Source organism: Prunus avium, chromosome 3 (genome assembly GCF_965620075.1).
Source record: "Prunus avium chromosome 3, drPruAviu1.hap1.1, whole genome shotgun sequence".
In the NCBI taxonomy this organism is placed as follows: domain Eukaryota; kingdom Viridiplantae; phylum Streptophyta; class Magnoliopsida; order Rosales; family Rosaceae; genus Prunus; species Prunus avium.
In genome coordinates, this window is record NC_142286.1 from 7,320,712 (window position 1) to 7,392,800 (window position 72,089).

The window sequence follows — 72,089 nt, forward strand, 5'->3', positions numbered from 1 at the left end:
TGATCGATCCATCCTGGAGACTATACTCGAGAAGGAGACCTCCAAACAAATATGGGATTCTTTGAAGAAGAAATATGAAGGGTCAGATAGGGTGAAGCGTGCAGTGCTTCAAACTCTAACAAGGGATTTTGAAAATCTACAAATGAAATCAGGAGAGTCCATCACTGATTTCTTTGCTAGAACCCTGGGAATAGCAAGCAAGATGAGATCCAATGGTGGCACCATGGAAGAAGTCAAAGTTGTGGAGAAGATTATGAGATCATTGACTCCAAAATTTGACTACATTGTCTGTTCAATTGAGGAGGCAAAAAATGTTGCTGAGTTACGAGTTGATGAACTACAAAGCTCTTTGTTAGTGCATGAACAAAGACTTAACCGCACCACTGCCAGTGAAGAACAAACATCTCTAAAAGCTTCCACTTTTTCTGAGCCCTCAAGTTCTAGAGGAGGAAGAGGTCATGGAAGAGGTGGACGTGGTAGAGGAAGAGGTGGTCGTGGTCATCGAGGTGGTGGACAGTCTGGACATAGAGATGATAGCAAGTCATCTCATGGTTTCAAAAGAGATGATGACTCTGAAGAAAAAGGAGCATATCACTTTGATAAGTCAAAAGTGGAGTGCTATAGATGTGGAAATTTTGGGCACTACAAGAATGAGTGCTATACGAAGTTACCAAAAGAAAAAGGAGAAAAGTCACACTTTGTGGAGAAAAAGAAAGAGGAAGAGACACTTTTGATGGCTTTTCATGCACTGACAGAAACTGATCAGGAGACATGGTATGTGGACACAGGCTGCAGCAATCACATGAGTGGATGTAAGTCTTCCTTTATCAATTTGGATGAAAGCTTTTACACGGTAGTAAGTTTTGGTGACAAATCAACAGTGAAAGTGATGGGTAAGGGAGATATTCAAATCAGAACCAAAAATGACTTTATTGAAACTATTTCAAATGTTTTTTATATTCCTGATTTGAAGACAAATTTGCTGAGTGCTGGTCAACTACAAGATAAAGGTTACAGGATTACTATCTATAAAGGAGAGTGTGAAGTATACGATCCAAAAAGGGGTTCCATTGCTGTTGTAAAAATGTCTTCCAACAGATTGTTTCCTTTGAAAATCAAGACTGTGCAGGCTTGTTTGTTTGCCAAAGAAGATGACCCGTGGAGATGGCACTACAGATATGGCCATTTGAATTTTAATGGCTTGAGAACACTTCACCAGAAAGGGATGGTCACTGGCTTACCTGAGATAACTCCTCCATCAAAGGTGTGTGAAGAATGCATCACTGGGAAGCACAAAAGAGACTCTTTTCCTAGTGGCAAGGCAGCAAGGGCTCAATCAATCCTGGAGATGGTTCACTCTGATTTATGTGGACCAATAAATCCCATCTCAAATGGTAACAAGAAATATTTCATCTCCTTTACTGATGATTTTAGTAGAAAGACTTGGATCTATTTATTGCAGGAAAAATCAGAAGCATTTGAAGCATTCAAAAGCTTCAAAGCTCTAGTTGAAAATGAATCAGAAAAGAAGATTAAAACACTAAGAACTGACCGTGGGGGAGAGTATTGTTCGAAGGAGTTTGAGGCATTTTGCAAAGAGAAAGGCATCAAGAGACAGTTGACTACTGCCTATACACCACAACAAAATGGTGTAAGTGAGAGGAAAAATCGCACCATTCTCAACATGGTTCGAAGTCTGCTAGTCAAAGGAAGAATTCCCAAGAATTTTTGGCCTGAAGCTGTGCTATGGTCAGTTCACATCTTAAACAGAAGTCCCACATTTTCTGTTAAGAATATGACTCCTCAAGAAGCTTGGAGTGGATTGAAGCCTGCTGTTGATCACTTTAGGGTGTTTGGGTGCATAGCATATGCACACATCCCTGATGAGAAAAGAAAGAAGTTGGATGACAAAAGTGAAAAATGTGTTTTTCTTGGTGTAAGTGAAGTCTCAAAAGCATATAAACTGTACAATCCAGTTACAAAGAAGATAGTGATAAGCAGGGATGTGATATTTGATGAAGATACTATGTGGAATTGGTCTGAGAACAGATCGGTTCAACAACAAATTCCAGTCAATGATGATTCATACAATGAAGAGGTAGCAGCAGCTCCTGACACTCAAGCCCAGCAGCCACCTCAACCTGAAGATCAGTCATCTCAACAGTTTGAAGAAGAGAGATACAATCTGAGAGATGAAAACTCAAGGAAGAGGCCAGCATGGATGATGGACTATGATGTAAGTTATTCAAGTTCTGATGATGAAAATGCTCACTTTGCATTACTTGTGGACAGTGATCCAATTACATATACTGAGGCTGTTAAAGAGGAGAAATGGAGGGAAGCAATGGACAATGAAATCAAGTCCATTGAGAAGAATCAAACTTGGGAGTTAACTGATCTTCCAAAGGGAAAGAAAACCATTGGTGTTAAATGGGTATTTAGAACAAAGTTGAACGAAAAAGGTGAAGTTGACAAGCACAAAGCTCGTTTGGTAGCTAAGGGCTACAAGCAGAAACATGGCATTGATTACAAAGAGGTGTTTGCCCCAGTTGCGAGGCATGACACGATCAGGTTAGTGATTTCTCTTGTAGCCCAAAATTCCTGGTCAATTTTTCAGTTAGACGTGAAGTCCGCATTCTTGCATGGCAACCTGCAAGAGGAGGTATATATTGATCAACCACCTGGTTATGAGAGAAAAGGAGAAGAAGAGAAGGTGTTCAAACTGAAGAAAGCACTCTATGGACTGAAACAAGCACCTCGAGCTTGGTACAGTCGCATAGATGCTCACTTTGCTAAGCTTGGATTTCACAAATGTCCTTTTGAGCACACGCTTTATGTTAAGACTGAGGAAGGAGGTAAAATACTCATGGTATGCTTGTATGTTGATGACTTGATATTCACTGGAAATGATGCTAATATGTTTGATGAATTCAAGAAGTCTATGATGATGGAGTTTGAAATGACTGATCTGGGATTAATGCACTATTTTCTTGGATTGGAAGTCATTCAAACTACGGCTGGTAATTTCATCTACCAGAAAAAATATGCGCAGGATATTCTTAAAAGGTTTCAGATGGATGACTGCAAGCCATTTGGAACTCCAGCTGAACACGGCTTAAAGCTATGCAAAGACAAAGGTGGAAAGGAGGTTGACAGCACTTTCTATAAACAGATAATTGGGAGTCTAATGTACTTAACATACACGAGGCCTGACATCATGTATGCAGTGAGTCTTGTGAGCCGATATATGGAAAAGCCAACTGAAATGCATCTCAATGCAGCAAAGAGAATTCTCAGGTATGTAAAGGGGACAATTGACTATGGTGTGTTTTATAAAAGGGAAGATGGTTCTGTTTTTGTTGGGTACATAGACAGTGACTATGCAGGTGATATAGATGATCGTAAGAGCACTTCCGGTCACGCATTTCTGCTCAACTCTGGTGCAATATCGTGGTCCTCAAAGAAGCAACAGATTGTGACACTTTCCTCAACAGAAGCTGAGTATGTAGCAGCAGCTGCAAGCTCCTGTCAAGCTATGTGGCTCAGGAAAATATTTGAAGTGCTTGGTAATGTTCAAAAGGGACCAATGACCATCTACTGCGACAACATGTCAACTATCAAGCTATCAAGAAATCCAGTCATGCACGGGAGGAGTAAACACATTGATGTCCGTTTTCATTTTCTGCGTGATCTGTGTAGTGATGGGAAGATTGTACTTGAATATTGCAAGAGTGGGGAGCAGGTTGCAGACATCTTAACTAAGCCTTTGAAGCAGCCTGCATTTGAGAAGCTGAGAAGCATGTTGGGAGTTTGTTCACTTCGAAGCATTGAACAGGAAGATGATTATGTGATGGTGGAGAAATCCTGAATTGTTTTTCTTAAACTGTTTTTCGTAAAAATCAGTTTAAGGGAGGGTGTTAAAAGTTGTTAAGTTTAATTAGTTTTAATTAAATAAAGCTGACATGGCCATGAAGAGACCAAGTCAAGCTGGAGTCCTAGAATATAGAAGTTGTGGTTTAGTGTGTTTACCACGTTCAAATTTGCTTCCGTTGCTTAAGGTAGTTGAACTCCACAAAATCTGCTGTTGTTGTGTTAGTGGTTATTGTGGAGATTGTTATTTTTTGTAAGCTTTGTTTTTCATATATATAAGAGAGGAAAACTGCAGTATCTGCAACACTGCGAAATACTCTGTTCAAGCATCCTTTACGTTTAAGTTAATTTCAGTTTTTAACAAGAATGTCAATGACTGAGATAGACAATATGGTAAGGGAGTTAGGCTATGTTGGCACTACTACAATTATGGGAAACCACGACCCGTATTAGACGACTGTAAAACTAAAAAGCGTCTTGTTTTTAAAAACCATGAAAAACCACGACAGTTCTAAATGGAACCGTCGTGCTTTAAAAGGTGGAGATAAAAATTACGACCATTCATTTATATAACCGTCGTGCTTTAAAACGCGCTGGACCAAAATTTCATTTAAGTTTTAAATTTTCACGGACAGCTCTCTCTCTCAAACACTCACTCTCGCGACGTTTTCAGAAATCGCTCTCTCTCTCTCTCTCTCTCTCTCTCTCACTCTCAATTCCCTTTCTCATCTCTGAAAAGCCATCTTGGTTACGAGCTCGCCGTCTAGGTCACAAATCTCGCCATCCAGGTCACAGATCTCACCGTCCAGGTCACTGAGGTCGCCATTTTGGTTTCAATATCGCGATAACTCTCTAGCTAGCTTCACTCTGGCTCTCTCAACGACTCTCTGTCTCGATGGCTCTCTGTCTCTCCATCTTCCTCTCTCCGTCTCTCTCTTGATGGCTCCCTCTCCATCTTCCTCTCGACGGCTCTCTCTCGTCGTCTATCTCTCGATGGCTCTCTCTTGCTGGCGCTATCTTTCTTGTTGTCTCTCTCTAGCTCACTCTATCTCTTCGCTGGCTCGCTCCATCTCTCTCGCTGGCTGGCTCGCTCCATCTCTCTCGCTGGCTGGCTCCATGAGAGCCTCCCTTCCTCCATTCCACAGGTAACAACTCTCCTTCTCTTAGGATTATTTTCTATAAGTTTTGAAGAATCAATTTCTATATCTCTAATATGATTTAGGGTTAAAATATTTGGGTGTTTAATTGTAAATTATCTGGGAAAATTGTTATATTTTTTGTAAATATTTTCGATTTGTATAGAAATTAAGGCAACTTTTCTGATTTTTTTTTTCTTTCTGTTTTAGGGATTTATATATGTGTGAATATGTGTTTGTTCCTCCATTGTTTATGAGATTCTGAATCAGAGAAATCCATTTGATTGAAGCTTGGAAACAAAGCGTCTATGGAGAACATATTTTGCTTGTGATTGTGTCGATTTGAGTTTCTGTTTGGATGCTGTGAAAACTGAGACAAAGGGATTTAAAAAAGGGGAGCATAACTTATCTCGATTGGCAGTTTCAATATGGTAAGTTAACTTTTGTTGGTGCTGTTTATATGGTCTAAGTCATGCTTAGCTTGAGTTGTATGCAGAAGTGTGGGTAGTGCTTGCATCTTATGTTATTCATGTCGAGATTTGAGTCATAATAGTAACATATGCATAGAGAAATGGAAGTAGCACTACTCCAACTAATTTTAGTTTAGTTTTTTTATTCCCAAATGAAGCTAGACAGGGCTACATATCCCCTTATTTCATCACCAACCAGAAAAATCAGAAATGTGTAAGTTTTAGTTTGACTCAGTGATAAGTATATCTTGAAACTGTTAGAGGGCTGCTTGTTAAAGTTAGCAGCACCTCAAGTCCCTTTTTGCTTGATGCTGATTATCTTCAAACACCTGTATGTGCTGATAGGAATTGGAAAATCCTCTAATCATAATCCATGAGAAGAAAATCTCAAGTATTAATGTTGTGGTTAAAGTATTGGAGTTGGCTTTGCAGGTTAGCATTTCTCTGGTTAGGTTCACTAGTTTTTTTTTTTCTTTTTTCAATTGGTTGACAAACTTTTGCTCCTCCTTTTCAGAAGCAAAGGCCTTTGCTGATTGTCGCCGCATATGTGGAGAGTGACCTTATTCTAAATAAGCTTCGTGCTAGAATCAAGGTTTGCTTTCAGTTGTTTTTATGCTCCTGTTTGAGGTTTTTTTTTTCTTTCCTATGTAATTGTTTGGTTCTTTGTGTAGGGAAGTCAGCTTTTGCTAATCTAATGTGATTTGCTACAGGTCTGTGCAATCAAAGCCCCTGGTTTAGGGAAGTCAGCATGCTGCCTTTTTCTTTAGTCTTATTGGTGAGCTTATGCTTTCTGACTTTTTGATTCTTGCACTGATTATTGCAATTTTTTTATCTACTGCTTTGTGTGGTATTTGTAGCCATATTTTGTTTGTTTAATATATTAAGCCATTTAATTCGCATGCCTATATTTATCCCTTTACTATTTTGAGTCAAATTCCAAAGTGGAATTGAAAGGGTAAAAATTTATTGAAGCTGGACTTTTATATTTGATGTATTTTCATCTAGCAGTGGACTTGTGATAATTTAGCTGCAGGTGACTTATTATTTTTATTATGTTTTTCCTGTCAGCTTGGTGAAATCATTTAAACGTACATCTGATTACTGGCCAAACGATATCTTTGTCAATCTCTATTTATCCTCATGTAAGTAAATTTTAATCCTATTAACAGAGTAGAGTTAAAAAAAAAAAATCCAATTGTGCTCTTGTACCGTTTTCACATAAACTTTCATATGACTTCTCTTGTTATAGGAGACTTGTATTTCATTTTTGGTTATTAATTTAAGATTGCTGACTTTGTACATTGCTGTTTAGTGGTAACAACATTGGTTTCTCTACTCATGGCCTGACTAAACTTAAAATCTTGTCTTATATTCATTTTAAGCAGTGATGAGTATTAATTTAAAGGATCTACCAGTGGGGAATACTTAAAGGATCGGGATACTAAGATAAATTTGACTCTTCTTGCTAGTTTGGCTCAGCAGGGAAGAATGTTTCTTAACCTTCCACTCTCTGAGCCAGAAATTCATGGAGAGGTATGAATCTCTTTGGTTTGTTTCATTATTTCACATTTCACTATTTTGGTTTGATCTGCGTCAATATCTTGCTACCTTCTATTCCATAGTATCTCATAGATGTTGATTTTACACCTTATATGTGTGCTTTATCTATGTTGGACAGAGCTTCTAATTTATTTTCTTGCTAATGATATCAGTTTCTTTATTTCAATAGTGGAATACTGGTTTTGATTGTAATTAATGCATTTTCGTGATACTTTTAGTCACTTTGCCAAATGGAGCATGAAAATGCCAAATTCCTTAATGCTAAAAGAGAGCTCAGTGATGAAAATGTCTCTTCATATGAGAAACAGCGGAAATCTTATGAACAATTGCACCACAATGTCTCATTGTAAGTTGCTTTACATTTTTGCTGCCATTTCTTTTCATTTTTTAATTAATGACTTCGTGGTGCAGGTCAGATGAATCACATAGTTTGGTAAACAGTTGGTAAAAGAGTTGAAGTTGCAACCAGATGGATGATATGCCTGCTTTTGAAGGTTCCACCAGAAGAGCAGAAGCTTGCAGTCATTCAACTGTGGTGAATCTTATTTTTATGTTTTTGGATCAATTGACCTATCTAGGTTGGGTTGTAGAGTCATCTAGGTTTGTTTTTGAGGGAGATGTATGTCTAGACTTGGATTTGAATTTGTTCAAATTTGGATAGCTTGTGAATTTGGTGGAAGAATGTTGATATTTTTTAAATGCAATGAATTATTTTATTGTGATTGATATTTTTAATGTTGAGCTCCGTTATTTCCAATTAAAGATAATAAAACGATGGTTTTATTGAAAAAATCGTCATCTGTATATATTATCAATGTCCTCTTTTAACACCATAACGTCTTTTTTATATACAATCAACGACGCTTTTTAACAAATACGGACGTCTTTGGATATAATAAAACATAGTTCTTTAAAAAAAACTGTCGCCTTTACATCAAATAGACGATAGTTTTTTCACAAAAACCGTCGTCTTTACATCAAATAGACGACAGTTCTTTTAAAAAAACCGTCGCCTTTACATCAAATAGACAACGCTTTTGAGTAAAAGCGTCGTCTATTTGATGTAAAGGCGACGGTTTTGAGTAAAAGCGTCGTCTATTTACATATAATAGACGACGGTTTTTTTTAAAAGCGTCGTCTTTACAAATAATAGATGACGGGGATTTACCGTCGTGGTTTTATGCATCAAAAGATGTCAGTCGATTTCACAACGGTTGAAAAACCAAATACACGACGGTGAATTACCGTCGTCTATTTCAATTTTTGTAGTAGTGTGGGTGATTAGTTACTGGTATAGTATCCCTACCTATAGTAATGGTGGCCTAACAAAGCTTAATGATGATCAAGATGTCATAGACATGCTTGTATTTGTACCAGAGACTAGGCTAATAGACATCTTCCTACATCATGGGGTTGATAGTAATGAGGGTTGGTTTTATAGTCAATTAGGATCAAATCTATTTGTTGATTTAGAAGCTGAAATTGTGTCTAGGAGTTGTGATTGAGGAGCTTGATGACAATTATGGGGCTATTGTTCCTGTTGGTGGGAAATGCAAGCAATGGAGACAACAGAAAAAAACAAGTGTTGTGATAGAAGAGCTCAATGAAGAAACAAATGGGGAACAAAGTGGTAGGGGTACGCAAAATGCAAGGGCATCTTCTGCAAGACAGAGTGTTTCTGAAAAAGGCAAAGAAAAAACAGTAGAGAGGGAATTTTCTGCGATGCAAACAGACAAAGAAAAAGCTGTTGAGAGGGAATCTTCTGTAGTGCAAACATACAAAGAAAAAGCTGTTGAGAGGGAATCTTCTATAGTGCAAACAAACAAAGAAAAAGCTGTTGAGAGGGAATCCTCCGTAGTGCAAACATACAAAGAAAAAGCTGTTGAGAGGGAATCTTCTGCAGTGCAAATAGACAAAGAAAAAGCTGTTGAGAGGGAATTTCTATAGTGCAAACAAACAAAGAAAAAGCTGTTGAGAGGGAATCTTCTGCCCCTGTAGACAAAGGGAAAAGTAAAATCAGTTCTATTTTTGGGAAAAGGAGGGCAAGAGCTTTTGGTAAAATGAGATGCAAAAATGTAAACAAGACACGTGATAAAGAAGACCAAAGGTCCAATACAGTAACTGAGGGACTAGTTGGGATTGAGGTTGTTGAAGCAACTATAGAAAAGAGCAAGTTATCAAGATGTCACTACTACAAAAAGGGCAAAAGACGACCAGAAAAAGACGACGGTAGAACAAAAAACCGTCGTCGTTTTTAAAAAGACGACGGTAGTAAAAAACCGTCGTGGATAAGTGACTTAAACAACTAAAAAATGGAGATACTGTTGAGAATTTTTTTATAACGACGCACACAAATAAAAAAGCGTCGTCTTATTAAAAAACTTTTCTTCAGAGTTAAAATCTGACCAAAAAATAACGACAGTAGGTAGGACAAGCGTCGTCTTTTAAAAATCAAGTGTCCTTTTTTTGGTAAAGACATGGTTGTTTTGAAAGAACTGTCGTCTATTATAAGTAAAGACGACTGTTTTTTTATAAAAAGGGTCGTCTATTATATGTAAAGACGACGGTTTTTTTTATAAAAAGGGTCATCTATTATGAAGTAAAGATGACGGTTTCTTTTAAAAAAGGGTCGTCTATTATGAAGTAAAGATGACGGTTTTTTAAAAAAATGGTCGTCTATTATGAAGTAAAGATGACGGTTTTTTTTAAAAAAAGGGTCGTCTATTATGAAGTAAAGATGACAGTTTTTTTAACAAAGGGTCGTCTATTATATGAAAAGATGACAGTTTGTTTTTAAAAAGGGTCGTCTATTGTGAAGTAAAGATGACGGTTTTTTAAAAACAAGATTTAACGGTTATTTCAACTCTGATTTTGATGATTTTTTACAGCTACACTCCTTGACCCTATATGAATACAATGACTGCATTCGATCGTCAATTTAAAATATTTACACTAGTGGATACCACAAAATCTTATGTTATATTAAATGAAAGTATAAATAAACTCTAAATTTTTAGTGAATATATTGTTTTGATGGCATACGCATTCTACGAAACTAGTTTCAACGATCCAACCGTCAAATTTGTTTGTTTACACTTCGAGATCATATACGCCAAAAATCGGGAAAAAAAAATAAATCAGAGATCAAGTAACGGGACAAAACATTTCGACGGTTATAAACGAAAAATCAAGATTTAACGGTTATTTCAACTCTGATTTTGATGATTTTTTACAGCTACACTCCTTGACCCTATATGAATACAATGACTGCATTCGATCTACAATTTAAAATATTTACACTAGTGGATACCACAAAATCTTATGTTATATTTAATGAAAGTATAAATAAACTCTTAATTGTTAGTGAATATATTGTTTTGATGGCATACGCATTCTACGAAACTAGTTTCAACGATCCAACCGTCAAATTTTCTTTGTTTACACTTCGAGATCATATACGCCAAAAATCGGAAAAAATAAATGAATCAGAGATCAAGTAACGGGACAAAACATTTCGACGGTTATAAACGAAAAATCAAGATTTAACGGTTATTTCAACTCTGATTTTGATGATTTTTTACAGCTACACTCCTTGACCCTATATGAATACAATGACTGCATTCGATCGTCAATTTAAAGTATTTACACTAGTGGATACCACAAAATCTTATGTTATATTTAATGAAAGTATAAATAAACTCTTAATTGTTAGTGAATATATTGTTTTGATGGCATACGCATTCTACGAAACTAGTTTCAACGATCCAACCATCAAACTTGTTTGTTTACACATCGAGATCATATATGCCAAAAATCGGAAAAAAAAATAAATCAGAGATCAAGTAACGGGACAAAATATTTCAACGGTTATAAACGAAAAATCAAGATTTAACGGTTATTTCAACTCTGATTTTGATGACTTTTTACAGCTACACTCCTTGACCCTATATGAATACAATGACTGCATTCGATCGTCAATTTAAAATATTTACACTAGTGGATACCACAAAATCTTATCTTATATTTAATAAAAGTATAAATAAACTCTTGATTGTTAGTGAATATATTGTTTTGATGGCATACGCATTCTACGAAACTAGTTTCAACGATCCAACCGTCAAATTTGTTTGTTTACACTTCGAGATCATATACGCCAAAAATCGGAAAAAATAAACATTCAGAGATTAAGTAATAGGACAAAACTTTTCGACGGTTATAAACGAAAAATCACGATTTAACGGTTATTTCAACTCTGATTTTGATGATTTTTTACAGCTACACTCCTTGACCCTATATGAATACAATGAACCAATTCGATCGTCAATTTAAAATATTTACACTAGTGGATACCACAAAATCTTATGTTATATTTAATAAAAGTATAAATAAACTCTTAATTGTTAGTGAATATATTGTTTTGATGGCATACGCATTCTACAAAACTAATTTCAACGATCCAACCGTCAAACTTGTTTGTTTACACATCGAGATCATATACGCCAAAAATTGGAAAAATGAATAAATCAGAGATCAAGTAACGGGACAAAACATTTCGACGGTTATAAACGAAAAATCAAGATTTAACGGTTATTTTAACTCCGATTTTGATGATTTTTTACAGCTACACTCCTTGACCTTATATGAATACAATGACTCAATTTGATCTTCAATTTAAAATATTTACACTAGTGGATACCACAAAATCTTATGTTGTATTTAATGAAAGTATAAATAAAAAAGGGTCGTCTATTGTGAAGTAAAGATGACGGTTTTTTTAAAAAAAGGGTCGTCTATTATGAAGTAAAGATGACGCTTTTAAAAAAAAAAGGTTGTCTATTGTGAAGTAAAGATGATGGTTTTTTAAAAAAAGGGTCGTCTATTATGAAGTAAAGACGACCCTTTTTATATGAAGATGGTCGTCTATTATGAAGTAAAGACGACCCTTTTTATATAAAAAGGGTCGTCTATTATATGTAAAGACGACTCTTTTTATATGAAAATGGTCGTCTATTATGAAGTAAAGACGACCCTTTTTATATAATAAGGGTAGTCTATTATGAAGTAAAGACGAACCTTTTTATATGAAAATGGTCGTCTATTATGAAGTAAAGACGACCCTTTTTATATAAAAAGGGTCGTCTATTATATGTTAAGATGAAGGTTTTTTTTTAAAAGCGTCGTCTTTTAAAACACGCTAAAAAATGGCCGCTTAAGTGAATTCGCGCTCGACAAATTTTCAGATTTTCCCCCGTCTCTGAAAACCTTATCTCTCCCTCCTTGAAACCCTCCTGCACTCTCTAAAACACCCTCATGAAACTCTCTACAAAATCATCAAAAAATCGATATCAATGAAGGAGTTGAGAGATTGAGGTCTTCGCAGATCCATAAGATGTAGAGGGAGGTTCTGTATCTGAGAATCAAAGCTGGTTGAAAGGTTTGATTTGAAAGATCTCGACCTTCACTTTCTTCAAAGAAGATCTCGCTCTCAGGCACTCAACTCGCTCATCAAACTCAGCGACTCGATCTAGAAAGACTTATGGAAATCGGTCTATATATATATATATGTTTGTTCATGTATTGTGCTAATTTCGTGGGATTTAAGTGAGTTTCTCATTTGGGTTTTTTATAAATATGCACAGCCGTCCCACAATGCCTTCGTAATCAAGAAGAAGCTGACGAAGAAGATGAGGCAAAACATACCCATCCCTCACTAGATCCGTTTGTTTTTGGACCGACAACATCATCAGGTCCAAAATATTTTTTGTTTTTGTTGTTTACTTTAATTATTTTGGAATTTCATTGTTAATTTTCTGAATCTCTGATTTTTCATTTGTTATGGTGCCACCACAAGAACAGGTTATGGTGCCACCACAAGAACAGGTACTTTGCCAATTATGCCAATTGTGTTCTGCTGTCATTCTAGAGCTGCATAGATCTTTTTGCTAAGGTTACTGCTAAACAAGTTTATGTTTAAGAGTATTGGGGTCTCTTTCGTGCAGGTCTTTCCTTTTCCGACACCAACAACTTGGAAAATGTGCAAGAAGGCAGAGCTAAGTCAACCCAAGAACAAATTGATGAAGTTAAAATCAAATTAGTAGAATTTGTGAGCTCCGTTATTTCTAATTATAGGTAGGAAGTATGTATGTAATAGAATAAAGATTGGTTGACTATGTAATAACTATTGACTCTTCAAAAAACTAAAGATAATAAAACGATGGTTTTATTGGAAAAACCGTCATCTGTACATGACCTCTTTTAACACCATAACGTCTTTTTATATACAATCAACGACGGTTTTACTAAAAAATCGTTGTCTTAGAGTTAATAGACGACAATATTTCAAGAAATCGTCGTCTTCACATTTAATAGATGATGGCTTTTTAACAAAACCGACGTCTTTGGATATAATAAAACATAGTTCTTTACTTAATAATAGACGACCCTTTTTTATAAAAAAACCGTCGTCTTTACATATAATAGACGACCCTTTTTATATGAAAATGGTCGTCTTTACTTCATAATAGACGACCATTTTCATATAAAAAGGGTCGTCTTTACTTCATAATAGACGACCCTTTTTATAAAAAAACTGTCGTCTTTACATAAAATAGACGACGGTTTTTTTTATAAAAAGGGTCGTCTTTACATATAATAGACGACGGTTTTTATATAAAAAGGGTCGTCTTTACTTCATAATAGACGACGGTTTTGAGTAAAAGCGTCGTCTATTTACATATAATAGACGACGGTTTTGAGTAAAAGCGTTGTCTTTACAAATAATAGATGACGGGGATTTACCGTCGTGGTTTTATGCATCAAAAGATGTCGCTTGATTTCACGACGGTTGAAAAACCGAATACACGACGGTGGATTACCGTCGTCTATTTCGATTTTTGTAGTAGTGTCATCCAATGAAGCAAGAAAAGCAAGGAAAAGGATCACAGTCTGTGATGATGAGGAGTCAACAGATAGTATTGACTATGATTTTGCAGACCCTAACTTCAATTGTGATGATAATGATGATGATGATGATGTCGACTTTGATGAATGGGTGGACAAACAAACTGAGTGGGTTGGAGATGGGGCAAAAGGAAAATAGCCAGAGTCAACAAATGCTGGGGTTGAATCTTGGGATTAGGGTGCAGATGTTGAACTAGATTCAGAGGAGTATGATTCTGATAATGTGCAGCCTATATATGACTCTGATGATGACACTCCAATGACGGATAGATGGCCAGAGTTCAATCCGGCAACTGACATGAGAGATCCACAGTTTGAGGTTGGGTTGAAATTCAGTGATTGTAAAGTTTTTAGATCGGCTGTCAGAGAACATTTTATAAAGATGAATAGGGATGTTGTATTTGTGAGAAGTGAGGCTTTCAAGCTAAAGGCAGTTTGTGCATATCCAAATTGTCCATGGGAGAAATATGCTTCCAAAATGCAGCATGAGAAGACCCTGCAGGTTAAGAAATATGAGGGTGAACACACTTGTGGTATTGTTTGGGAGAACCCCACTGTCAAGTCTAGTTGGCTCAATGCCAAATATATGGAAACATTGAAGAGCAATCCAAGTTGGCCAGTTAGCTCATTCATGGAGACTGTGGAGAAGGATTATAACACTGGAGTTTCTAGGCAACAAGTTTATAGAGCAAAAGAGAGGGCATTGAGGCAAATTGAGGGAATATACACAGAACAATACTCCAGAATTTGGGATTATTGTGAAGAGTTAAGGAAGACCAATTCAGGAACAACAACCAAAGTTCAATGTGATTTCAATGAACAATTGGGTCATTGTTGCGTAGATTTAGCTCCACCAAAATGGATTAAGCTGCATCCTCAACTTGTGATACTCGCAAGTGCACGAACCGTTGGTAGTATAGCATATGTAAGTGCGAGGTCGATTCCACAGGGATTGGTGATTGAATGATCCAATTTAGTTTCCCTACACAAAATAGAAACAAAAACAAAGAACATAAAACAAGGAAGAAAGAAATAAGTAACTCAAGCAAATAAGTTCCCAAGTTCAATTTAGATTAATGGATTGATTCTAGCTAAAGTATGATTAAGCCATGGTGTGTGGTCATAACCTTGTGTTCCTAATTCCCTAATTTGATCATTTGTTGTCTAACCTAAAATTAAGCATTAGGAACCCATTAAGCATAGAAGAACATTTTAAACAACCAAGTATGTATCTAATCCCTGTTGTCGAATGTCCATACATACTCTTCCTATTCATAGTTCAATTCGAATTAAAGCATGGTGTATACTCTTAATTCAAACCAAGATAGCTAACATGCAAGCCTAAATGGTGATCAATCATTCAAACTAGCATATTAACTTATAAGCATAATGAATAAGAACAAAAACCATAATTGAAACTTGGAAACTAATTCAACTTGAAAACTTAAGAAAAGAATTTACATAACAAAGAAAAATAAATTACAACTAAGAAAACATTAAGGAAACTAAGAGAACTTTGAGGAAGAAAGGAAGTGTTTGAGAACTTTGAGGAGGGAGAAGAAAGTGTTTGGGAACTTTAGAGAATTTTGGAAGAACATGTGTTTGAGAGCTTTGAGGATTTTGGAAGGGAATGTGTTTAAGACATGGGGAATTTGGAAGAGAGTGTTTGAGAACTTGGAGGATTTGGAGAAGAAAGTAGAGAGGTGTTTTGAGAGCTTTGTGGATTTTGGAAGAGAGTGTTTAGGAACTTTGAGAATTTGGAAGAGAGTGGTTGAGAACTTGGAGGATGTTTGTGAACTTGGAGAATTTGAGAACTTAGGGAAGGAAGAGAAATGTGTTTGTGAAGTGTTTGAGACATGGAGACTTTTGGAAGAGAAGGGAAGTAGAGAGATGTTTGAGAACTTTGAGGATTTTGGAAGAACATGTGTTTGAAAGCTTTAGAGAATTAGAAGAAGAGAAAGGAAAAGTGTTTGATATTTAGTACAAAGAAATTTAATAGAATGATCTTATTACAACAATTGAGAACTACAAAGGGAAACTAAGAGAATTTGAGGGAGAGAAGGGAAGGGAGCTCTAGAGAAGTGTTTGAGAGCTCCCCCCCCTTGGGGTGTTATTACAAGCTTAGAGAACTTCCCTATTTATAGGCCTAGGGGAAGTGAAAATCAGAATTCAATAAGACTAATGCATACAACACTTGAATTATAAAATCTGAAATGGTTGATGCACTTGTATTAGAAAATCTGAAATGAGTGATGCACTTGTATTAGAAAATCTTGAATTGGTTGATGCACTTCACCACTAAATCCCACCAGCAGCCCTAGCTCATCTTCATGTCACCATGACCAAGCTTCCAACCAGAAATGATAGCTCATACCTAGCTCACCATGACCAAGCATCCAACCAGCACATGCTGAGGTCAGCATGACCAGAAACTTCAAGGGCTTACAACTTGGGCTTCTCTTAATCAAATTAGGACTTTAAGCACTCTAAATTGAAGTTCAGAATGTCTTCTTTCCAGCCATATGTTATTTGGGCCAATCCAAGGTCGGAGGAAGAAGTTAAGGCCGAAACAAATTGCTAACTCATTTTCCGCGCTGATAAGATCCATCCTGAGCATGGTTCTGTGTTTGCTAGGTAACGGACTCCAGATTTATCCAATGGGGCTGAATTTTGGATATGTTATAGTACACACCAATTGGAGCAACTTTCATGAAGAATGTGGCCTCATCCGAGCTATGTAGGTTGCTGAAACAAAGCTTGCAATATGACCTACGGAACTGGACTGGCAGGGGGCTGTAGCCATAATGAATTTGTCTTTAAGCTCTTCATCAATTCATCCAAATTAGGCCTTAACATGCTTGAATTGCATGAATTATGTTCTCCAAAGCCATCATTGTTACCTAAAGCTCAATTAACTGAAAGATAAACACAAAAAGGATTAAAAGCACAAGTTTAACTCAAAAACATAACCAAATCATAAGCTAGAAGGGTAAGAAATAATATACAATTATGAACCGATCAGTCATCCAGTGTTTCAAAGGTTATATGTGTGTCTAGGTGCATGTAAAGTAGGGTTTATTGATGGATGCAGACCCATTATTGGATTGGATGGCTGCTTATTGAAGGGTGCATATGGAGGGCAATTTTTAGTCTTTCTGTTGGAATTTTAAAAAGGTTTTCAAAATTTAACCGTTTTATTTATTTAAATTTTGGTTGTTTATTTTATTTATTGTGGGGGTTATAAATATTTAATATTCAGGTTTTATTTATATATTAAATGCCTTAATTTTGTGGTTGGTGAACTTTTCTAGTTGGTGAAGGTTACATGTTATTGGATGCCTATAAAAAGTCACTCCTCCTTCACATTTGAAACAACAACAATACACCATCAGAATATCACATACCACAATCACCACCACAAACTAATTCTCTCCTTTTCTATCTTTATATATATATATATTCTCTACTTTATATTATTATTGAGTGCTGCTATTTCCACCCACCTGTCCTATTTTCCCACCCACCTTATCTTTCCACCCAACATATAAATTTTGAAAAATACAATCTTATTATTCCACCCACCAATAGTCCTAAAATACCCTTTTAATTATTACCTCATTTCCTCTCTCCTTTTAAAACATGTTCTCTTCTGATTGCAAGAACTATATGGAACAATGGCTTTCTTCTCTTCAGAACTTTGACGCCTATGACTAGCTGACATATCTCAGGATTGGCAAAACTAGAAAATAATTTAGAATGGGATAGGCCTTGCATCACCATCCTTCCTAGAAGCGCAGAAGATTAACATCCATCAGATTTCTGAGGATAATTTCAAAGCGCCTTTAATTTTGAAAGAATTAGGAAGACCCTTCTTGTTTTCCAGCAATGCTGCATGCTAATAATGTAGCATCCTTCTACTACTAGGCGAGCATCATCCAGTGCAAAGAGAAATGTGAAATAACCATGGAGAAGTTGGGGGACGCCACTCCACGTCGTGGCCTACGAGTTGGGTGGAGAGGTTGGTTTGGTGACATAAGGGGAAGATGGTGGTTCAGGCCTCTGTCTCTCTTCGCTTTCTCTCTCTCCCCCCTCTCTTTCTTCGAACAAACCCAGCCCTTGCAGATCGAGTTTGGGGTTTTTTCCTTGAGTCCTTAAAAGTCATTTTACAAAGGGGTTTATTTGTTTTTAAAATTTTGAAGATAAGGTGGGTGGGAAAATAGGACAGGGGGGGTGGAAATAGCAGCACTCTTATTATTTTGGCAATGATTCTGTGACTTGGATACCTATATCCATCTATGAACGTGCTCATAGCGGATCTTGAGTTTGTGTATAAGTGGTCGTATCTTGGAGTCTTGTAGACCGTCAGTACCTGCACGTAGAGAGGCTACAAAGGCTTTAGGACAGTGTCTTTGACGTGCTTCACCGTACCAAACTCACCATCTTATTTATTATTTATTTTCCTTTTACTTACCTATTATTTGTTTCAATTGCTTTAAATATTGTTGGTACATTTATATTTTATAATTTTGTTACTAACGTTTGGCAAATTACTACTAGTGTTTGAGGGAAAAAGAAAAAAAAACTGTTTGTTTTGTTGCATCTTTTCTTGATATATATGTTGCATCTTTAGTGTGGATGTCGGCAATTCTTTTCTTATCACAGGTTTTTATACTTATTTTTCTAGGAAACTGTTTGATCACTGATTGTCTTTGCAAATGTTGAATTTATTTGAAAACTCCTTATATTTCTGTAATAAAGGGAAAATAGTGATTTATGTTGTTACGCATAGATAAACAAATATGTATGATTTTTCTAAATCTTAAAATAGTTTCCTCTGTTATATATAAACAACTTGATTATTCTATTTACTTATTAAACTCAAAAAACATGTTGTGGTATTTTTTGTGTGTAAATTTTCTTTGTTGGCGTAAAAGAAAGTGTGATTTTAAGATGAGATTTTCTATTTAAACCCCACACTTCTCTTAGTTCACCCCATGTTCTAAGTTCACCCCAACTTTTAATTTAAATTTTCAGAATTTCTAAGAAAACCCCACTATCTTCCCAAACTACCCTTAAATACACTCCAAACTGAAAAAATAAAAAATAAAAGAGATTTTCTATGTAAACCCCACAATTTTCTTTGTCAAGCATATCCATTTAAATATATTCAAGAATAAAAGTCAATAACGAAAAATCATGCAGCTTCAAAATTAAGCACATGAATTGCTCATTGTATTGAAGGCCTCATATGCATTACCACTACTAGAAAGCAATCAGAGTGATTAGAGAAAAGCAAATAGCATAGGTTGAAATTGGTATTGACTGGTAGCAAATAACCATTATGTTACAGTAGGTCCTTAAAAAAAAACAAAATTCACTTATGAAACAAGAAATTAAATGACTTAAAGAAAAAACATTCTCATACAAGAAAGTAATCAGGATGACATAGAGAAAAGCGACCCTAGACGAAGTTATAAATCATATTGCACGGGCTAAGAATAGCCTCATTGTGGCCATTAATTAAGGTTTCTCATCACAGAATAGCAAATATCTCCATCTTCTTTATGCAACATAATGATAAATGCAATACCTTTCTAAGCAAGATGGCAATATCTGCTTTTGAATCTTCAATGGACTGGCTTCCACACTCAGTGCACCGAACACAAGTCGAGCCAACCCAAAATCCCCAAGTTTTGCGTTGAAATTTGAATCCAACATAATGTTGCTGGATTTGATATCCCTGTTCATCAGCAAGAGTGCAAAAAAAAAAAAGAAAAAAAAAGAAAAAGAAAAAGGAAGAAGAAGCAATCAACAGCCAAGCAATCAACAAAGGGAAGAGAATAAGATCATTACAGCCAAACAATCAACAAGTCTTTCCATCAGCTCCCGCGCTGATTTTAAAGAGGTAGGCTCATAAATGTTCTACGTCTTTAAAAGAGAAGAGTAATCTAGCAATAAGATGTAGAGGAGTTTGTATTTTTCTAAAACTTAATATGAAGAGTGGTGGGGTGTGTGTATAGATATACTAGGGTTAAGTATTAAGTTGGATGACCTTTTTTGTCTTTTTACACAATAATAAAACTTACAGCTTAATGATTTAAGTATTGGGGTGAACAAAGAGAAGTGCGGGGTTTAAATAGAAAATCTCTTTCAAGATTCTGTTTATAGATTTTGCTTGAGAGTATAAGAGTTATTATATTGTACAGGATTGTTGAAGTTGAAACGAAGAACTATTTTTTATTTGTTATATGTGAAACCATACATCTTTGAAGTTGTATCTGCTAAGTCTGAATTATAAATCATATGTGTTTTAAATTAATTGCGACTCTTATAATTATGACATTATTTCTTTGTATAAATTCGGCGACACATTAAATTTATGGTTTTGGTGTGTACGTTATTCATTGCACACTTGTATTTTATAATTGAGAGTTTGCTATGATGAAATTTAAGGTCTGATTAATATATTTCTATTGTTTCTTATAAAAAATAATGAAAAAAAAAAATTTCTTTAATTAATTTACTCTGAAATAAGTTGTAGTCTAAGCTTTGGTGAATTGTTTTCTTTTTAAAGAAATTTATATCTTGCAATTATCCTATTGGAAAAAAAAAATTGTAAAGCTGAATTTTCAAATTGACTACCCTATGCAGTTCAGGCATTACGAAGCTCTATCCCAACACCTCCAATGAACTTTAAACTGAGGGAGGATCATTTGTCAGGAAGCTCATTTGAAATGAGAAATTGATATTTTACAAAGCTTAGACTACAACTTATTTTAGTAATATGAATAATTAATGACTTTATTTCAAAAGTGTTGGTATTTTAATGGGAAAATGAATATCAAATTATATTATTGCTTATGTTGGATATTTATTATCTGTGGTTCTGGAAAATTGATCAAATTATGTTATGTGTGGTGTCTTTCGAGTATTTTATATAACTATACATATATATTGCACTAATGATCTTGTCCAAAGCTTATGTTATTTATGGGAATAGAGATTTATGTGATTTTCAAACAGGAGTTATGATGAAATCAAGATATTGGGGTCGAATATCATATACCCCGAGATAAGTGCTACCAATTAATATTTTATCTTATGCAAGTGTGAGCATTGCTATAAATGTGTGTGATTCTAAGAAATTAACTTAGTTTGAATTTTGTGAAATAAGACAATACAGAAACTTATCATTTTCCACTTGTTTAATTTTGTCAAATTTTAAATAAATAAATAAATAATCTAAAATGGAAATGGAAAATGGAAATCTATTTCATGATCTTATCTACATGGTCCTTTTGTTCTTTACAAATAAGAGTTTATATTGTGTCTGTTTATTGTTTTGCTTAATCTAGAAATGTCAATTCATGAGAATCCTTTTTCTTGATTGCATACACTTATACCTTTTCTTTTCCCCATGGAATTTCTTTATATTGGTGTGAATGCCCATTTAGGCCCCGTTTGGGATTGCTTTTTTTTGCCAAAAACCTGCTTCACTTTAAAGTTAAGCAGTTTAAGGTGTTTGGTAAAAAGACAATATCCCGATTATTTTAAAAGCAATGACCTTTTGACAGCAGCTTTTAAAAGCAGGCTCTGAGTTGCTTTTCAAAGCTGCTTTCAAAAGAAGCAGAGATGAACATTAATGAATTTTTTTAATTTCCAAAATACCATCATTCATTTAAAAAAATGACACCACCTCCACTTTCACATCCAACTCCACCACTTGCACCACCACATTCACTACCTCCACAACCACCGCCACCACATCCTCTTCCTCCTCATCCTTCACCACCACCACCACAACCACCACCTCCTCCAAAACCTCCAAATCCACCACCACCTCCACAACCAACATCACCACCACCTCCACCACCACCACCACCACATCCTCCTCCTCATCCTCCGCCACTACCACCTCATCCACCACCTCCACCCCCACCTCCTCCTCCACCACCACCACCACCGCCTCCTCCTCCAAAACCTCCAAATCCACCACCACCTCCACAACCAACATCACCACCACCACATCCTCCTCCTCATCCTCCGCCACCACCACCACCAACTCCACCTTCATCACCACCACCACCTCCACTCCATCACTACAACTACCACCACGCTGCCACTACCACCACCACCACCTCCACAACCGCCATCCCCACAACCACCAACTCCACCTTCATCACTACCACCACCTCCACTCCATCACTACAACTACCACCACATGATTAGTACATAACAGTTTTAACATTATGTCTATTTTAGTCATTATTCACAGTTATAACAATTTTATATTAAAATTTACCAAACGCTTTTACACTGCTTTTTGTACTAACAGCACTTTAAAAATATTGTTTACCAAACATGGAGCTGCTTTACTTTACAGCTAATTATTTTCAAAGCACAGCAGAATCAACTTTTTTTTAAAGTGACAGTAATCCCAAACTAGGCCTTAATCTTGTCAAACTTTAATTTGCTGAGTTTTCTATGGTTACTTGTTTTGAAACCAACCTCAATTTATTGAGAATTAGAACTTTTACATTTATGGAGAAATTAAATTTGACTCTTCTATTTTGTGCATATGCATATATTTTTCAAAATACAAAAATAAATGTCATTTTCTTTTTTGTCCAGATTTGTCTAATGGTCTCAATTCCTATAACTGTATTGGCAATAAAGTTATTAATAATGATGGGTGATTATTTCAATTAACATGGTTAAGAAATTTAATTGCATTTTTTGTGCTAAAAACAGTTAAGCTTGGCATAAGTTTTTTTTCCGTTGAACTTGCAGATTATAAATTTTATAGTTTGATTATATAAAATTGCTGCGGTTCTGATGTCAAAAGCTTTGCATCTGTTTTGGCCTCAAAATCGCTTTAATATTTGGAAAAACTATAAATTGCTATGGTATGATTTTGTCTTAAATTGGTATTCATATTTGACATTAAATTTTGTTGTTATAGTGGCATTTAATTTTGAATTTTGATGTCGGGATTTCAACCCGTAAATCATTTAAAATATTATTGGCATATCTTATGAATTTAAAATTAAATACAAATTTTGGTACAGTCTTCATATATTTTGAGAATTCCTAATTTGTGGGGATTGAGAATTTCCTTAACTATGTGGGTATTTCAAAATACAAAATTAGTTTCATGTTGAATTTAATTTTCCAAATTTTGAGTGGTTTGATTACCTCTTTAAAACATTTTTAAAACTGAAGTTATTTTGTACATTTATTATATAAGTTTTGATATCTCTTTTATTGGGATTTATCTTATTTTGTTTTAAGGCTTTTTATCACAAAACGTCCCTGACGTTTGCGAAATTATCAGATTGCATCCTTAAAGTTTTTTTGTATCACTAATGGTCCCTAACGTTAATATATGTGCTCTTAAATAGTCCTTCTGTAAAAAAAAACTGTTAAATCCAGGGATATAATCGTCAAATCAATCTAAAATTATAAAATATATATATAAATTTCTCTCTCCCCTCTTTTTATTTTATTTTATTTTATGTTTCCTTTCCTTCTCTCTCTCTCTCTCTTTCTTTTTTTCTTCTTTCTTCTCTCCCCGAGTTCAGTCTTATCTCTCCTCTTTCTTTTTTATTTCCTTCCCTTCTCTCTTTCTTTTCTTCTTCTTTCTCCTTTCTTTCCCCGAGTTCACTCTTCTCTCTCTTTCTTTTTTTCTTCTTCCTCTTGTCATGGGCATTTTTTTTCTTCTTCTCTCAGCTGGAAAACTGGGCATTTCCCCATTCTCTCTCCTTTATCTTTTTTTTTTCTTCATTCTCTGAGAATGATTTGGGTACAATGTGCAAGGGTTGGTTTGGGGCAAAAAGTCACGACGTCGGCTTCTATTGGCCTCTTCTTCTACCTTTGTTCAATTTTTATTTTTATTTTGGAAAAAAGCTGAAGAAAAAGAGAACAAAAAAATCCACAGACACAAACCCATTCGCAGGAAAATGAGCAACGACGATGGTAATCGGAATAGGAATAAGAAAGGCCAGTGGACACCGCCAAACAGACCCTACCAGGAGAAAGAGGAAGACATGAAGATTTGGGGAGAGAAAGAAGAAGGAGGAAGAAGAAAAAAAAGAAAGATAGAGAAAGAGAAGAGTGAATTCGTGGAGAGAGAAGAAAGAAGAAGAAAAGAAAGAGAGAAAGAAGAAGAAAGAAAGAGAGAAGGAAAGGAAATAAAAAAAGAGAGGAGAGAGGACTTTTTATTATTTTGGATTGATTTTACGATTATATCCCTGAACTTAACAATTTTTTTGACAGATGGACTATTTGAGAGCACCTATATTGACGTTAAGGACCATTAGTGATACAAAAAAAACTTTAAGGATGCAATCTGATAGTTTCACAAACGTCAGGGACGTTTTGTGATAAAAAGCCTTGTTTTAATTAGCCTTTAAATGTTTACGTTATTTGCCTTTGACAATAATAATAATAATTTATTTTAAAACCGTGTAGTTTTTTTGTGGGAGTTGATTTATTTTCTCAAAGGGAACTTTAATGCTATAATTTTATGTGTGGCTAGTGTTGAGTAGTTTTTGTTTTATGTTGAAAAACATTAGACCCATTTATATAGTCTAATTGCATTGCTTTACTATCGTAGGCTTTTTTTCTCACTTTTCTTCTCACTTTTGTTTTCCACAATTTTGAGTGTGTTTTCAATTTCTTTATGCTATAATGGGAAAGATTCATTATATTCATTTAGTGATAAAATAATTTTTTCCCTTGGCAAACATGTTGTGTCTATATGTGAAATTTGTTTTCATTATGAAATTTTATTATGAGACTAACTTGTCTTCAATTTTGATATGATAATTTGTGCAACTAATGATTACCTTCGTATAAAATTTTGGTAGAGGCTTCTTATTGTCTTATAGGTTCCTATTGAGAATTAAGAAGATACAATTTTAACCTGGATATGCGATCATGATTTTAGCCATTTGGAGTGCACATAAAGGGAGTAAGAGTATCCTGAAATACTCAGTGTTTATAGTTAAATTTATTTAATGAATTAATTGTTATATTGTTGTTCATAAGTGGTAGCAGGTGTACTCAATGTTTCATGGACTTGAGAGGTACTCTTGATCATAAGATTTAATGTATGATGTATTTCCGTTATACTTAACTATATACCAATGCATATTTAATTTCCAATTATACTGAGGTGAAATCCACTAATTATTTGTGTGCAAGATTGTGTAGGAAATATTTCAAAAACATGCAGGTTTAAAGCGCGCTAAAATAGAGAACAAAGACATTACCTACATTATATATGCCTTATGAAGGCTAGTCTTGATATGCATGCCTCATGGAGGAGGCTATTAATTCAAAACGTCGAGGGGGATGTGCTTAAGCCCATAAGGGAGTCACCTAGGGAGGTAACCCAACTTCTGTGATTGGCGATCCCATGAAGGAAGTTCAATGTGGTAGAAACAATCCATACTGTGTGACTCATATAGCACTCATAAAACTATGGAGATATCCTTGAGATATTCTTCTGCTCATCCCTAAGGCAAAAAGTGCTATTTTATGTGACGTCAGAAAGGGATTTATCCTTGAATGAGTTTCGAGGCGGCAAACTCCCACAGGGTGCAGGTCACATGTACTCTTGGAGAACTCACCTAAGTGAGAGACGTCATGAGGCCGCGACTATGAGAATTGGGCTATTATCTAGTAACTCTCATGAGAATCAAGATGAGCGCATGGCCATAAATAGTGCTACCCCGCATCCAAGTCTCAACTAATACTATGTGTGGGATATATTGAAGTTTGGTCAAAGGTGCCGAGTTCAATACTGTGTACGCTCAGGTTCCTCAAATGGAGACTATCATCATCACTAACTGAAGGTTCAAGCCCGGAAGGCACCTACACCTATTACATAGTATTATATTGCTCATATATAAATATATATTTTTCACTGTTTTTTGTCATGATAAATTTTGAAAACCTTGTGGGGGATTGTTGGAATTTTAAAAAGGTTTTAAAAATTTAACTGTTTTATTTATTTAATTATTTTGGCTGTTTATTTTATTTATTGTGGGGGTTATAAATATTTAATATTCAGGTTTTATTTATATATTGAATGCCTTAATTTTGTGGTTAGTGAACTTTTCTGGTTGGTGAAGGTTACATGTTATTGGATGCCTATAAAAGGTCACTCCTCCTTCACATTTGAAACAACAACAATACACCATCAGAATATCACATACCACAATCACCACCACAAACTAATTCTCTCCTTTTCTACCTTTATATATAGATATATATATTCTCTACTTTATATTATTATTTTGGCAATGGTTCTGTGACTTGGATACCTATATTCGTCTATAAACGTGCTCATAGCGAATCTTGAGTTTGTGTACAAGGGGTCGTATCTTGGAGTTTTGTAGACCGTCAGTACCTGCACGTAGAGAACAAAGGCTTTAGGACAATGTCTTTGACGGGCTTCACCGTACCAAACTCACCATCTTATTTATTATTTATTTTCCTTTTACTTACCTATTATTTGTTTTCTTCAATTTCATTATACCTTAAAAGATTTCCAATTTATTTATATGTTATTTATAATATAATGTTTTTGTATTTGGGTTTACGAAAAAAGAAAACTATTTTTTTTATACGCTTTCATATCAGATAAGCAAAAAGGATTATTACCAGCTTTTGAGCAAGTAGTTCCTAACAGTGACCACAGGTTCTGTGCAAGACATCTATTTACCAACTTCAAATTACAATTCAAAGGGAAAGCTTTGTCTGACAAATTCTAGGGCACTGCAAGAGCAACACTTGTTCCACACTTTGCAAGACAGATGCAAGAGCTGAAAAACCTTGATAAGGATGCTTATGATTAGCTGACTTGTTGTGAATTTTAGACAACCTGAAAAATGGAGATTATAAAGATTAGTCTAAACACAAATTATACTCGCAAGTGCACAAGGTCAATCGTAATATAGCATGGCAAATACGAGGTCATTCCCACGAGGATTGAGTTCAACTTCCAATTAGTCTAACCTAATTTCCTTTACAAAATACTTTAACTACTCTAATTATATAAACAAGAAATTAAACACGTAGCATACTCACGTAAACACAAAAGGGGTTTTTGAAAGAATGATTTAATTAACAACGAAATTAAAAGACAAAATAAGTAGAAAGTAACGAAACACAAGGATGAGAAATTCAAATTGATAAAAGCACTAGGACAATGAATTCACCACTAGTAATCCGATCTAGCCTCTTACTCACCTACCTATTTACTAACCATTTGATGTCGCCGCTTAGTTTTCCTTTTTCATGAATTACCTATGGTATTTAGGCTAACTCGTATATTCCTACATGCAATTCGCCTATGGTATTTAGGTCAAATATCAACACATAGAAACTCGTTAAGATCAATGAAAACCTCGCACAAGCATGTAAACCCTAGGAGTATGGTATTTACCCTAGACGAATTACAAATCCTAATCACATAAAGCAAGCCTCAAATTAAGTATGGTATTTACTCTAATTTGCATCCGATTACTCAATTAAAAGTCTAGATGGTGATCAAGCATCAAGATAATCAACCAAGTTATTAAGCATAGTGATTAAGAATCCAACATCAAACGGCAATCAATAGATAGGTAAAATAAGAAAACTAGATTATCATACTAGGGCTACATCATGCCCTAGCAAAAGAAAATTAGTTACACATAATCTTAGAATTCGACATAAACAAAAACATAAGGAAAAACAATCAAACTTAGCCAATTCCGGTACTCTTCCGACGTCTCCAATTTCTCCTAGTCTTTTCCCCCCGTGCTTAAGGAGTTGTTTCTCATGCTTAAATAGGACACCCCACGTCTATTCCTACCCTAGCTGGGCTTTTACAGTAGCCCAACAATAAAGAAAAACCTAATTAAAACATAAATCCAAAATGGGTAAGTACTTGACTCCTCTTCCTACTTGGACTGGGATAACATGTCAGTTACTTTGCTTGCACGTTTGGGGTTGTTCCTCCTCCAAGAAAAATCGGGAAAAATATGTAAATTGTAGACTTTTGTCTTATCTTTCCATCCATATATCGCACGCCTTGAGGAAAAATCAGGAAAGTCTTTAAATGGTCATTCTTCCACAGCAGCACAGTTTTGACGGGATTGCATCTTATGCTGACTTAACTTCAAAGACTGCTCTCATTGGCTGCTCCGAAAATTCTAGAAAAATTCCACAATCATCTTCAAGATCTCAGCTTTCATCTCCAATTGGTCTTGTGCTAAAACTTCACCAAAAAATCGTATTTTCGTTGAAAACAAATTACTTGCTCTGGAAAGCTGAAAATTGAGAAAATAAAGTAATAAGTCCTTTTAAAACCAAATTCTCCTACAAAAACTAAGTATAAAGAGTACATAAATATGTAATTTTATGGACTTATCATGACTGAAACAGGAAAACCTCCCAGACATTGGCCTTGATCACACTTCAGCACTCATGTGAAGTGTGATATGCTTTTAAACAATATGTGTGAGTCCTTCAATTCATTCATATTGGCATGCAGAGATAAGCCAATATTGACCATGCTTGAGATAGTTAGGTGTAAGTTGATGAGGAGGATACAAGGCAGAATGGACAAAATGAAGAATTGGACAAAGGCAATTTGCCCCAAGATTTTTAAGAAGGTAGAGATAAATAAGGCAAAAGCAGGTGGTTGTGTCACTATGTGGTCAAGGGGAGGAAAATTTCAAGTTGGCAGTGGTGGGATTTCACAGTATATTGTGCACTTGGATTTGAGGACCTATTCTTGCAGAGAATGGGATTTGACTGGTTGGCCTTGCGTTCATGGAGTGGCATCTATAAATTACAATGGGGGCTTGAACTTAATGGATTTTGTGGATGCATGTTATCACACTGAGACATATTTCAAGGCATATGAAAACCTCATACTACCTATGAATTGGATGGAGTTGTGGGATAGAACTAATATGCCACCATGTGTGCCTCCTTCATACTCCAAACAACCTGGAAGGCCAAGAAAAACTAGAAGGAAGGAAGCAGGTGAGTCAAGCAAGAAGGCCACGGTTGTTACAAAAGTTCAAGACTCACTGAGGTGTGGCCAATGTGGAAGAAAGGGCCACAACAAACAGTGCCGGATCCAGGAATTTTTCAGGAGAGGGGCAATAATGATTTTGGTAATGCCCAAGGACTGAATAAGAAACATATTATGAAAACCAGACCCTTAGTTAATTTTAAGATTGATTAGCACGATAAAATAAATGCAAAATTAATAATAAAAACATATTATCACAACAAAAAGATTAGATCAAAAAACAAGTAGTATCAATCAAGTCCTAATTAAACAAAAACTCTAATATCAAATGGTGATTTGAGAGCATTGTGCAAGGACTCTTCTTCGTTGTTTTTTTTTTTTTTGGACAGATGGGTAAGCCTTTTGATATTACATTATTATAATGAAATATTTATTATAACAACCAAGTAATTGAAGCAAGACAATGAATCTTGAAACGGTGGCATCAAAACCGAAGAGTTTGATTTTTTTTTAAACACTTCATTGAAACACGCGTTTCATTAAAAGTAAATGAAGGACGACGCTGTTTGTGACAAATAAAAATAGGGTTGTCTTCTTCATTCGTGAACCAGAGCCTCCATCAGCAACACACCTCTGCAACTCCTCTGCAACACAGCACGTGCCTCAATCGTGTAACTTGCCATATGAATGGTGCCTTGATGCGATTTCAGGAGGCCTCAGATCGTCGCACTCCATGAGGTGCGCCTTGATAATACCTTTTAAAATGCTAGAGAGCAAAGGGGCAAATCCAGCACATCCATGGCTTTTTCCGGCGAGGGGAGGTGCAACTGCACCTCCTTGCACCTCTGTAGGTCCGCCATTGACAACAAAAGGACTTGTCACAGGAATCTCCATCCCAAAACAAAAATAAAAAAGAGGAAAGCAGAGATAAACATTTCAGGCTGAACATTTGTTAATTTTATAAATTTTTATGTTTTTGGAATATGATGCAACTAACAGTTTATTGTTTTTTGCCTCATCCCAACAAACTACTCAAACAAGTGAAGCTGGTCCCAATACAACAACAAGGCGAGCTAAGCCTGCAAGATCTGTGCAGAAAGGAAAATGGAAGAGAAATGCCACCACTGCAATTGGAAGTTCAAATGTACCACCAACTGATTCAGCTGCTCCATCCTCAACATCTGCCCCCCTGCAAGTGGATCTGCACCTACTGCATCAACTGAAGCTTCAACTGACAATTCTTATTTATTGAGGAAACGGCCTATGGTTATGGGAGCATCAGACTTGAGCAAGGAATGATGATGGTTTTGCACACTTGTCTTTCTTTTAATGGTGGGAAATCACAGAGTTCTATTAGCTGGTTAGGTTAGGTTAGGTTATTTTGTTATCAGAAGACAGTTTTACCTTTATTAGTTGGTTGGGTTAGGTTATAATGTTATTTTGGAAGACAAGTTGCCTTATTTTGGGAAGATAGCTTGTGATATCTTGTAAGATAGGTTTTTTTTTTTTTTTGGAAAACAGGTGTTGTTTTTTTTGGAAAATAGGTGTTTTTTTTGGAAAACAGGTTCTGTTTTTTTGGAAGGTTGTAAATGTTACAAGTTGTTGGAAAGAACAGGTCCATTTTGTACATATTAATGCATTACCAAAATGTCACATTGTATGCAAATTAAATAGCCATCATGCTCATTCCCATTACATAGCAAAAGTGTTCATTCCCATTACATAACCAAAAGCACAGTGCTTTCCATACCAAAGGCACAGTGCAGACCCTAACCAAAAGCACACTACATTACACCACAAGCACAGTACCCATACCAAAAGCACAGTGCATCCCTTAAACACCACCTTTCATGCCAATTCCAAAGTCTTCAGCTTCAATCCATCTGATCCACCATTCCCTCCAAGGAAGAACATTGCAATCAGCATCCACGACACCACCAATGCTGCCCAAAGAACCTTCTCCATGCGTCTAGCCTTAGCTATTGAATTCTCCAACTTATCCCGCGATTTTAGCAACCCCAGAATCACAACTTTAGACCTTTCACACATTTCCATATCACACCAAACCCAGAAATCAGAACCTCCTCTGCACAAAACCCACTCTGTAAATTCATATTTGCACCTGCTACAATTCAAAATCTAATATTTTGCATCAAATCCAGCTTTTTACCTTTGCACACACAGCGAATTGCCTCCCAGGATTCAAAATTGTCCACGACGTTAGGATTCTCGCATTCTTACCACACCAACACACCATCGCCTTATGCTCCATTTCTCCTTCGTTTTCTGGGTTAAGGAGCCCATACACTTGAATAAACCTTTGGGCGGCTCACTTCTTCGAAATCGTAGATCTGAGCTCTGAGTTATGGAGATTTAGGATTTAGGTTAAACTGAGGTTGAGGACGAACGACGTCTTTGTGGCTTTGTCTTCGATCTCTAGCTTTGCAACGAGTGCCTAATTTGGGTGCGATTTTCAGGTTTTTTTTGTTTTTGAATTGTCGAAACCCAAAAACTACCCTTCAACTAGCATGCGCGGAATGGTCAATTTGCTGGTGGGGTGGGTCCCAAGGGTGCCACGTTAGCATTTAACGATTGACTGTCTGGTCAACTTAACGGAAAGATGAAATTGGACAAAGTTGAAAACATAAGGGCGTAAATTGATAAAATTGATACCCTGGGGCCTAATTTGAGAATGACCCTAAACCAGTCGGGTGTCTTTTGTCGTTAGCTCATTAAATTACATTTATTTTAGAGAAAAATAATACATAATATTAAGTCTATTTGTTTCTCTAATAATAATATGTTTTAAAATTGAATGTTTTCTTTAAAGCAACCATGCCCTCTTCTTTCTCTGAAAAACCTGCTCTCCTTGAAACTTTTTTTTTTGGATGAGAAAAGGGGGTTAAAGAACCCCAAAGGAAAAAACACACAGATTACACAACATTTATCAAACGGGTCTTAGCAACCCCCAGCGAATCATCAGTCAACAGGTTGCCAATCCAAACAGGGCTATCATCAAGGTACCAATACCCCATGTCAAGGTTGTGACTCCAAGTAGCTAAACCATCTGCAACAGAATTCCTCTCTCTATAAATGTGTTGAATGTCAACCCTTCTAAACTGGTTCATGATCCTCTTGCAATTACTAACCAGGCCAGCAGTAGGATGAAAATTATCCACCTCAGCATTCTGTATGAGCTTCACAGCAATAGCTGAGTCCATTTCAATAACAACATCATCAACATGTTTTTCCACAGCAAGCTTTAGGCCAAAAAACAAGCCCCATAACTCAGCTTCAAGAATTTTTCCTTTCCCCAAATTGACAGCAAACCCACCAAGCCATTGTCCTAGGTGGTCTCTGAGAACTCCTCCAGCACCAATAGCTCCAATACTTTCTTTGCGGGATCCGTCCACATTTAGTTTAACCACCCCCAAAACAGGGGGAATCCAAGCCAGCATGACATGCACCCTATCAATATTATTCTGGATGGCAGCAGTAGCTTTAATCCATTCCTTAGCATCAGACAAAATTATTTCTCGCATATTATAAGGTAGCGGTGCTTCATTTTTAAAGATAAACTCATTCCTCCATTTCCATATGTGCCAGCAGATGAACACAAATAAAATTTTCCAAGGGATTTGAGAGGATTGTACCTTAGAGCACAGGTTGTTTAAAAGCCAAGGGTGTAACTCAGCTTGGTAGAAGGAGTCAAGAATATTAACAATAAATAAATTCCACACTCTTCTTGCTCTAGGGCAGTCCCGCAGGATATGCATGGTTGATTCAATAGGCCACTCACAGATGTTACAATCCGGATTTGCAGTTAAATGCCTGTGAGTACGCTGATCATTCGACAAAATTTTTTCCTGGAAAACCAACCAGAAGAAAATTTGAATCTTGGGAGGGATTCTGAGTTTCCATAGCACTTTCCACCAAGGATGTAACCACTCTGTCCCTTTGAAAAGTAAGTTGTACGCCGACTTGACAGAGAACAACCCATTAGGAGTAGGTTTCCAGATTTGGCAGTCCTTTAACCGCCCCCCAAAGTCAGCAGGACAATTTATAATTTTCTGGACCCAATCCTCAGGTAGCACACTTTGTAGCTTTTCTACATCCCACCAGCCATTAGTAAAGAAATCTGAGACAGCAACATTCAAATCTCTATCAGGAGTAGCATCCACATGGTAGATAAGAGCTTCATCGCATAACCATTTGTCTTTCCAAAAGTTGACACGATCTCCTTTTCCAAGCCTCCAGGTCAATCCTTTATCAAGAATTTGAGCACCAAATAAAATCCCCTTCCACGTGGGAGAGCAGTTTTTCGTAGGAGTCAAAGGAGGTTCACAAAAGGAATGACCCTTTAAGTATTTTTTCTCAAAAATCTGAGACCACAAGCCCTCCTCCTTCTTCAATAATCTCCAGGCACTTTTAGCTAGAAGGGCTTGGTTCATATGATGAGTTTTCTTGAAGCCAAGACCACCATGGCTCTTAGGTCTACTTGCAATGTCCCACTGACATAGATGAATTTTGTGTTTCTTGTCACTGCCTCCCCAAAAAAAATTCCGATTTAATCTATCAAGATCCCCACAAATACTCATAGGCAATTTGACAGTTTGCATAGCATAAATAGGAATAGCAGAGGTGACAGCTTGGATTAGAGTTGCTCTTCCTGCAATAGAAAGTACTTTACTTTTCCAGGATGCAAGTTTAGCGTGCATTTTCTCCACAAGCTTGCAGTAGGTGGCCTTATTCACCCTAGTGTGCAACAGAGGCATCCCCAAGTACTTGATACAACGATAAGGAAAAACAAAAAGAGACGTATTGGAATAATAAAGCTCTGTATTTCGTTGATTAAACTGAATGGGAAAATTACAACTTAAATAAGAAAACAAGTCTGCTGCTGCAAGCAACATAACATCCACTTAGCAGATTTTGTGGAACTACATACCACGACTCCAGCATGAAAAATGAACCTGACCATGATTCCTAAAACTTAGGGATTCTCCTGTAGACTAGGTAAACAAGACTCCTAACTACATACAACCACTTTATTGAAACATAAATAATCTAAAGATAAATCTTAACACCCTCCCTTAAACTGATTTCTGCAGAAAACAGTTTAGGATTGATCTTCATCTTCACTTCACTCATGTGCGAGTCCCTCCCTTGAACAAACTCCAAGCACACTTCTGAGCTTCTCAAACACAGGTTGTTTGAGAGGTTTTGTCATGAGATCAGCAACTTGATCTTCACTCTTACAGAACTGCAACTCAATCACACCATCCTTGCATAGATCACGCAAGAAATGATATCTAACGTCGATATGTTTGCTTCTTCCATGCATAACTGGATTCCTGGAAAGCCTGATTGCTGAAACATTATCACAATAAATTGTTGTTGAATCTTGTTGCTGGTTACCAAGAACTTCTAGCATTCTTCTCAACCAAATGGCTTGGCAGGAACATGAAGCAGCTGCCACGAACTCAGCTTCAGTAGTGGATAATGTCACAATTTGCTGCTTCTTCGAGGACCATGAAATTGCACCTGAACTCATTAAAAACACATTTCCAGAAGTGCTTTTACGATCATCAATGTCACCTGCGTAATCACTGTCAGTAAAACCAAGAAAACTTGACTTTTTTACTTTCTTATAAAAAATCCCAAAATCTGTTGTGCCTTTCAAGTAACGAAAGATTCTCTTGGCTGCCCTGAGATGCATCTCAGTGGGATTCTCCATATATCGACTTATCACGCTTACAGAATGCATGATATCAGGCCTCGTGGAAGTTAGATACATCAAACTTCCAACTATCTGTTTGAAATAAGTGCTGTCAACTCTCTCCCCATCAGGATCTTGACTCAACTTCGATCCTACCTCTGCTGGAGTTTCGACTGGATTGCTGTTCAGCATCTGAAACTTTTCCAATACTTCCAGAGCATATTTCTTTTTTGCAAATAAAAATACCAGTTGCTGATTGTACTACTTCTATACCAAGAAAGTAGTGCATCAGCCCCAAGTCACTCATATCAAACTCTTTCATCATAGACTTCTTAAAATCATCAAACATGTCAACACCACTTCCAGTATAAATTAGATCATCAACATAAAGGCATACAATGAGCATTTTACCTTCATCACCAGCCTTTATGTATAAAGTATGCTCATAAGGACACTTTTGGAAGCCTTGTTTGACGAAATATGCATCTATGCGGCTGTACCAAGCTCGTGGTGCTTGTTTCAGCCCATAAAGTGCCTTCTTCAATCTCAGAACCTTCTTCTCTTTGCCTTGTTGCACATAGCCTGGAGGTTGATCGACAAACACTTGCTCTTGCAATTCACCATGTAAAAAAGCAGATTTCACATCTAGTTGAAATATAGGCCAGGAGTTTTGAGCAGCTAGAGAGATTACCAAACGAATTGTGTCTTGCCTTGCAACTGGGGCAAACACTTCTTTGTAATCGACACCATATTTTTGCTTGTATCCCTTTGCTACCAAACGGGCCTTGTGCTTGTCCACCTCACCTCTCTCATTCAATTTAGTTTTAAAAACCCATTTCACACCTATAGTCTTCTGACCTTTAGGCAAATCAGTAAGCTCCCATGTATCATTTTTCTCAATAGACTTAATTTCTGCATCCATTGCCTCTTGCCATTTTGAATCCTCAACTGCTTCCTCAAAGGTGAGAGGAGTAGAATCTGCAAACAAAGCAAAGTGTGCAGTAGCATCATCATCAGAGAGTTCATCTCCACTTACATAATCATTCATCCATGATGGTCTCTTCCTTGGACATTGAATTTGAGGTGCCTGAACATCTGCAGGCAGATCATTTTCTAGTGGGATTTCATCAGGCTCAGGAGACTGCTCAATGCTATTGTCTGTTGCATCAAAGTTAGCTGGAATTTGCTGTTGCTTCTTGCCTTCTCCAGACCAAACCTACGTCTTTTCTTCATCAAAGACCACATCTCTGCTAGTGATCACCTTCTCAGTAGTTGGGTTGAATAATTTGTAGGCTTTGGAGTGTTCACTAACTCCAAGAAATACACACTTTGCACCCTTGTCGTCGAGCTTCTTCCTCTTTACGTCTGGAATGTGTGCATATGCTATGCACCCAAACACTTTAAAGTGATCCACTGAGGGTTTCCGTCCACTCCAAGCTTCCTCAGGTGTCATGTTTTTAACAGAGAAAGTAGGGCATCTGTTCAAAACATGAATGGGCCACAAAACTGTTTCAGGCCAAAAACTTTTAGGAACTTCTCCCTTAACTAGCAAGCTTCTGACCATATTGAGAATGGTTCGATTTTTCCTCTCGGATACACCGTTTTGCTGGGGTGTATATGAAGCAGTGAGTTGCCTTCGTATCCCTTGCTCTTCACAAAAAACTTCAAATTCTTTTGAGCAATATTCGCCACCACGATCTGTTCGAAGAGTTTTGATCCTTCTTCCACTTTCATTCTCAACAAGTGCCTTGAAACTTTTAAATGCATTAAAAGCCTCTGATTTTTCCCGCAAAAAATACACCCATGCCTTTCTACTGAAGTCATCAATAAAAGAAATAAAATATTTCTTTTTACCATTCGATATTGGATTGATTGGACCACATATGTCTGAATGCACCAGCTCCAGTAGGTTTTGTGCTCTCCATGCCTTTCCTTTGGGAAATTGATCACGATGTTGTTTGCTAACAACACACTCTTCGCAAACTTGGGAAGGAATACTAATCTGAGGAAGACCTGTCACCATATTTTTCTGCTGGAGGGTCTTCAATCCACCAAAACTCAAGTGGCCATAACGAAAATGCCACAACCAAAAAGGATCTTTTACTTCAGCTACCAAACAAGATTGCACACTTGTAATCTTCAATGGAAACAACCTGTTTGAACTCATTTGCACAACAGCAATGGCTCCTCTAGTGGGATCATAAATCTCACAAACACCCTTTTGAATAGTGATTACATAACCCTTTTCTTGTAACTGACCAGCACTCAACAGATTACTTTTCAAGTCAGGAACGTAAAGGACATTAGAAATTGTTTCTACAAAACCATTCTTGTTTCTTATCTCTATATTACCCTTTCCCATCACTTTCACAGTGGAAAAATCACCAAAACTTACTTTAGAATGAAAGCCTTCATTTAAATAAGAAAAAGAAGACTTACTTCCACACATGTGGTTACTGCAGCCCGTATCCACATACCAAACATCAGACTCAGGTTCCTGATTAGCTTGAACAGCCATTAACAAAGTTTCCACTTCCTTCTTTTCGGCAAAATTCGATTGCGCTTCCTTTTCTTCGTCTTCAGGCAGCTTAGTATAACATTCAGAACGATAATGTCCAAATTTATGACATCTAAAGCACTCTACCTTTGATTTGTCAAAATATTGATCTCGATCTCCCCTACCTCTACCTCTACCCCTTCCTCTAGAGTTTGAGAAATGAGTAGAGATAGAAGCCTTTAAAGCTTGCTCCTCTGAAGTTGAACTTCGGTTCATCTTCTGTTCATGGACTAGCAAGGAGCTTTGCAGTTCATCAAGAGAAAATGCATCTATATCTTTGGATTCTTCAATGGAACACACAACATAATCAAATTTTGGTGTCAGGGAACGCAATATCTTTTCCACAATGGTGACATCTCCCATCTTCTCACCATGAAATCGCATTTTGTTGCTGATCTCCATAGTCCTGGCACAATAACTTGTGACAGATTCCCCATCCTTCATTTGTAGAGTCTCAAAATCTCTTCGCAAAGCTTGAAGCTGTGCACGCTTCACTCTAGCAGAGCCTTGATATTTTTTCTTCATGGAATCCCAAATATCTTTGGAAGTTTCTTTGCTAAGAATTGTTTCCAAGATAGAACGATCAATTGCCTGAAAAAGACAATTTTTTGCCTTCAAATCTTTGAGCTTTCTCCCTTCCAACTCTGTTTTCTGGACATCTGTCAAGACTGTATCTGTTGATGGTGCTTGAATTCCAGATTCAACGATCGGCCAATACTCTTTTGACCGTAGAAAGTTCTCCATTAGCATACTCCAATGGTCATAGTGACCATCAAAACGTGGAATCGCAGGTTGCACAAAGTTGTTTTCAGACGCCATGTAGTCTTGTTGCTACAAGATGAAAGCTTGTTGCTTTTTCAAACCAGGCCCCAGTGGGGGGCTCTGATACCACTGATACAACGATAAGGAAAAACAAAAAGAGACGTATTGGAATGATAAAGCTCTGTATTTCGTTGATTAAACTGAATGGGAAAATTACAACTTAAATAAGAAAACAAGTCTGCTGCTGCAAGCAACATAACATCCACTTAGCAGATTTTGTGGAACTACATACCACGACTCCAGCATGAAAAATGAACCTGACCATGATTCCTAAAACTTAGGGATTCTCCTGTAGACTAGGTAAACAAGACTCCTAACTACATACAACCACTTTATTGAAACATAAATAATCTAAAGATAAATCTTAACAGTACTTGCCTAAATTATTTGTGAGAGGTGAGCCAGAAATAAAACTGATTTCAGCCGCTAACTCCTTATTAGTATTCGGGAACAGTAGATAGCTGTGATCGGTTCATAATTGTATATTATTTTGTACCCTTCTAGCTTATGATTTGGCTATGTGTTTGAGTTAAACTTGTGCTTTTAATCCTTTTTGTGTTTATCTTTCAGTTAATTGACATTTAGGTAACAATGATGACTTTGGATAGGAAATGATGCAATCCATGCATGTTAAGGCTTGATTTGGGTGAATGGAAGAAGGGCTTAAAGACAAACACATTTTGGCTACAACTCCTTTCCAGCCCAATTTCGTAGGTCAGCTTCTTGGCCTTGGATCAGCATGCTATGGGGCTTGGATGAGGTGAAGATCTTCATGAAACTTGTTCCAATGGGTGTCTAGTACAACATATCCAAATTTCAGCCCAATTGGACATTTGTGGAGTGCTCAGCCCGCCCAACACTCAACCCTGCTCAGGAGGATTTGCAGCTGCCAGCTTTGTCATGTGCCTCCATGTGCCTCACCCATGCTGCAACTGACTTTGGATCCAACATAATGAGTGAAGTGGGGAGGCATTCCAGCTATGAAATTCTAAAGGATCAAGTTGGTACATGCTGGAGTTATTATAGAGAAAGCATGTGCATGCATGTAAAGCATAAATGAAATGAAGTCAATTCCAGTCTCTGTTCGGCAGCCAAATTGCAAGGCCCAAAACGCATACTTCTATTGCTCCGATAGGAATACTTTCTTCATAGAAGTTGTTCCAATGGGTGTCTACTATAACATATCCAGATTTGAGCCCCATTGGATAAGTTTTGAAACCTCTGGCCTTCCTACACCAAGTCTGGTTCAGAAGACTCGTTTTTGTTCAACAACCAAAAGAAGACCACATGGGTTGGCAGCAAAAGGCAGCCACAATTGATCACCTTTGATCCCATGTGAAGAAAGCTTGAGGTGCAGCAAAAGAAGTATGGGATGGGATTGATTCCAACCACACTAATATAGACAAGATGAAGTGGGAGTTATGGGTTGTATTAAATGAGGAATGGTGGTGTTGGATTTCATCATGATGTTCCTCCCTCTTTAGCCCTATAAATAGAGGAGTCTTCAAGCTACAAAATTCACTTCAGCCATCCTCCACACTTCCATCATCCAGAAATCATCCTCATACATTCCCACAACCCCAAACACTCAAGCAATCAACCCAATACTCTAAACTGCCCCAAAATCACCAAAACAGCTCCAGAAAACCTCCCTTCCATTTCCCTACGAATTTCCTCTTTCTCATCCATCACCACTCACTCAAGCTCATCTCAAATCACCTCCATATCCTTCATACATCCTTCTAGACGTGGAGAAGCTCTTGGAGAAGCATTGGACACTACAAGAACTTCAGAAAAGGGTTTTTCTACTCTTATGGCATTCATTATGTTTTCCCATTTCTATTTTAGTTTCTTTTCCATTATGAGTAACTAAATCCATAACTAGGGCTTCGATGTAACCTAACATGAATATTCTGGGTTTATAAGTTTGGAGTTTCAAGTTTGATTCATGATTCATGTTCTTATTCATTATGCTTATAAGTTAACATGCTTGTTTGAATGATTGATCACCATTAGAACTTGTTTGTTAACTATCTTGGTTTGAATTAAGAGTAGACACCATGCTTTAATTCGAATTGAACTATGAATAGGAAGAGTATGTATGGACATTCGACAACAGGGATTAGATACATGCTTGGTTGTTTAAATTGTTCTTCTATGCTTAATGGGTTCCTAATGCTTAATTTTAGGTTAGACAACAAATGATCAAATTAGGGAATTAGGAACACAAGGTTAGGATCAAACACCATGGCCTAATCATACTTTAGCTAGAATCAATCTTTGAATCTGAATTAGACTTGTTACTTGACTCCATATAACCCAGAATTGAATTGTTATGGTGATTCGAATGCCCTAGTCTCCAAATCTGTTTTCCAACTCTTAAAACCACTCTTTGTTACACTTGTTTATTTGCTTTCATTCGCAATTTCAGTTTGCTCACTTCCTTTCACAATCACAATCACTCTCACTTTAATTTCTGTTTTAGACTTAACTTCCTAACTTCTTGAATTCGGTAATCTACGTACATAACTAATTTGAACTTCTCAGTCTTCGTGGGTACGACCTCGTACTTGTCTTGCTATATTACTAATTGCCCCGTACAATTGCGAGTTAACATAATAATTAACAACAAATTTTGGCGCCGTTGCCGGGGACTGAACGAAAGTTCTTCCCTGGTTATGTGCCCAAGGTTACCCTATTCTTTTTAGTGTTTCTAATTAATCTAATTTTCTGTTTCAGGTAGTTTATGTCTAAAAGACCGTTCCTTGAACAAGTGAGGTCTTCGTTCCAACGCTCCAGATCTTTGAACGCAGGACCATCGTTGCAACCCAACCGGGTGATCTCTGAAGTTCATAATCGTCTAGAAAGAGAGTTGTCAACTGCAAAAGAGCAAGCTCTTGCCACATTTACAAGTATTGCTCTCCACACTGAACTTCCTGGTTCTTCACCTTCAAATTCGGAAGCAAGTTCAGACCAAGAAGAAGAAGAAGAGATGGCTGCCAATGAATTCATGGGAGAACTTGATATCCCAACAATTCCAGCATCTCCTTCAAGCATTTTGCTGCCCACTGTAGCTCGAAATTATGAGCTTAAATCTTCTCATCTTAATATGCTGCCTTCCTTTTATGGTTTACCTAATGAAGATCCATTAACTCATATAAAGGATATTTTTAATGTTGTGAGTTCTTTTCCCTTGACAGGTGTGACAGAAGATCAACTTCGAATGAGAGTGTTTCCATACACTTTGAAGGATAAGGCGAAATATTGGTTGAATTCTTTGAAGCCTGGTTCACTCACTACATGGGCTGCCATTCAAAAGAAGTTCTTGGAGAAATACTTCTCCACGCAAAAGACCGACATGCTTAGGGATAAGATCTTGTTATTTGCACAGCAAGATGATGAATCGTTTTGTGAAGCATGGGAGAGATTCAATGGGCTGCTCAACCAATGTCCTCATCATGGGATTCCATTGAAGCTTCAAATGCGTATGTTTTATAAAGGACTAACCCCTTCTAGTCATAATATAGTCACCAATTTTGCAGGTGGTTCTTTTAAAACCAAAACTCTAGAAGAAACATACGAACTCTTTGAGGAGATAGCAATGGAGACCCAACATACGGATACAAGAGGTAAACGTGTTATTAGTGGTTCTAATGATGCTTCTAGTGTGCAGATTTCAAAACTGGAACAAAAGCTAGATGCTCTTCTTGCATTAAACTCAAGAAGCCCTCCGAAGGAAGTGTGTAGTATTTGCGAAACTCCTGACCATGCTACCATAGCTTGTCCACTTGGGGCTGGATATCCAGAATTTGTGCAAGAGCAAGCTAAGTTGGTAAATTCCTACAACCAAGGTCCAAGAAATGATCCATACTCTCAAAGTTATAATCCAGGTTGGAGGAATCATCCAAACTTTTCATGGAGGAATACTCAGAATCAAGCCAATCCCCCTTCATTCCAAAAGCCACAACAAACATCATCATTGGATGATATAGTTAAGCAGATGGCAATCAACCAATCCAATTTCCAGCAAACTACACAAGCTGCCATTGCCAAATTGGAAGTTCAAATAGGCCAATTAGCTGCTGAAATAACTCAAAGAGCACCTGGGAAATGGCCAAGCCAAACCGAGATCAATCCAAAGAACCAAGAAGCCAAGGCCATTCATGTGCTCAGATCAGGTAAGATCATTGATAGTAAAGTTGATTCTAATCTTTCAAATGATGTTGTGATTGTAGAAGATGAAGAGGAGGAGACCACGGCTACAGAAGGGGAACATCTCAAAACTTCTCAATCTGCTCCTAATGACAAATCAGATTCTCAGGAATCCAAACAATTCCAATTGCATAAGAGAGATGACAAATTTGTGCCACCACATCTTCAAGAAGATAGATACGTGCCACCCGCTCCATATGTTCCACCGATTCCATTTCCAGGCCGTCTTAAGAAAGCAAAGCAAGATAAGGCTTTTAAAGAGATTTATGATATTTTGAGTAAAGTTAATATCAATTTGCCTTTGCTTGATGTTATTGAACAGATTCCTGCATATGGAAAGTTCATCAAGGACTTGAAAACTCACAAGCTCAATTTCGCTCCAAATGAAGATGTAAAGCTTGACCAGAATGTAAGTGCTGTGTTGCAAAGGAAGCTTCCACCAAAACTAGTTGATCCTGGCAGCTTTGACATTCCCATTAACATTGGAGGCAATAAGGTTGGAAGAGCCATGTTGGACTTGGGAGCAAGTGTCAACCTAATGCCATATTCATTGTATCAAAAGCTTGGCTTAGAAGAGATGAAGAAGACTTCAATACGACTTGAACTAGCTGATCATTCTATAAAATATCCAAAAGGTATTGTAGAAGATATTTTAGTTCAAGTTAATACACTAATTCTCCCTGCTGATTTTGTAGTGATGGACATGGAAGACAATCCAAATGGAGATCATGTTGATCGCATTCTCCTAGGCAGGCCATTCATGGCCACTGCAGACATAGTTATCAAAGTGAAAGATAGCACCCTTTCCATGACTGTTCTGGGTGAAACTGTTGAATTTAAAATGCTTAATGCTCTATCTCAACCTTCTATCTCTCTTGATTCTTGCTTTTCAATTGATGTTGTGGATCATGAGGTTTCTTCCAAAATTTTGCAGAGAAAGTCTAATGATGCTCTAGAAGCTGTCTTAACACAAGAAGAGGAAGATCTTTGTGAACCGGAGTTCCAAGAAGTGGTGGCTGCCTTAGAAGTGTTTCAACCATACCCACCATTCTTTAGGCCACCACTCGAGCCTCTTGGACCATCATCCACGAAATTGGAGCCATCCATTATCACCCCACCAAAGCTAGAACTTAAACCACTGCCCAATCATCTTAAATATACTTATTTGGGTGCTAACGAAACTCTCCCTATTATAATTGCTGCAGGTCTCACCTCACATGAAGAAGAGAGCTTAATTAAGGTTCTAAAAGAGCATAAAACAGCCATTGGGTGGACCATAGCAGACATCAAAGGAATTAGTCCAAGCATGTGCATGCACCGGATTCTAATGGAAGAAGACAGCAAACCATCCCGTGATGCCCAAAGGAGGCTAAATCCCAACATGAAAGAGGTGGTTAGAGCTGAAGTTTTAAAGCTACTCGATGTAGGAATCATCTACCCAATTTCAGATTCTAAGTGGATGAGCCCTGTACAAGTTGTTCCGAAGAAGTCCGGAATCACCGTTGTGAAGAATGAGAAGAATGAGATAGTTCCTACACGAACTATCACTGGTTGGAGAGTTTGCATTGATTACAGGAAGTTGAACACATCCACTAGAAAAGATCATTTCCCCTTGCCTTTTATTGATCAAATGCTTGAACGTTTATCTGGCCATGCTTACTATTGTTTTCTTGATGGTTTTTCAGGTTATAATCAAATTCCCATTGCTCCGGAAGACCAAGAGAAAACCACATTCACATGCCCATTTGGTACGTTTGCTTATAGAAGGATGCCATTCGGTTTGTGCAATGCCCCAGCAACTTTCCAAAGATGCATGATGTCAATCTTTTCAGATATGGTGGAACGATTCATTGAGGTATTTATGGATGATTTTTCAGTTTTTGGTTCCTCTTTTGATAATTGTCTTCACCACTTGTCTCTAGTGCTTAAAAGATGCCAGGAAACAAATCTGATTTTGAATTGGGAGAAGTGTCACTTCATGGTGAGACAAGGCATTGTGCTAGGCCATGTGATTTCAAGCAAGGGAATTGAAGTGGATAAAGCCAAGATCGATCTCATCTCAAATCTGCCACCCCCTACCTCTGTGAAAGGAATTAGAAGCTTTCTAGGTCATGCTGGATTCTATAGAAGGTTCATCAAAAATTTCTCAAGCATTACAAGGCCATTGTGTAATCTCCTTGCTAAGGATGCTGTTTTTGAGTTTAATGAAGCTTGCATGGAAGCCTTTACTACCTTGAAGAGGGAGCTAACTTCAGCCCCTATTATCATAGCTCCAGATTGGTCTTTACCATTTGAAATAATGTGTGATGCCTCTGACTTTGCTATTGGTGCAGTTTTAGGTCAAAAGAAGAACAAGCTCCCCCATGTGATTCATTATGCTAGCCGGACCTTGAATGATGCTCAAATCAACTACTCCACAACAGAGAAGGAGTTCCTTGCTGTGGTTTTTGCTTTAGAAAAATTTCGTTCTTATCTTGTTGGTTCTAAAGTAATTGTTTATTCTGACCATGCAGCTCTTAGATACTTGCTCACTAAGAAGGACGCAAAACCACGCTTAATTAGATGGATTCTCTTGCTGCAAGAGTTTGATTTGGAAATTCGAGACAAGAAGGGATGTGAGAATGTGGTAGCTGATCATTTGAGCAGAATTGTGGTTGAAGAAAAAGGAGAAGCTGTGCTACCCTTGAATGAGACTTTCCCTGATGAACAACTATATGCTGCCCAAGTCAAAGAACCATGGTATGCTGATTTTGTTAATTATCTTGCTTGTGGTGTTCTTAGAAATAATCTAACTTCTCAGGACAAGAAGAAGTTCTTTTCCATGGTGAAACATTATGTCTGGGATGAACCTTTCTTATTCAAGCATTGCCCGGATCAACTCATCAGAAGATGTGTTCCAGAAGAAGAGCAAGAAAGCATACTTAGGCATAGCCACGAATTGGCTTGTGGAGGTCACTTTGGAGCTAAGAAAACAGCACTTAAAATTCTCCAATCTGGTTTCTTTTGGCCCACTCTATTCAAAGATGCGTTTAATTTTTGTGTTAAGTGTGATAGGTGTCAAAGGATGGGGAACATAAGTCGCAGGAACGAAATGCCATTGAATAGCATACTTGTTGTGGAGCTCTTCGATGTGTGGGGTATTGATTTCATGGGACCATTCCCATCTTCCTTTGGTTGTACTTACATACTTGTTGCTGTTGATTATGTGTCTAAATGGGTGGAAGCCATAGCCACCAAAACCAATGATCATAAGGTGGTGCTCAAGTTCTTGAAGGATAATATTTTCACAAGGTTTGGTACTCCAAGGGCTGTCATTAGTGATGGAGGCAGCCACTTCTGTAACAAGCCATTCGAAGCACTCATGAAGAAGTACAACATCACCCATCGAGTCTCTACACCATATCATCCGCAAACTTCTGGTCAAGTGGAAATAAGCAATAGAGAAATTAAGCACATCCTGGAGAAGGTGGTGAACAATACAAGGAAAGATTGGGCAGCCAAGCTCAATGATTCATTATGGGCTTATAGGACTGCATATAAGACTCCCATTGGGATGAGCCCTTATCGTCTTGTGTTTGGGAAAGCTTGTCACCTGCCAATGGAGCTTGAACACAATGCTTTTTGGGCCATCAAGAAGTTAAATTTTGATCTAGACAAGGCAGGCCATGCAAGAAAGTTTCAGCTCAATGAATTGGAAGAAATTAGACATGAGTCTTATGAGAATGCAAAGCTTTACAAAGAACGAACCAAGAGTTACCATGACAGAAACATTCAACGGAAAGAGTTCTCCAAAGGTATGTCAGTTCTTTTGTTTAACCCACGATTGCGTCTCTTTCCAGGAAAATTGAAGTCTAGATGGCAAGGCCCATTCACCGTGGTCAATGTTTCTCCCTATGGAGCTGTGGAGATTCAAAACCCTAAAGACAGCTCAACTTTCAAAGTAAATGGACAACGTTTAAAGCCATTCTATGAGGGAATCTCAGCTGGCATTCAAACAGGCCATGTGGTGGATCAACTTCCCTTTGTACCATCAACTTAGCTGATCACATAATGTCTTGCCAAGACAGTAACTAAGGCGCTTCTTGGGAGGCAACCCATGTGTTCAAGAAGAAGGTGCTTGGTAGCAATCGACCTAATCGCATCAAGGGGGAGCATTTCTATCCTTTCTCTTTACTTGTTTTGTTTTTATTTTAGTCATTTTAAGTTTCTGTTTCTTTAAATAATTTTTTTTCATATGAGCTAACTTTTGGTAACCCCAGTGAGCACCTCCGTCAATACAGTGTCTAGGAGTTCTTTAGGCGACACCTTCTGTGTCTAAGAAGTTTGGGTTTTAAGCGGGACCATTGTGACCCCTCCAACCTTCCCGGATCCCCTGGCTGTGTTTTCTGAGGCCCTTAACTGGTCATCCGTGAGTTGCTTGTATATTTGTTTTTTTTTTTTTTTTTTTTTTTTTTTTTTTTTTTTTTCTTCTAAACTTTTTCTTAACTTTTCCCTTTATCATTTACTTGTTCTCAATCTTCTTTACTTTGCTTTAACATTGAGGACAATGTTCAATTCAGGTCTGGGGGGAAGGTTTTCAAATTTCATTCATTTGTGTTTTCAATTTTCGTTCATTTGTCACTAATTTTTTTTTTTAATGTCATACAATCGATGCTATGGAGCTGCCATTGAGGTTTTCATATCAGAATTTTGCACTTCACAAAGCTTTGGCTCCTAGAATTCTGGTGGCTAAAGTACCATGCTCAAATTCTCGAAGGAGAATAGTGGAGACTACCCTAGTGAGCTATATTGAGCCCAATTGCTTTCTTGAGAGGGTTTAAAGTGTTTCTACTTCTCATCCCAATTTATTTTCTTCATTTCACTCTAAATGATCTCATTATTCCATTTTGATTGAATACTAAGGATGATTCTCTTTTGCAGATATCATGTGCTTGCTCTCATTCATGAATGAACTCATTGAAGTGATGCTAGGCTATGTGTGCATAACCATTCGATGTGCTTTCTTTTCACCCTACCTATATGTGTGTTCCATCAACCCTCTTGAAGCCAAACACTTAAAGCCTTTTCTTCTATCACCCTCATCATTTCCCTACCTTTGTATCTCAATCTGAGATACTTCACCTATTGTAGCCATACCCTATAGCTTAGAAATATACCAAGGTGTGCCAAGATAAAGTTTGAAGCAAGGAAGTTGCTGCCATGTGCCTAAATGAAAGATGGTGTGATTCTGTGCAATGAAGTTAATGAAGATGCAGATCAAATCAACGAAGATGAAAGTGTTTCGATTTGATCTAAGTGTAAAAAAAAATAAAAAAAAATAAATAAATAAAGTCTATGCCAGGTGGTACCATGAAGTTTGCAGCCATGCCATTATAAGTCAATGCTACCTTGCAGATCAATGAAGAATGCAACCTTGGTATGTTCTTAAGTTACCTGTTTTTTCTTCCAATTCTTCCATTTCCCCTAACCTTACCTTTCATTACAAACCTTGTGAAAGACCTAGCTGATCTTTGAGGATGTATTCATGGGTGCTGGTAGGTATGTGTGTATCTCTATTCTTAGTATTTGATTCCCTTCATGAGATCTAACCAAATATTGTGCTTCTATTTCATATACTCACTTTAGCTTGTTTGAGAGAATAAAACCATTGGTTCTGAGTGATTGAGTGTTATCTGTGAGAATTAGAGTCGAATCATGTTCTTTATTCAAGGTTTGAGTGTGCTTGCTTTGAAACCGTGTGCCTTTGAGCTATAGCTTCCACATTACACACTGATTGATCACCTATCTTGGCAACTCTACGGTGTTGGAGGTATGACTAAAGTTTTCTTTCGTTCTCATTAGTTGATTTCAAGTTTTACTAACCACTTTGTTTTGTAGAGTTAGTAATGTGTTTGTGGGTATCGTTTCTGTTAAACCCTCAGGAGACACAACTCCTCCTACTAGGGATGCCTAGAGGTTTAAAGGCTTGTTGCATACGCTCAATGCAATCGAGTTACCTACGAAAGTGGTTTAGTTAACTTTTTGTTTTTAACTTTGTTTTGTGTTGTTTTGCTCGAGGACTAGCAAAATCTAGGTTTGGGGGTATTTGATCGGTTCATAATTGTATATTATTTTGTACCCTTCTAGCTTATGATTTGGCTATGTGTTTGAGTTAAACTTGTGCTTTTAATCCTTTTTGTGTTTATCTTTCAGTTAATTGACATTTAGGTAACAATGATGACTTTGGATAGGAAATGATGCAATCCATGCATGTTAAGGCTTGATTTGGGTGAATGGAAGAAGGGCTTAAAGACAAACACATTTTGGCTACAACTCCTTTCCAGCCCAATTTCGTAGGTCAGCTTCTTGGCCTTGGATCAGCATGCTATGGGGCTTGGATGAGGTGAAGATCTTCATGAAACTTGTTCCAATGGGTGTCTAGTACAACATATCCAAATTTCAGCCCAATTGGACATTTGTGGAGTGCTCAGCCCGCCCAACACTCAACCCTGCTCAGGAGGATTTGCAGCTGCCAGCTTTGTCATGTGCCTCCATGTGCCTCACCCATGCTGCAACTGACTTTGGATCCAACATAATGAGTGAAGTGGGGAGGCATTCCAGCTATGAAATTCTAAAGGATCAAGTTGGTACATGCTGGAGTTATTATAGAGAAAGCATGTGCATGCATGTAAAGCATAAATGAAATGAAGTCAATTCCAGTCTCTGTTCGGCAGCCAAATTGCAAGGCCCAAAACGCATACTTCTATTGCTCCGATGGGAATACTTTCTTCATAGAAGTTGTTCCAATGGGTGTCTACTATAACATATCCAGATTTGAGCCCCATTGGATAAGTTTTGAAACCTCTGGCCTTCCTACACCAAGTCTGGTTCAGAAGACTCGTTTTTGTTCAACAACCAAAAGAAGACCACATGGGTTGGCAGCAAAAGGCAGCCACAATTGATCACCTTTGATCCCATGTGAAGAAAGCTTGAGGTGCAGCAAAAGAAGTATGGGATGGGATTGATTCCAACCACACTAACATAGACAAGATGAAGTGGGAGTTATGGGTTGTATTAAATGAGGAATGGTGGTGTTGGATTTCATCATGATGTTCCTCCCTCTTTAGCCCTATAAATAGAGGAGTCTTCAAGCTACAAAATTCACTTCAGCCATCCTCCACACTTCCATCATCCAGAAATCATCCTCATACATTCCCACAACCCCAAACACTCAAGCAATCAACCCAATACTCTAAACTGCCCCAAAATCACCAAAACAGCTCCAGAAAACCTCCCTTCCATTTCCCTACGAATTTCCTCTTTCTCATCCATCACCACTCACTCAAGCTCATCTCAAATCACCTCCATATCCTTCATACATCCTTCTAGACGTGGAGAAGCTCTTGGAGAAGCATTGGACACTACAAGAACTTCAGAAAAGGGTTTTTCTACTCTTATGGCATTCATTATGTTTTCCCATTTCTATTTTAGTTTCTTTTCCATTATGAGTAACTAAATCCATAACTAGGGCTTCGATGTAACCTAACATGAATATTCTGGGTTTATAAGTTTGGAGTTTCAAGTTTGATTCATGATTCATGTTCTTATTCATTATGCTTATAAGTTAACATGCTTGTTTGAATGATTGATCACCATTAGAACTTGTTTGTTAACTATCTTGGTTTGAATTAAGAGTAGACACCATGCTTTAATTCGAATTGAACTATGAATAGGAAGAGTATGTATGGACATTCGACAACAGGGATTAGATACATGCTTGGTTGTTTAAATTGTTCTTCTATGCTTAATGGGTTCCTAATGCTTAATTTTAGGTTAGACAACAAATGATCAAATTAGGGAATTAGGAACACAAGGTTAGGATCAAACATCATGGCCTAATCATACTTTAGCTAGAATCAATCTTTGAATCTGAATTAGACTTGTTACTTGACTCCATATAACCCAGAATTGAATTGTTATGGTGATTCGAATGCCCTAGTCTCCAAATCTGTTTTCCAACTCTTAAAACCACTCTTTGTTACACTTGTTTATTTGCTTTCATTCGCAATTTCAGTTTGCTCACTTCCTTTCACAATCACAATCACTCTCACTTTAATTTCTGTTTTAGACTTAACTTCCTAACTTCTTGAATTCGGTAATCTACGTACATAACTAATTTGAACTTCTCAGTCTTCGTGGGTACGACCTCGTACTTGTCTTGCTATATTACTAATTGCCCCGTACAATTGCGAGTTAACATAATAATTAACAACAAGCTGATTTCTCAAAATTGACAATTTGGCCCGAGGCTTTGCAGAAAATCTCAAGGCATTGTTTCCTTGAAACTTTTCTTCTGAAAACAAGTCACCTACATCCATAAATAATATAATATAACGTATTGCCAATTAAAAGCTACGCACGTTTAGTTAATTTCTTTCCTCCCCCTCCCCCGACTCTTCTCTCTCTCCTCTCTCCTCTCTCCTCTTCCCCACACTCTGTATCTCTCCCTCTCTCACTCTTCGCCTCAATATTTCCTTTTGGATTTCCAGAATCCGCATTAAAAAATTTCTTCTTCATCATCAGCTATATTGCAATTTACATGTTTCTTTTTCTTTCCTTGCAATCATATTTAATTTTTTAGTTTATTAATTAATTACTATTAGTATCGGGAAAGGAAACTGGAGACTCCATTAGTATGAAATCCATCTGCATGCGCATATGCAACTTCTGTACAGTATTTGATTAGCAATTAGATATTTACTTGATATACATTGTTTCCTAATAAGAAAAAGAAAGATGGGAAGATTGTGTATTTTTTTTTTCTGAACTAATATGCATTTCAATTTCATTCATTCGTCAATCTAATCATTCTAAGATCACAAAAAGTTTATCCTTAATAAAATCAACCATGCAGGACCAGGGGCAGAGGCACATTGGGACCAGTGCATTCCTAGGCCCCAACTCAGATTTTATTAATAATTAAAAAAATAACTATATGCATTGCTGTAAGGAAGCTCCAAATGCAGAAAGTGGTGGGTCTGCTGCCAAAAAGAACCTCTCAGTTTTAGCTTTCCGTGTTATTGAATGATATATTATTTTACCATGTGGGGGTCTAGCAGTCAATCCCGCGTTTCCTTCCAAGACTAGGCCACCCCGTTCCCACAAGATTTTTAACTTTATAACCATCCCTATTACGACTCTCTTTCTATTGAATTTATGTGCAGATTACGAAAGGGAAAAAGTTTAGAGATATTCGCTAAATTGATCAACTTCAAGTCTGTATTTGTTCATCCTTTGTTGCAATTGTTAATCTGTGTTGGTGTATTTTAAATTTTATTTTATGAACTTCCATATATGCGATTCTCTATTGGTCTGATTAGTAGAATTAATAGACTGCTCAATTTGTTTTGGTTTATAATTAATGAAAAGACAATATAAGTTTTTTAATGTTTTGGTATGTTTTATAAGTTCGAATTTTTTATTGTTTATATTTTGTGGAATGCCTCTACACACATGAAATCCTGACTTCGCCACTGTGCAGGACCCTGTCATCAAAATTTAAATTGAGAGAGAGATACAGAATGATGGAGAGACGTTGGGGAAGAGGAGAGAGAAGAGAGAGGGGTTGGGGGAGGGGGAGGAAAGAAATTAAAAAGGGGCATAGAATCTCAGGATGTGTGCTGGGCTGTGGGGCCTTATTTATTTATTTATTTATTTAAATCTTCACATAAAATTAATTGAAGTTAACTATGGGACAAGTGTCAAACTTTAAGAGTGGTGGTAAATATACACCTTTGGTTGATCTCTAGTGAGCAAAAATACTCTCACTCGTCTGACATAGGCATCAGTCGCTTAATTATTTCCTTCATGAATTTAATTTTCCATCTGCATTCGTATATTTGTATTATTTTATTGAGAATAAGAGAAAACAATAAATAAAAAAATGAGAAAGTTTAACAAACCTTAATTAAGTGAGTTAACTCAATTGAAACTTGATAATATATTATATTGAGAATAAGAGAATAAACAAAAGTCACAAACATGTTTGTTAGACCAAGAGGAAGTATGTTTTGTCTACCGAAAAAAGAGAAAAATAGGTGAAAAAGACTTGGATTTTAAGAATTTGTGTTAATAATAATAATAATAATAATAATAATAGATATAGTAAATTTAAGGAGCCAAGTTTTTTTCTAAAATATTCTATTGATGATTCCACTATTTACATTGGGCTTGATTCTGGATAGGCCATAATCACTTTAGGGAAGAAGCATTTTCCACGTGCTTTTCCAAAAAATCACTTTTAGTTATTTTAAGTGATTCTGAGGAGAAGCACCTCCTATGCGCTTCTCCATAAAATCACTTCAAATAACTTAAAGTGATTATTTGGAGAAGTGATTTTCCATAAAAGTGATTATTGGCCTCTTCAGAATTACTCCCAAACGAGCCATTATAAACTTTCCTTTTAGCTTGTTGGTAACTTACATGAGATTTTATTTTTGAGTTTACCATTTGGCTATCGGAGTTCTCAAATAATTTCCATTCCAAATTTACAACATGATTATCAAAATTCAAGAACAAAAAACAAAAAATCACTACTATAACAAAATTTCTGGCTATGCCATCACCACACTAGGCGCCGTTTGCTAGAAAATCACCCGGGGATTGGGTTTCCTTTTAGCACTTTTACCCCGTTACCAAATAATTTCTCTCAATGAAGCTGGCTGGGTTAAATATCTCCAGTACCACAAACATGGGAGCTAGTTGCAAATGTTTCTGCCAATTCCTTTACCTAGGCATTGCAATTTGCATGTGCTTTCTTTTCTTCACAACGATGGCTGGCCACTCCAAACGAGTAGTTAGTGTTGGAGAATTTGGTTTATGGATGCTACTTTTCCTGCAAAACATCAAAGAAAATAGATTAGAAAATTATAATTTACATTGATATAGTAGATTAAATAAAATTAATGAAATTACAGCAAGATACTTATCTTTTGGGATGTAGAAGATCGTTCTTCCTGATACTTGAGTAGAATAATAGTTTTAGGTTGAGGCGTGTAATTCACTGTCCTTAAGAGTAGATTTCGCCCCTCGGAGACAATGTCTCGGTGTAGCAAGGTTGTATGGCGCCCTACCCTCCAGGATACAACAACCTATGACCCTCATAAGCGTACACTCACAATACTTGGGTCAGATGAACAACTTGAATCTTTCCCAAGATAAAAGAAAACAAATTGGAACACAAACTCAAGAATGTGGAGGAGAAAATAATGAAGAAATGTGTCTATCTAATTTCTCTTCTCCTTTTTTAACACATAGCTCGAATGGTTTATTATATTGGAGATTACCAACTCCAAGTGAACGTTGGGTTTTTAACCAAGCAATTAAACCACATAAAACACTTGCACGTTAAGAACAAAATTTGATCCCAACTAAGCAATTAACTCACGCAATAAAGATTGGAATCAAAACATTCACCAACTATTGTAAACCAAATACATTTAACTTATTTAAATGATAAAATAAATTGAAATATTAAGTAACGGTAATAACTCAATTAAAACCAAAGAGGAGATATCAAAACCGACAAAGCTAACAATTAATATAAAAGTATCAGGTCATAGATTTTATAAATATAGAAAATAATTGCTGTTTTAAAGAAGTAATCAAACCACTCAAAAATCTGGAAATATAAGTTCAACATAAAATAATTAATAAAATATTTTTGTATTTTGAAATACTTACAAAAATTCCAACAATCCCCCACATATTTCAAAATACAAAAGGTCTCAAGGGAAAGTGAAAATTCAATGCATCAGAACTGGTGTCTTTAGGACTATGAACCAGCCTTAGGGTGAGTTAGCCGTATCTCACAGAAATTTGGTGAAAATAAAATTTTCTATGAACCAAGATTTCTTTGTGTGAAAGAGAGGACTGACCGCCCACATTAAATTCTCCAATTCAAGTTTGTTCAAGCGGGTTGGCGCAAATAGGCCATGCGCCCACCGGGATATTCATGAGTGCTCTAGAGAGCATGTCTAAACTCTCATAGGAAGCGGCCCCACTTCCACACTCATATAGGTGAATCCATCAAGTGTGCACTACAATCAAGCACACCACCCATAAGGGCTATGATATTCATTAAGAACATAAGTTCAACCTCAACGTTGCAGTGTTGCACTATCTACACCATAGGGAGGGACTCTTAAGAATATAAATTTGATAGTGCACGCCCAATCACCCAGTGACTTGTTCTTACCCATATGAACCTACTTCCTGGGATCTCCATTCACATAGGTTGGGTTACCATCACTGTTGACTGTTGATATAGACATAAGTCCCATCCCCCTCGATGTGTTCCATTTCCTTTGTCACCATGATTTTGTCAAAGAATTGGCCAAGATAAACTTTGACGTCTCACAATTTAGGGATATAACCCTTTCAATTCTTTGGTGCTCAGATATGAGTCTCTAATGGTCCATAAACCTTTGAGTGCACCTATTGAACCTCTCAAATATTTTGGTACTCAAACATGAGTCTGCAACAGTCTATGAAACTTGAGTGCACCTGCTGAAGCTATGAACAACATAATAACAATTAATTCATTAAATAAATTTAATAAATAATGAGTACTTCATGACACTCTTACTCCCTTTTTGTGCACTTCAAACGGCTGAAATCATGATCTCATATCCAAGTTGTCACTTAATCTTCTCGATTCTCAATAGGAAACTCTTTAGGACAATAAGAAGTCTCCACCAAAATTTTATACCAAGACCATCACAAGCACTCAATTTTATCATGTCAAAATGAAGATAAAATGAATTAGTCCTGATAATGATACATCAACTTATATATTCCTTTATAAATGAATTGTGATCGTATAAGCAAACTTCACACATATATCAACATGTTTGCCATTAGTACTCATTTACTAATTACTGACAGTAATAACCCCCACATTTTCAAATATTTCAATGTAGAACGCATTTCTTCTATGTTTCTAACATAGGCCACCAAAAAATAATTTTCTAAAGCAAAAGGATTGCAAGACAACAACCCCCACAAGTTAATGAAATTCTCAAACCCCCACATATTAGGGAAAGTCTCAAAATATATTGAGACAGTTGACCTCAAAATATGCCAATTCAGTCATCTTAATAAACATTATAAATATGATAGTGAAACCACTGAATGACTCACATAAATAAAAATTACATCATTCACGTACCTGATAGGTCAATAAGTCTCAAAGGATTTAAGGCTAAAATCCTTACACTAAAACTCAAAATTAAATGCCACTTACAGTGATATAAATTTATTATTTTATTTGAGTCCTTCCCATGTACACTTCATGGAAATTGACTCAATGTGGCTCATGTCAAGACTTCGCTGTAGTTCCCTCTCTATCAAAATAAATCCACTACCAAACGTTAGTGTTTAATGGGCTTGAACGAATTAATAGAAAGGCATCTAGTAAAATCTATTAATTCCATCAATGTATTCGCAAAATTGCAAAACAATAGATTCTTGTAAAGCCAAAGTAAATATTATGAAGAATTCAAGAGCTGTCAACGTCAATATTACATATACACCATAAAAACATTGTTAAAAGGCTTTAAAACTAAAATTAATATAAAGAACTTAATTCCCCAAGACATTGAAAAGCCAAATAAGAGGAAGCTTCCGTTTTGTAGTTATCCCAAAAGCTCAAAATAAAAGCTAACGCCTATTACTATAAATCCCAAGTAACAAACTAGTGAGCTTAGGATTGCAAAATTTAACGTAAAAGAAATAAAGCATTCTGTAGAATTTAACTGATCGTATACTTTATATATTACAATTTAGAGCAAACAAGGTGGGGATCACTTATCTTGATGTTCATGACCAACATGGACATTGCCAATGCCAACCCACTGGAAAAGTATGAATGATTAGGAATTGGTTATAAATAATTTGAGTAGCATCCAAACTCTACTCTTAAGATTGTTGGAGAATTTGGTTTATGGATGCTACTTTCCCTGCAAAACATCAAAGAAAATAGATTAGAAAATTATAATTTACATTGATATAGTAGATTAAATAAAATTAATGAAATTACAGCAAGATACTTATCTTTTGGGATGTAGAAGATCGTTCTTCCTGATACTTGAGTAGAATAATAGTTTTAGGTTGAGGCGTGTAATTCACTGTCCTTAAGAGTAGATTTCGCCCCTCGGAGACAATGTTTCGGTGTAGCAAGGTTGTATGGCGCCCTACCCTCCAGGATACAACAACCTATGACCCTCATAAGCGTACACTCACAATACTTGGGTCAGATGAACAACTTGAATCTTTCCCAAGATAAAAGAAAACAAATTGGAACACAAACTCAAGAATGTGGAGGAGAAAATAATGAAGAAATGTGTCTATCTAATTTCTCTTCTCCTTTTTTAACACATAGCTCGAATGGTTTATTATATTGGAGATTACCAACTCCAAGTGAACGTTGGGTTTTTAACCAAGCAATTAAACCACATAAAACACTTGCACGTTAAGAACAAAATTTGATCCCAACTAAGCAATTAACTCACGCAATAAAGATTGGAATCAAAACATTCACCAACTATTGTAAACTAAATACATTTAACTTATTTAAATGATAAAATAAATTGAAATATTAAGTAACGGTAATAACTCAATTAAAACCAAAGAGGAGATATCAAAACCGACAAAGCTAACAATTAATATAAAAGTATCAGGTCATAGATTTTATAAATATAGAAAATAATTGCTGTTTTAAAGAAGTAATCAAACCACTCAAAAATCTGGAAATATAAGTTCAACCTAAAATAATTAATAAAATATTTTTGTATTTTGAAATACTTACAAAAATTCCAACAGTTAGGAATCAGCCATTCTTTTGTCAGTCATGGAGAAAGAAAAATGAAAAAGGAAGGGTAACGTAAGATTCACAAATTCACAGATAAATTATTGGGAGATTCACTATTATATCCAATAGAAGAGCCCAAATTATAACAAAAAACCCTATATGAAATGGACTTTAGAAACACACCCAAAACTCATTTACAACATAATAAAAAGACTTTTAACTTCTTTTAAATTACAAAATTTCCATTGATATCTTAAAACAAACCAAACCCCAAAATCTCATAAAAAAAACCCAAAACACTCAATACGGCATCAAAGTAATTTAATAATCAAAATTAAATTCAATAGGGTTAGCTATCATTTTTTGAGGTTTTTTTGGGTTTGTTTATAGAAATTAAATTGTGTAGGGTTTATTTATAGTTTTAGTACTAAGAATGGGTATATGACTAAATATCTCTAAATTATTTAGGGTTTAGAGTTTAGGATAACGTAATATTGTTATCTTTTTTGGTAGGATGATCAATATTGTTATCTTTTTCTTATGGTGAAAGGAAATATTGTTTCTTTGGCCTTGTTGAGAGAATAGCGATAGAATTTTACTGTTAGGAAGCTTAACTAGTACAAAAAAATGGGCTATGTCGTAGGGGATTTGGCTTGGTAAATGCACGTTTAATTATTTAAAAAAAAAAGAAAAAGCAGTGGGGTATATTTCAATTCTTGTTAAAATCAGTTCTTACCATTCAATTTCTTCTGGTGAACATTTCAGTATTCGTCATTATTTTCTACCCAAAACTGTATATATGTAGTACTGTTCATTAACGTTTTTCATATCCTACTGTGTGTTTGTGGCATGGGAGCGTTGTGGAGTTTCAGCTCTTCATCAGTGGATTTGAAAGCATGATCCTACTGTCTTTGTCCACCAGCTGGAAATGGACCGGGACAGAGGCATCAGAAGTTCTTGAAAAAGAAATGTCAAGTGTGACATGCACGTTTAATGTGTGGACAAATGACATACACTTGATCAATTAATGTGCAACATAATTAACTACCTACCACACATGGGACATAGCATAGGAGGATGTATATACGTTCATCATCAAAAAAGAAAAACATTCATATAAATATGTATGTTGTTTGTTGTTGTGCCTCAAAAGAGGTGTTTTAAAATTTATAAACTCGCAAGCGCACGAATCGAATATAGCATAAGCGTGTAAGAGCGAGATCGTACCCAAGGGATTGCGTGTAAAGATAGAAAACCAATTTCACCCAAGTTAATTTCAATGCCAACCTAGTTGATTCAAATGGTGATTTGTTTGTTTAAAAAGAAAATAAAATAAAGCATAAAACAAATATAGAAATGATAATAAACTGAAATCAAGATTTACATTTATAAGAAAAATAACTAAGGTATTAGGTTTCCACTTTTAACATAAACATGCAACTCTTAATAATTTGATCCACAAAATATTTTCCATTGTAGTTGTTCAAAATAATTAAAGCTCTTTTTAATTTCCTTTAGAAGTATTCTAAGCATAACTTGTACCATTGGCAACAAACTATCAAAAAATAATCTTCATCAAAATTCTATTAATCTTTAGTAATTCTCTTCTCTTTTAAAAGTATGAAAGTTTTTACTACACTATGGGAAAAACATGATTGAACCCATGAAATAGATTATCAAACATTCATCAATTAATTAAAAAGAAAACTACAAATTCCATTTGAACAAATACTACAAATTCACATTAAAACTTAAGTTTGGATCAAACTAATAAAAATTACACACTTATATTAAAAGCTAGCCTACGGAACCATGAGGTATTAGAATCCACACCATCATTCCATAAGATTCTAATTATTTATCTTTCAATTCCCATGGGGTAGCAATCTAGAAATCAATCTAATGCTTTCTCAAGATTTATCAATTAAGCTTGTAATTTAGATCATAAGTAAATTTTCCTTCCCTTCATAAGTACAAATTCTAAGCATAATATGTAAACAAAATTATTTAACTACAAAGGATCAAAGTTTCCTAAGCGTCCTATGTGAAAAAGTTCATTTGAATAACAAAATATCAAAGAAATTTGTAAATTAGAAACATAAACCAAGGATGAATTAATAGATCAATCCAAACTCTTAACTACCACAAATACATGTTATATCTCACAATACATGATAGAAGTGGTGAAAAGAAGTTTAATCTATTAATCATGTGAAGTGAAAATTATAATCATTGAACACCACAATATTTGAGAATTGAAAATAAAAACTAGATCTTTATTTAGTAATGGTGTTTCATCCAACCTCAGTTAGGTAATTTAAATAGACATAATTAATATTTAAAACAAAACAAAGAAACTAAAATACATAAATTAAATGAGAACTAGGAAAGGAAGAACAAGTTTAAAAGAGTTATTAGCTCTTGGTTCTTTCCTTTCCACCATTGTTCTCTTTCTTCCTCACTCTTTCTCTCTATCTCTTGCCGTGTGTTTCTTCCTCTATCTCTCTATCTATCTATATATTTTGATCTTTGCTCAAAACTTGTATTTATAGCCAAAGAAAGGGAGTCTTGAATTATATAATAATCAAGTAGCTTACTTTTCCAAATATCTTTCTCATCTTTAGCCTACTTCCTTTACTTTGGTTTCACAAAGATCTTTGAGTCTTCTTATCAATTGCTCCACTTGCTCCACTTGCTCCACTTGCTCCATCTCATCTCTCGTATCTTATAAAAAACTGCAGCAACTTAGTTCAAATTGTAGCTAGATAACAACTCAAGCATCATCATTCTTCTTTGCATGCATGTCCTAGAGCATAGATGAAATTGATTGCTTCTTCTTTTCATTTGGCATTGGTGGAAAACACTTAATATCTACAAATAACCACTCATTAAATATAAAACAAGATTGGAAAGAAAACAATATAAATACTCTAATAGATTTACATAATACAAAAGAAAATACTAACAAATATAAATTTAAGGATAAAACTTGTATTAATTTTGTGCTCATCATTTGTATACTGCACAGTGGCGGATCTAGGAATTTTCATTCCAGGGGTCAACGTTTAAAAGATTAAAAAAAATTCTATACAAAATATATCCATCGAAATGAAATGATAATATTCTAATTCATAGTTAATAGATAAAACCATACAAAATACTCATGTTCATTATCAAGGAGAATTGCATTAGCTTCAAAAAATTGACACACACTGCAATAAACCATAAATATCTCTAAGAATGTGATAATTGTTTGTGCAAATAATCCCTCGGGAGAATATTCGCTTCTAGATCCTTCGCCCTTTGAACTTTCTTCTCTCTCTTCCTCGATTCCTGTAAAAAAGACCAGAGTAAATAGATCACACATGGGGGGTGTTGTCTAAAGGCCCTCCGATGCCTAAGTTAGTTCGATTGAATCTATGTGAAACTATAACATCCCGGTCCGAAAAAGAATTAAAATAATTAAATTAAGAGAAAATAAATTCGGATGAGAAAATAAATTGAATTAAACAATAAAAATAAAATAATTTGAATTAATTAAGGGTTTTGGAAAATAATAAATATTTACTTAATTTTTAAAAGGGGCAAAAATGTCATTTTAAGTTCGGGAAGGAATTTGGGACTTCCGGTTATACCATTGCGTAGAGCATGTTGAAATGAGTCCGTAGACACGTAACGGACTCGAATCCGAGTTATAACGAGAGAGATACGAGAAAAATTGAAGGAGGGGCAAAATTGTAATTTTGAAAAAACTGGTTTTAAAACCAGAATTTCTCCTCTCTCTCTCTCGGATGCGAACCCCCCCTCCCCTGTTACAGCAGCGACGGTTCCATCGTCTCCACCGCCACCACCGGCCTCCACTTCGGCCGGGATCGGACCCAAAACGACCGGCACCTCCACTCCGTCGAACCCCAGCCCTCCTCCGCCGTCGCCAGCAGCTCCAGCCACCGGAAAATGCAGAAAATCAGGGCTGGTTTTTGACAGATTTTCAATCGCTCGTTCTCCCTCAATTCTCCACCAAATCGGGCGAATGAGGTATGAAATTTCGACTACTTTTCATGATCTAGCTGCTGGTTGGGTAGGATTGCTTCAATTTTTAGCGTAGGCAAGTCGATTTTCGAGTTGAAATTCTGCCGGTGTTGGGATCGCTATTCCGGCCACTTCCGTCGACTTTTTGGGGTATGTCCAAGAACAAAAGTGACTCCAAATTAGGTGTATTACCTAGGATAGGAGTCTTGGCCCGAGATTTTAAGATTTTCCGGTGATGCGATATCGCTTTGGACACCCACGCGCTGCCAGCGCGTGTGGCGGCGCGTGGGCACGGTATCATAGAGGCATTTTTGTCCCAATGCGATCCCCTGGTTGTCATGAGTGCGTAGGATTTTACGGATCTCAATTCGGATAACGTTTGAACCCCGAACGGATTTTACATATTGTGTGATTTCCGGGTTCGATATGTTAGAACCGTTGGATCGCTTCCCATTTAAAATATGTTGATTTAGGTATTCCTAGGATCGTGTAGGAACTCGCGGATCGGGAATCGGAGCCCCGGATGTTCCGATTTAATAACTTAAAGTTTGTGTTTTATGATAACCGTCCGATCGTGCGATCGTGAGCGATCCGACTGTCCGATCTGAACTAAACTCGTAGGATATGTTTCCTAGATCTTGTGGAACTCATAGGAACTTTCGGATTGTGAAATGGAGGTCGTGGGCCCTGCGGGCCCGGTTGACCAAGTTTGGGTAGTTTGACCCTCGATTGACCGTGAGTCTTCCGAGTTAGTCCCACTCTTCGAAGAGTACTAGAATGACCCTTTTGGACGAGGCTTGACCGTCATTTGCTTTATGTTGATTACGTAGGTCTATGAGATTATTTGTATGGTTTTGTGATGGAAATCTTATGTTTGTGATTTTAATGGTTTAGTTAAATGCTTTATACATTTTGTTGGCGCTAAATCTGAACAGATAGAGATGAGTGCAACTTACAAATGGGATGGACGATCGAGAGATCGATTGAATATTGGATGCCGATTCTTCCTGTCCTTGGATGCTGATCCTGAATAGAAAGAAGTCGAGATTCGTAAGGTCTATGGAACCGGTGTGGAACCAGCCTAAGACCCTCCGATGCCGAAATAAGTTTGTTGTTTTAAGAGCTCTTGCTGTTGACCATATAGAAGTATAAAAGTCAAGCTGAAAAGTCTTACCCCTGTATTGTAGTGGAGGGGCCTATTTATAGAGGGCATTTAGTATGCTCTTAGTGCTCATTTTCGATGTGGGACTCGTGGGAGGGCCCTATGAGGTTGACACGAGTCCTTAGATATTTCAGGCGGGTGCTTCGAGGTTGATTCTGCGGAATCGGTAGGGGATACCGATTGTAGGCTGTGTTGGGCTTGTAATGATCTTTTGCTGCTTTGAGACAATATCATCAGTAGCCTATGCCGATTGTCCGAGGCCTTGGGTGCTTGGGCGAGTTTATGAGATCCACGTGTCGTTGTACGAGTGGAGGGTCAGGTATGGTACAAACAGTAGTCCCCCAAGTTGCCGATTGAGAAGCTTCTCGGTTGGGGACTTGAATGTGTATTCGGCATTCTGACCCGGACACAATGGTCCCATAGTGGTATGTAGTCCCCCAAGTGCCCAAGGGAGTGAGCTTGGATAAGAGACGGCAGGGTGTGCCGATTGTTGCAAGGGGTGAGTGAAGACGCATGAATATGCGGCTGCCGTTCGGCGCGAGATGTGAGTGAAAACTCATCGATGTGCACCTACCGTTCGGCACGAGAGGGGAGTGAAAACTCCACGATGTGCGCCTGCCGTTCGGCACGAGAGGTGAGTGAAGACTCATCAATGTGCGCCTGCCGTTCGTCACGAGAGGGGAGTGAAAACTCATCAATGTGCGCCTGCCGTTCGGCACGAGAGGTGAGTGAAGATTCATCAATGTGCGCCTGCCGTTCGGCATGAGAGGTGAGTGAAGACTCATCAATGTGCGCCTGCTGTTTGGTACGAGAGGTGAGTGAAGACTCATCAATGTGCGCCTGCCGTTCGGCACGAGAGGTGAGTGAAGACTCATCAATGTGCGCCTGCCGTTCGGCACGAGAGGTGAGTGAAGACTCATCAATGTGCGCCTGCCGTTCGGTACGAGAGGTGAGTGAAGACTCATTAATGTGCGCCTGCTGTTCGGCACGAGAGGTGAGTGAAGACTCATCAATGTGCACCTGCCGTTCGTTAGTGGAGTTGTGCTCGAAGGTGGCTAGATCTGCCACATTCGGGAAGTTGAAGCATCTCTGAGGATTAGAAACGTGTCAACTGACAACGGTTGGTCGCCCCCATGCATGCGTGACACGTGTCGGCATGGCTGCGAAGTGTCGCGTCGTTTCGTGTCCCGATGCGTCGCTTCGCCTCCCGATGCTAAATCGGCTTTATAAATGTGAGGAGGAGACGAGAGTTCAAATACTTGGAAATTTTGAGAGCAAAGAGAGCTTGTGAGAGGCGATTTCCGGCGACCTTGCGAAAGCTAAGCAGGCGATTTCCGGCGAGGTTGAACAAGGCGGAGGCGATTTCCGGCGAGCTTGAGCCACCGCGTAAACAAGGTATGTTGCCGTGTTTTCACAGTCCCTTAGATCAAAGTGTTGAATTTCAAGAATTTTTGTTTGAACAATGTATGAACGAGCATGAACGCGTATGAACACGCATGAACATAGATGACGCTCGGGGCGATACCGGGCATATCGTCGTATGACCAGACAAAGACTTCTGCATTGGTGCGCAGGAAGGTGATAAAATCGGCCCTCAGTGCCGAACTCAGGGTGGTACCGATTCGAACTTGTCTGTCCGGTTGTGCTTCGGAGAGGGTGACTGATTCTAAATCTTCGGCGGGTTGCGCTTGAGGGGTTACGGCCTCATCTCGGGGGTCATCTGGTTTGTCCGTCCCCCTGCCGTTCGGTACGCCCAAGCTGGTGGCGACCGAGTATGTTTTGCGAAGCGCAGCCCTTGCCGATTCCTTGGTTGCCGAAACGTAACACGTCCGTGCACTCAATTGGTCCCCTCGCAGTTGGCCGACGCCAGCGTGTGTGGGGAACTTGAGGAGGAGCATGTGTGGTGACAGCATGGCCTTCATTTTTGTGAGCGCCGTCCTGCCGATGATAGCGTTGTATGCCGTTGGGGAGTCGACCACCAGAAAATGAGTGTAGAGGACCGTTCGTCTGGGGATGGTACCGACGGCGAATGGGAGCTGGACACTACCGATCGGTTCAACCACGTCGCCAGAGAAGCTCAGGAGAGGGGTGATATCCTTGTTCAGATGCCGAGGGTCCACGCCGAGGGCGTTGAAAGCGTCGGCGAATAGCACATTGACCGAACTGCCGGTGTCGATGAGGATTCGGCCTACGTCGAAATCCGAGATATCGGCCCGTATGATCATGGGATCGGAGTGGGGGAAGATGATGCCTCGCTCTTCTTCTTCAGAAAAGGTGATAGGTTCCCAACCGTTTCGTTGAATTTTGTCATTGCGCCCTCCCGCCACGCTGAGGATCTGTGGATGCCGCACGGCACGAACGTAGTTTTTTACGGATCGGTTGCTGGCTTCGGCAATGGGCGCTCCTCCACTGATCATATTGATCTGCCGATTCAATGATTTATCCGTTGCTGGCTTGGTGGTTAAATACTGATCCAGCTTTCCGTCATTGATGAGGCGTTCAACAATTTTGCGCAGCGCGATGCATGATTCCGTATCGTGGCCGTTGTATTGGTGGTACCGACAGAAGACACCGGTGTCCTTTTCGCTCTGGCGAGGGAGTTTCCGATTGTTCGGCTTCGGTATCATATCTCCTTCGGTCAGGAGAACATGCTCATAGGTGGTGTTGAGCAAAGTGAAGATTTCGTCTGGCCGATTCCCCTTGTGGTTGCCCTTCTTGTTATTGTCCTGCCGATCCCGGAAGTTGTCCTTCCGCTTATTTCGCTGAGTGGAAAAAGCAGGGACAGGGGGTGCCGTTCGGTAGGGGGCCTGATTTGCCGATCGATCGACCGGGAATCGGTCGTAGTTTTGCGTTGGAGGCTGATCGGTCAACGCCGTTTTGTTTATTAGGGTCGAAGCCGGTCCCTTGGAGTTGAAGTGCTCAGCCTTGGCGTGGATAACCGCCTGTTTCATTAATTCGGAGTAGGTGGTCCAGTTGCTGCTGTGGACTAGATACCGAAACTGAGACGACCGAAGGCCGCTTTTGAAGGCGCCGAAGGCTGCCCTGTCGTCAGTTTCCGGACATCTGGAGTACTCATGGCTGAACCTAGCCGCATATTCCCTCAACGGCTCATCGTCTTGCTGCCGAACGGTATATAGGTCATCGGCGGAATATAGGCGATCGGTTTGAATCATAAAATGGTTGAGGAAGGTTTGCTTCAACTGATTAAAATTGTCAACCGTGTCTGGCTCCATCCGATAGAACCAATTCAGAGCGGCTCCGGTCAGGGTGGAGGGGAATAGCAAACATTGGCCTTCGTCCGTCAGTCCTTTGCAACCCAAAGCTGATTGGAAGGTATGAATGTGGGTAACGGGATCTTCCACCCCCGAATAGAACGATATGCGGAGTGCTTGGACCTCCTTCTCGTGTCTGAATGTCCGGATTCGATTGGTGAACGGCCCTGGCTGTACCGTTCCCCATGTTGGTGTCCGAGCCTGGTCTTGCTCCTTCTCGATGCGATTCATCTTCTGTAGGAGGAGACGAATAGTAGGATCGGTAGATGGAAGATCGTCACCAAAGGGTTCGACCGCTCGGTTCCCTGTGCGTTGGTCAGCATTGTGACCTCGCAGTCCTTGGTCTGCCGTTCGGCTGGGGCTTCTCTCGTAATTTCCTTTTCGCCGATCGTTGTCTTGGTTTGATCGGTGGCTGTGGCGTCGTGCAGAGGGCCCTGCTGATGAGATTGTGGTTCCTGGAGATGTTGGAACATAATCTGATTCGTCCGTCTCTTCCAGGCCGATCGCACCGTACCTCTGGCGCAGGGGGGATTTTGGTCCAAGTACCTCCAGGCGCGGATCGTCGAGCTTCGCCCGGACCTGGATGGGCGAGGACTGTCGTTCCCTGCGCCGATCGTTGATCCTCTCGCGGCAATCAGAATAAACGCGATATTCGGGATGGCGCTCCTTTGGAGTGGGCACGGACAGTCTTCGGGAGACAGTCGGCCCGTTCGCGGCCTGCTGCTTCCCTCTATCCTGGAAAGTGGGCTTTCGTACGCTTTTAAACGACTTCTCCTGCCGAAGCTGTGTGGTCGGTTCCCGATCGTTCTGCAACTGGGCGGAGAGTGTTTGTTGTTGATGCAGCTGCCTCTGGGTGTCATCCAGTTTAGAGGCGAGAACATTGTTGTGCTCCTGCATTCTTGCCATATCCTGCTGTAGGGTCTCCATGCGAGCCTCCAGGGTGGTCGGTCGAGCAGGTGTCTGAAGCAAGGGAGTTGGACTTGGCTCGCCACCGAGGCCGAGGATAGGGACATCGGTAGGGAGGGCCAAAGATGGATTCATTTTTTGGTCTCAGAGTTCTTTGTTTTGAGATATGGATTGATCGATAAGCGATTCCCACAGACGGCGCCAATCTGTTGGCGCTAAATCTGAACAGATAGAGATGAGTGCAACTTACAAATGGGATGGACGATCGAGACATCGATTGAATATTGGATGCCGATTCTTCCTGTCCTTGGATGCTGATCCTGAATAGAAAGAAGTCGAGATTCGTAAGGTCTATGGAACCGGTGTGGAACCAGCCTAAGACCCTCCGATGCCGAAATAAGTTTGTTGTTTTAAGAGCTCTTGCTGTTGACCATATAGAAGTATAAAAGTCAAGCTGAAAAGTCTTACCCCTGTATTGTAGTGGAGGGGCCTATTTATAGAGGGCATTTAGTATGCTCTTAGTGCTCATTTTCGATGTGGGACTCGTGGGAGGGCCCTATGAGGTTGACACGAGTCCTTAGATATTTCAGGCGGGTGCTTCGAGGTTGATTCTGCGAAATCGGTAGGGGATACCGATTGTAGGCTGTGTTGGGCTTGTAATGATCTTTTGCTGCTTTGAGACAATATCATCAGTAGCCTATGCCGATTGTCCGAGGCCTTGGGTGCTTGGGCGAGTTTATGAGATCCACGTGTCGTTGTACGAGTGGAGGGTCAGGTATGGTACAAACACATTTAATAGTTGAATTCCTTATTTTTGTAAAGTAATTGTGATACATGTGGGTTTGACATATTCGAGTGTCTTGAGTTTATAAATAATAATTGAGAAAGTGCTATGTTTGTTGCTTTTGTGTGGGGTACTTAGAATGTTAACTTGTGTGTTATTAGTACTACCTTAGGTACCTCCCCGGTTATGGGTTTTATGTTTGAGAGTTTATTTTGCCCAGGCCCGTCGGAGTTTGTCCAGGCCCTTCGGAGAATGATTTATTTTGCCCAGGCCCGTCGGAGTTTGCCCAGGCCCTTTGGAGATTTATTTATTTTGCCCAGGCCCGTCGGAGTTTGTCCAGGCCCTTCGGAGATTGATTTTGCCCAGGCCCGTCGGAGTTTGTCCAGGCCCTTCGGAGATTGATTTTGCCCAGGCCCGTCGGAGTTTGCTCAGGCCCTTCGGAGATTTATTTATTTTGCCCAGGCCCGTCGGAGTTTGCCCAGGCCCTTCGGAGATTTATTTATTTTGCCCAGGCCTGTCGGAGTTTGCCCAGGCCCTTCGGAGATTGATTTATTTTGCCCAGGCCCGTCGGAGTTTGCCCAGGCCCTTCGGAGATTGATTTTGCCCAGGCCCGTCGGAGTTTGTCCAAGCCTTTCGGATGTTTATTTTAATGCGATGCCTTGGGAAGGAAGTGTTAATGGTTCAATGTGTTTGTATTGGATTTAGAATTGTGATAGATCTGAAATGTATAGTTGGTTCGATTGTAAATAATTGTCTATTATCGGAGTTGTGACCATTGATGAGAGCTACGTGTGGCTTGATCCCTTGTCCAAGGGTACGTAGGCAGCCTGGGGTCTCACCTAGGTGCACCCGCGAAATATTATTGCGTTGAAAAGGTTTTGACAAGACCCGCCCCAAATTCCTCGGAACTCGAGACGAATCCTGTGGAAATTTCGACATCACACCGATGCCGGGCCCACTTACTAAAAATCGAGCCTCTTTTCCAAATTAAGGGAAAAGAGCACGAGACTTTCTGCTGAAATTTCGGCAGAGTCTCCCCTGTAAATTGAACATTCCCCAAAAATTCCAACCTGCATAAAACACATTTTAAAACACCAACTGGCAGCATGCACAAGTTAACAACATGCAATCACATAATAGGCCTCCGGCCTTAAGATAATTCAAAACCAAACCATTCATGATCTCAAACAATTACACGATTACTCCCAAAAATCATTAAACCGGATTCAAATCCATTAACCACATCAAAAATCCGATCACACATTCAGAATCGATCAAACCTTTTAAACGCAAATAATATTTCGCGGCTGCACCTGGTGAGACCCCAGGCTGCCTACGTACCCTTGGACAAGGGATCAAGCCACACGTAGTTCTCATCATCAATAGTCACAATTCCGATAATAGACAATTAAGATCTATTACAATTCTAAATCCGATAAAAACACATTGAAACATTATCACTTTCTTCCCACTGCATCGTATTAAGAAGACATCACAGGCTTGGACTAACTCCGACGGGCCTGGGCAAAATAAATCATCCGAAAGGCTTGGACAAACTCCGACGGGCCTGGGCAAAATAAATAAATCTCCGAAGGGCCTGGGAAAACTCCGACGGGCCTAGGCAAAATAAATCTCCGAAGGGCCTGGACAAACTCCGACGGGCCTGGGCAAAATAAATCAATCTCCGAAGGGCCTGGGCAAACTCCGACGGGCCTGGGCAAAATAAATCTCCAAAATAAATCTCCGAAGGGCCTGGGCAAAATAAATCAATCTCCGAAGGGCCTGGACAAACTCCGACGGGCCTGGGCAAAATAAATCTCCAAAATAAATCTCCGAAGGGCCTGGACAAACTCCGACGGGCCTGGGCAAAATAAATCTCCAAAATAAATCTTCGAAGGGCCTGGACAAACTCCGACGGGCCTGGGCAAAACAAATCAATCTCCGAAGGGCCTGGGCAAACTCCGACGGGCCTGGGCAAAATAAATCTCCGAAGGGCCTGGACAAACTCCGACGGGCCTGGGCAAAATAAATCCTCAAACATAAAACCCATAACCGGGGAGGTACCGAAGGTAATACTAATAACACTCAAATTAACATTCTAAGTACCCCACACAGAATCAACAAAGATAATACTTTCTCAATTATTATATATAAACTCAAGACACTCGAATATGTCAAACCCCCATGTATCACCATTACTTTACAAAAATAAGGAATTCAACTAATAAATATAAAAAGCATTTAAATAAACCATTAAATTCAAAAGCATAAGTTTTCCAGCATAAAATCATACAATTAATCTCATAGACCCACATAATAAACATAAAACAAATGACGGTCGAGACTCGTCCAAAAGGGTCAATCTAGTACTCTTCGAAGAGTGGGACTACCCCGGAAGACTCACGGTCCAACGAGGGTCAAACTACCCAAACTTGGTCAATCGGGCCCGCGGGGCCCACGACCTCCATTTTACGATCCGAAAGTTCCTATGGGTTCCACAAGGTCTAGGATACACGTCCTGCAAGTTTGGTTCGGATTGGACGGTTAGATCGCTCGCGATCGCACGATCGGACGATTATCAACATATATTAATTTGCAAGTGATCCAACGGTTCTAACCTATCGAACCCGGAAATCACACAATATGTAAAATCCGTTCAGGGTTCAAACGTTATCCGAATTGAGATCCGTAAAATCCTACGCGCTTGTGACAACCAGGGGATCGCATTGGGACAAAATTCCCTTATGCTACAGTACCCACGCGACGCCACACGAGCCGGCAGCGCGTGGGTGTCCAAAGCGATCACCACTCGCCGGAAAAACTCAAAATCATGGGCCAAGACTCCTACTCTAGGTAATACACCTAATTTGGAGACACTTTTGTTCTTGGACATACCCCAAAAAGTCGACGGAAGTGGCCGAAATCGGGAGCCGAAGCCGGCAGATTTTTCAATCGCTTAAACGACTACCAACACACGGAAATTTCTCAAAACTAACATTACCAGCAGCAAGAACAGCTCGAGAGGTTCAAGATCCATACCTGGTTCGACCAAAACGGTGGTCGGAAACGCTCAAACGAGCTCCGCGAATTTTCCACGAATTCCAGCCGATTTTCTGCCAAAAATCCGGCAGATTCCGGCGCTTTCGACGGCTGGGCTTGACCGGAGAGGGAGGAGAGTGGCTGCCGGTTCATTTGGGTCCGATCCCGGGGCCAGCCATGGCCTGTAACGGCGGTGGTGGCCCCTTGGAGCCACCGGCTGTGCAGAAAAACCAGAGGGGAGGGGGCTGCTCGCAGGGAGAGAGAGAGAGAATTCTGGTTTTAAAACCAGTTTTTTCAAAATTACAATTTTGCCCCTTCATCAATTTTTCTCGTATCTCTCTCGTTATAACTCGGATTCGAGTCCGTTACGTGTCTACGGACTCGTTTCGACGTGCTATATGCAATGGTATAACCGGAAGTCCCAAATTCCTCCCCGAACTTAAAATGACATTTTTGCCCCTTTTAAAAAATTAAGTAAATATTTATTATTTTCCAAAACCCTTAATTAATTCAAATCATTTTACTTTTATTGTTTATTTCAATTTATTTTCTCATCCAAATTTATTTCCTCTTAATTTAATTATTTTAATTCTTTTTCGGACCGGGATGTTACAGGTTTGAACGATTCTAAGTATGTGAATGGGTTTTGATGTGATTCTTGGATTTGAATCCTGTTTGATGATTTCAGTGGTGATTGTAAAGTTTGAGACATTTAATTGTTTGGTTTGTGTATTGTTCAACTTAAGAGCATGATTTCGTTTTGAATGAATTGAAGGCTGGAGGCTTTTTAGTATTTGCATGTTGATAACTTGTGCATGCTGCCTGTTGGTATATTAAAATGTGAATTTTGTGCAGGTTGAAATTTGGGAAATGTTCAATTTACAGGGGAGACTGCCGAAATTTTGGTAGGAAGTCTCGTGCTCTTTTCCCTTAATTTGGAAAAGAGGCTAAATTTTTAGTTAGTGGGCCCGGCATCGTTGTGATGTCGAAATTTCCACAGGATTCGTCCCGAGTTTCGAGGAATTCGGGGTGGGTCCTGTCAATTGGTATTAGAGCTTTAGGTTCAATTTCTCGTGGACCCCGAACCTTGTGTGCATCCTTGAGTTGTGGGTAGTGCTGTGGGTCCCATCACAGAATGAGACATCCTTGACGTGGATGACCTCATTAGACGTTTCAAGTACGTCTTGCAAATTATTTCCTTGGTTTCTTGATGAAATCTAACTTCGGGGTTTTAAAGTTACTTGAACTGGGTTGAAAAATTTGTTGAGGTTTTCTTATGAAAACTTAGGATACACGTTGGAACGAAACGGTTTGGGAGGAATTATAATTGGAGACATTTAATGTCGAGAATTGGAGGAGGTGAACTGGGCAGAGAAGTAGGAAGAAACGAGAAAATTGTCTCGTGGATATGAATTTTGAGATGAGGGTTTGGTAGTGGATAAGGTTAAGATGAGTAAAGTTAAACTATTGAATGAAAAGCATTAGGTTCGAATTCCTGTGGACTTCGCACCACGTCTTCACCCTCAAGTTTTATGAGTGTGGTTTGCCTCTTGCTTGTAGCCCAAGCCACTAGTACTCTTGTCTACGAACTCCCCAGCCTTGTAGCTCCCAGTAAAGCTGCTTGAACCTCCTCCATCATATGCATCCTTATGCAAATATCGATCTTTGATATGAAGTTCTGCAGACTCGTTGAACTGTGAAGACGATGA

The 72,089-nt window shown here is 38.2% G+C and overlaps 1 protein-coding gene, 1 long non-coding RNA gene and 1 other non-coding gene across 10 annotated transcripts; 2 read left to right on the forward strand and 1 right to left on the reverse strand.

Annotated features, from left to right (window-relative positions):
- Window positions 1–4,473: 4,473 nt before the first annotated feature.
- Window positions 4,474–7,764, forward strand: LOC110750415 (uncharacterized). 8 transcript variants are annotated; one of them, XR_015834297.1, is made up of 8 exons: window positions 4,474–5,015; window positions 5,217–5,690; window positions 5,822–5,908; window positions 5,991–6,068; window positions 6,187–6,251; window positions 6,545–6,618; window positions 6,862–7,382; window positions 7,448–7,764. It is a non-coding gene; the product is annotated as an uncharacterized LOC110750415 (long non-coding RNA). The 8 variants fall into 8 exon arrangements; XR_015834295.1 differs by having other exon boundaries at window positions 6,862–7,009; window positions 7,255–7,764; XR_015834293.1 differs by having other exon boundaries at window positions 4,475–5,015; window positions 5,217–5,437; window positions 5,614–5,690; window positions 6,862–7,764.
- A 6,491-nt stretch (window positions 7,765–14,255) lies between these two features.
- LOC148295522 (uncharacterized) lies at window positions 14,256–29,190 on the forward strand. The gene is made up of 2 exons (XM_088250505.1): window positions 14,256–14,704; window positions 28,542–29,190. Exons 1-2 carry the CDS (start codon window positions 14,256–14,258, stop codon window positions 29,188–29,190), a joined length of 1,098 nt encoding a protein of 365 aa, XP_088106631.1.
- Window positions 29,191–41,486: 12,296 nt separating this feature from the next.
- Window positions 41,487–41,593, reverse strand: LOC148295523 (small nucleolar RNA R71). The gene has a single exon (XR_015834971.1). It is a non-coding gene; the product is annotated as a small nucleolar RNA R71 (small nucleolar RNA).
- Between the last annotated feature and the right edge of the window lie 30,496 nt (window positions 41,594–72,089).

What these genes read in the sequence shown, in the direction of transcription:
- LOC148295522 (XM_088250505.1), top strand. Translation starts at nt 14,256, where the DNA reads ATGACGGATAGATGGCCAGAGTTCAATCCGGCAACTGACATGAGAGAT. An exon ending in GCAAAAGAGAGGGCATTGAG is followed by an intron (nt 14,705 to 28,541) that starts GCAAATTGAGGG and finishes ATTGGCATGCAG; the next exon opens with AGATAAGCCAATATTGACCA.